At 43.8% G+C, this 72,089-nt stretch overlaps 1 protein-coding gene across 1 annotated transcript; it reads left to right on the forward strand.

Annotated features, from left to right (window-relative positions):
• Positions 1–2,336: 2,336 nt before the first annotated feature.
• Positions 2,337–43,516, forward strand: LOC121577306 (neurturin-like). The gene is made up of 3 exons (XM_041891070.1): positions 2,337–3,415; positions 38,478–38,727; positions 41,563–43,516. The coding sequence occupies exons 2-3, from the start codon at positions 38,499–38,501 to the stop codon at positions 41,967–41,969; spliced, it is 636 nt and encodes a 211-aa protein (XP_041747004.1). The 5' UTR covers positions 2,337–3,415; positions 38,478–38,498; the 3' UTR covers positions 41,970–43,516.
• The last annotated feature ends 28,573 nt before the right edge of the window (positions 43,517–72,089 follow it).

Genomic DNA, 72,089 nt, shown 5'->3' on the forward strand with positions numbered 1-72,089 from the left:
TCAGCTGCTCCACTCCAGTGCCAGAGCAGTCCGCTCCGGTCAGCTGCTCCACTCCAGTACCAGAGCAGTCCGCTCCACCGGTGCCCAGTCCAGCTCTGGTCAGCTGCTCCAGTCCAGAGCCAGAGCAGTCCGCTCCACCGGGGTCCAGTTCAGCTCCGGTCAGCGGCTCCACTCCAGTGCCAGAGCAGTACGCTCTACCGGTGCCTAGTCCATCCCCGGTCAACTGCTCCAGTCCAGAGCCAGAGCAGTCCGCTCCACCGGGGTCCAGTCCAGCTCCGGTCAGCGGCTCCACTCCAGAACCAGACATCAACCCCTCTCCAGGGTCGGGGCCTCCCACACCAGGGTCCAGACAGGGCTTGGTGCATCGTGGGAGGACTGAGAGGGGAAGCATCGCGCCGAGGTCCAGACCGGACCAGGGGTGCAACGGGGAGGCAGAAAGGGAGAGGACGTCACGCCTGGAGCCGGAGCCGCCACCAGGCTGAATGCCCACCCGGACCCTCCCCTAATGAGTCAGGTTGGTGCGGCCGGAGTACGCACCTTTGGGGGGGGGGGTACTGTCACGCCCTGACCTTGAGAGCCCGGGTTTTCTTTAGTTGGTTTGGTCAGGGTGTGAATTTCTATGTGTAAGATCTAGATATTATAGATCTATGTTGGCCGGGTGTGGTTCCCAATCAGAGGCAGCTGTCGATCGTTGTCTCTGATTGGGGATCATACTTAGGCAGCCATGTTGCCTACCTATGTTGTGGGATCTATCTATATTTTGATACCTCAATGTCTTTTAAGTGGACAATGTGACCTACCCTAGAATCCGTACAGTTGCCCCAGATATGCACTGATTATATAAAAGCAGTTGTCATGAAACAGCTATATGGGTGTACACACCGGACAGGAAACCACATGAATAGCACTCCTTCTCTCACATTCACTTTTCAGTTCCTGCCCTCACTGAAAACATTATTTACCAAGAGGAGAGTTGTTTTTTAGCAACAAGGTGATCACTACTGCTGTCCGTTCTTTTAGACCACACCCATCACCCTTCCTAAACATATCACTGTATCTATTGGAAACCGAAAAGGAAAACAGTGCTTTGATTTTTCCTTTGATGCGCTGTAATCCCAAACAAGTAGAAGTATTGTGAAAGTCATTGAACTCGAGCCAAAAGCTGCACCTGGAAATTTACCAAAAGTCTCCCATTGGAGCTAAGCTTTTGACAAAACCCTCTCATTGATTGTTTTCAAATCCACACGTCCATAAACTAAGCATATTTCTCTCCTTAGAGACGCGTGTGGCTCCACGGGAGGAATGTGTTATGTAAATACAGCGGAAGGTCAAAGGTCAAATATGATGTAAATCAACATGATCTCAACTGGGTGTTGATGTGTTAATATGCGATTAAACTAGAGTTATGGGTTGGGTTTAAAATGGCTATTAAATGTATATAAATGAATAGAGTATCACTGAAACAACACTCCTATCCTATAGGTGGGGCCTGCATACGTGGGCTTATTGTCTCTTTGTTTTGTACTGGAGTCTTTGGGCTGGTCAAAATCAGGTAGAAGGTAAACGGAGGTAAGGTAAACAGATACCTAAACATTTGTAGGTATCTGCCAGGTCTTGCTATGTGTATGTATGTGTTTATGTATGTTAAGGACCCCACCCTGGAAGCTTTAGAAATGTGCCTCCCAAAACCACCACCTTTTGCACTGTTCTTGTCAGGATATTTACGTTCAGCATAATGGACTTCTTGCCCAGCTTATGTTGAATACCAGATTAGACCTTCGGTAACTAGGCTGAATAACGTAGACAAATTGTATAACCTATAGATGAAAAGACTGATGAATCATTCTATTTAATGAATAAATCAGACCAGCCCTCAGCACACAGGATATAAAGGATTACATTATGTCACTTACTCTTTCGGCTCTGCTAATATAAATGTACATACATAATGCATCTTTATCCTTGGTGCAGAGGTCAGTGCAGACTGTGACGGGCGCACACACACACACACACACACACACACACACAAAAGTGAATCAACTGCAGTCCAGAGATATTCCAAGCCAGCCTCCTTTGATTCGACTTGAGTCTGCCACTGGCCTGAGCTTTTGAGAGGTGGAGCTAGTGTGTGAATGTGTGTGTGTATTTGAATGAATATACTGTATGTCTTAAAGGGGAGGGGAAGAAAGGAGGAGGCAGAGAGGGGGCGAAAGAGTGATAAAGCCATTCAATCCCTCACCCCCCTTCTTCCACTTAGCTCCCCCCTCTGTCCATCCTGCGCTCCCATCCCTCCGTGCCTTAGCAGTGTAAAACTGGGCTCTCTGACACAAGCAGGCTCAAGCAAAGCACAATAGTCTACTACACTACACTGTACACCAACAGAAGAGGATACTTTGAACTTGTGCAGAAGGAACATTATTTCAGTGTCTGCCTGTTTCTCTCTCTCTGTGGATGACAGGTAGCAGCTGCCGCACTTACAATCAGCGGCACTCCTACTTAGTCGGGACACTCAGTATCTCTGAAGTTTCCATCGCTGGAGCATCGGGATTCACAACTAATGTGTAACTTAGAACAAGGCTGGAGTCACTCTCTCTCTTTCTCTCTCTCTCTCTGCGAGGACAGAGCTGGAATTAACTCGCGTTGAAGGAATCTGTGGGGTGAACAGCTCAGTCTTGGAACGTCTTGTTCAGAGAGTGTTGTGTTCTAAACGCAGGGAAATGGACAGACTGATCGAACTCATCTGGATCTTGGAGTTTAAAAAGTACTCTCATGAGATTTTAAAATATTTCAGTACTGCGTAAATAACATTCCATTTACTCAACAACGCACTGCAAGAGATTTCTAGACAATTTATGTTGTTTTACAAATTGCTTAGCTGTGGGTTGATTGTTTATTGCCATAAGAGATGCTGCATTTCCAGGGTTGATTCTCTCTCTGAGAGTCTGGCAGGTCTCCTTCAGCATACCTGGCAGTCTGGCTGTGTGTGAAGAAGGTAGAATCATCTGGAGGAAACAACTCTACACTACTAACAGGCATTGTGTTTCATACCCTTACTAGACCCTGTATCTGACCTAACACCTGGGCTTTGCTAAGGCACTCTGAACACCTGAAGTTAAGACTATGGGGACTCTGGGCATCTTCCTCCACCAGTGGAACCTCTGCACGTGTGACAACGGTCTTCAGCAGATGCACAGACGCAGCAACAGCAGCCTGGTAGTCCTGAAGGCTAACGCCACTACTTTCTGACTGCTTGATTACTGGACTAAAGGGAGAGCTGCTACTACTCTCTCCTCTACTCTGCCTCGCCTGAGCGGAAGACGGAGGAGCATCGGCCATATTGATCCCATGCAGTTCTCACCTGGACGTCAAGCGAAGAGTTAGACACACAGACGAGTCTGGATAAGCCGGGCAAACGGTAAGGACACGCGGTATCCTCTTTTGTCAGTGTAAGCTGGGGGCTTATGTGGGAGGATGGTAATCACTGTTAATGGCTTAAATGAAACATGAGCAGACCAACAGCACTACGTAAGGTGCTAAGTGTCTATGTCAAAATCACTGTCCCAGTGGCTATTGTGCTACAGTTAAAAATGTGGTTTGGTAGTGTCATACTTAGCAGACCTGTATAAGACTGACTAATATCATATACTATTATAGGGTAAATCCCCAAACAACACTGTTGGCTGTATTTTCTGTCCCAGAGAACAATTTGAAAGGGAAACCCTTATAAACACTTAATTAAACCCCAGAAAGGTACTTTAACCTTTTACTGCAGTGGGTTAAATCAGGGTCACACAGAGTGATTCTTGGTAGTCTTATACAAATCTACTTTGTAACAAAAGTATACATGGCTATGGATTTAAAAAAAAGAAGAAACCTGTACCATGTCAGATACAGAGTTTAAATGTATTATATTTTGAGTTTGCATCCAAATATTACTTTATATACATCTCAAATATAACAAAACTGTTTGACATAGAAACACCAGATTATTGTCGTTGAAATATTTATTTTATTAATTATGAAATTATGAAAAACATTAATAACATTCCACCCATGATGCCAAAGAGGGAGCTTTTGGTCATTGACTGCAGGAAAGGGCTACGCCAACATTGTAAAATTCAACATGCAAGGAACTGAAATCTCACTTGAATTAGTAGCTGCCTATGGAGAGAGTCTGAGGCATGGGAAGCTAAACCAGTTGTCTCTGAGCTGTTCAACTGCCATAACCTGGGTAACAATCTGGCTTATAGCGCAGGCTGCTAACTTTCAGGAAAACCAGTGAATTACCTTAACTGCACTCACCAGCGTTAGAAAGGGTCACAGCCGTCAACTCTGTGAGGACAACATGGTCAGACCAATGACGATTGATCTACGATTGACACGAGCATAAAGCTGAATGTATTATGACACATTACGACTTTCATGTGACGTAACGGAGAGGCATGTCAAGGACTTTCATTTATTTGTTAATGTCTAGAACCACTTGAATCTGATCATATTGGAGTTACCCAATAATAAGTAAATGGGAAACCATTAGCGCCCCCAATGTCTCGAACACATGTTGCAGCACTATGTTGAGAGGAGAGGAAGCGTGTAGGAAGTGCGCTAACATATCTGAAATCCACCCATGCCAAACCGACAGGGAATATTCAAGCCCATGCTTACCAGATTACATAAAAGACATTGCCGACATTACATTCTACGTACGTTTGTCGGCAGTCAACTTTACTTAAACTTTGGTAGCATCTTGGGTCATTCATGTTTAAGAACAGTGGTTCTTATAGAGTTTTATTGATTTGTTTGTTGGAGACGGAGCAGATATAAGCCTGTTCACTTGCGTCTCTCAAATGTATCTTCCAGCTGTGATAATTTACAGAGAAAATAAACGCTTTTCCATATTTTCCACTTCTGTGGCGAAGGTGGAAGCTCATGCAATAGGTGATCACTCTTTTTGAAACATGACTCTACACTCTTAGTAAAAAAGGTGCTATCTAGAACCTAAAATGTTTATTCGGCTGTCCCCATAGGAGAATCCTTTGAAGAACCCTTTTTGGTTCCAGGTAGAACCCTTTTTGGTTCCAGGTAGAACCATTTTGGTTCCAGGTAGAACCATTTTTGGGTTCCATGAAAAACCCTTTCTGTAGTATTATCTCAAATAAGGAGGGACGACAACAAGGTTCTAGCTTCATTATGTTTACTAGCCTAGTCTGCGCATGTCATACATAGGTACGGACACGAACAAGGGACATCCTACTACATCTTCCCCTCTCCGATGAACAAGAATTCAACATGCATAACCACTGAAGCATAACTGAAATGCAATTTTGAAACAAGTATTATTCTCTTTAACATGCTACTTCCCACCCTGAAACAGTATGAAAGCATGAAATTACACAGTCTGAACTCCTATGTATTAACTTAGGTACAATCTTTCTTTTTGCTGAGGTATGGTCCCCTCAACAGTATGTATTCTATTCACATAACATAGTCTCTTTTTGGGCGAGCTTGTTAACCTGAGCCGGCGAGACAGGCAATGGGGAGTGTAGCCTCCTGCCCATAATGCAGTGGTGTGACTCTGTAAGCTAACAGAGCCCTGTACAGATCCTTCTTATTTTTCAGCAGTCCCTTGACTGTTTTCACAGCTCTCTCTACCTCACCGTTGCTCTGTGCATGGTAGGGGCTACTGGTCACATGTGTGAAGTCATATTATGCGGCAAAAGCAACCAGGACCTCAGCTACCCCTTGCCTGGAAAACATGACTTTAATCCATTGATAACACCAGCTGATGTAGTTATGGATGTCTTTGATGTTTCAATGTATCTTGAATAGTAATCTATTCCAATAGAATCTGCCCCTACCTTTTGACATGGCCGTTTTGGCAGCTCCGTTGCCATCATTGGTTCAGGATGACAAGGTAGACATTTTTCACACATCTCACACTGGGCCACCAACTTGGCAATCTGAGTTCTCAGACCAAGCCACCACACCGACTGTTGAGCCCTCAGTCTGCATTTGGTGATCCCCATGTGTCCCTCATGCACTCTGTCTAGCATTTCCAGTTGTAGAGTCTCTGGGATAACTATCCGTTGTCCGTTCATGAGATGGTCTCCATTACAGTGGAAGTCACTTTGGTGCACCCAATAGGGCTTCAGAAGCTGAGGCAGCATGGGCAATTCTTTTTTGCACTGCTGTACTATCTGTCGGCAGATGGGGTCTCACTGTTGCTCCTCTGCAATCTGCTGCAGTTTGGTCTGAGACACAGGCAGGCTGTCTCTTACTGCATTAATGGACACCTGTACCTCACCCTCTAGACATTGCTCCTCCTCTTCTAATGGACGTTTAATTGGGGCCCTGGAGAGCACGTCTGCTGTGATCAGTGCCTTCCCTGGCACATACACCATCTTGTGGGTGACCCTCAGCAATCTGAGGCGGAAGTGCAGAACTCTGGGAGGCAAGTCGTCCAGGCTTTTGTCCCTAACAGAGCCAACAGTGATTTGTGGTCAGTCTCTGATGTAAACTGAAGGCCAATGAGCTATTGGCTGAGCATTTCACATGCCCCATGTGATAGCCAATGCCACCTTCTCCACTTGTGCATGCCTTTGCTCTGTGTCGGATAAGCTTAGTGAGATGTTAACTATTTGCACATTGTTACAACACTGTATATATATATATATACATAATATGACATTTGAAATGTCTTTATTCTTTTGGAACTTCTGAGTGTAATGTTTACTGTTAATATTTATTGTTTATTTCACTTTTGTGTACTATCTACTTCACTTGCTTTGGCAATGTTAACATACGTTTTCCATGCCAATAAAGTCATTGAATTGAATTGAATTGTATGTTATTGGACGCCACTACTCCATGTTGTCCTGCATCTGTGTGAGGACCGCCCCTAGCCCAAAGGATGATGCATCTGCTGACACCTTTGTCTTAGCGTGGGGACATTACTGGGCCAGCACTCTCTGTGAGGTCTCCTTTGATTTTGTCAAACGCTGCCTATTGCATGTGACCCCATGAACAGTAATTCTCTTTGGCTAGTAATCTCTCAGGGGTTTGGTTGTGTCTGAAACTTACCCCCATATGTGGCCATGCCTAAGAAGGTCCTGACTTCAGCCACGTTCTGGGGAATGGGCATGTCTGTGATGGCACTGATCTTCTCCGTGTCCGGCTCTATTCCAGCTGCACTGATTTTGTGTCCCAAGAACAAGACCTCTGACTGTGCAAAGGTGCATTTTTCATTGAGTGTCAGGCCAGTCTTTCATCATGTTCTGCTCTGTCCCGTCCGCACACGAGCATGTCGTCCGCGTGGACTATGATGCCCCTCAGCCCATCCAACAGCTGGGACATGCGTCTTTGGAAATGCTCAGAACCGGAAGCGATTCCAAATGGCAAAACGTTGAAACAGTATCGGCCAAACGGTGTTATAAACATTGTGAGCGCCCTACTGGCAGGGGTATCTGCCAGAAGCCTGAGTGGGCATCCAGCTTTGTGAAGATCTGTGAACCATCCAACTAAGTCAGTGACTGCTCCACTGATGGTAAGATGTGTCTCTCTCTGCAGTGCCTCTTTCAAGTTAGTCATGTCCCCATTGGCTTTTGGGACCACCACCATCCCTGCACACCAGTCAGTGGGACTCTCTATTTTAGACACAGACCCAATTTCTTCCATCCTCCCCAACTCTTACTTTGGCCAATAAAGGGATAGGCACACGGCAGGGGGTGATAAAGGGGACCGCATCCTCCTTCAGGCAGATTTTGTAGTCACCTTCTAGCCTTCCTAGGCCAGAAAACACTTTTGGGAATTTATTTTTGAAAACCTCCCCTGGGTCCTCCAGCTCACTCACTATCTCAATGAGTGGCAATGCTTCAATTGATGGCAGCCACAGCAGCGGTCTGTACAGAGAGTCAATGATGAAGACAGGCTGGATGGCACTTTTGTCTATACTCTCCAGTTTACTCACCATCTGCCCTACCACTGGTAATATCTTATTACTGGGCCTGTACAGTTTTTTGTTTGTAGGGAGCAAAGGGCCATCTCTACTGTAGCTATACAGCCTAGTGGGGATTGCTGTCACTGCTGCCCCTGTGTCTAGTTTAAATGACACAACCTCCCCATTGAGTTTAATGTCTGAGTACCAGCCAGCATTGTTTTCCCTGACTTCCCCCAGAAAGATGCTGACCTACTGTAACTGCTGTTCCTCTTCTGAGACCTCATGCATTTGCTTTGATCAACAGACCTCTGAAAAGTGTCCTCTCCTGTGACATTTCCTGCATTCCGCATCATTTGCTGGGCAATCTTTCCAGCTGTGGAAAGGGGATTTCCCACATTTGCGACAAACACTTGAACTGGCTACTGGCGCTGTCTGTGATTGTTTTCTTTCTGTCTCTGTTCTGTGTTCCCCTCAGTCTTCATAGCACAGTATGAAAACACATGTATTTCCTCACTCTCTTCACTCTGCATAGAGCTGCCACTGCACAGCATCGCCTGCTGTTTTTTTTACTGTCTCACTCTGCCTAACCTGGTTTCCAGCTTTGGACAAGGACAAGGTAAGCTGTGAATCCAACTGTAACTTTTCAGAAAGTGAGATATTTCTTACTCCCACTACAATCCAATCTCGGATCAGTTCTTCCCTGAGTACGCCAAACTGACAATGTTCCGCTAGCTTCTGAACAGCTGTGATGAATCTGCTGGCGGTTTCACCCTGCTCCTGTTTGCACACATTAAACCTAGCTCTCTCAAATATAATGTTGCGTCTCCCTACAAAATGCGTTTCAAAACAGTCTTTAATGGCACTGTAGTTAAAGTTCTCTTCCTCAGTCAACGGTGAAGCATTTAATATATCCTCAGCTTCATCACCTATAGAGTAAATCAGTGTATTAACTTGAAATGCCAGATTTTTCACATTTAAGCCTGAAGCTACTCTGTACCTTTTCAGCCAGTTTTGAATGTCCATACAATCAAAATTCTTGGGGGGGCTAATGTGAAATCCGTCATCACTAGCCACTGGCCTGTCCATGTTTGCGCGAGTGCCCGTTGAACTTGGAGTTGACAACCCTGAAATCTCGCCAGTTTCTTCCTCTTGTAAGATGTTGCTAGCAGTAACTTAATCCTCGCTCATTAGCTAACCCAATGATGATCTGCACTGTTTATCTTCAAAACTGTGCCCTCCTTGCTTTGAAACAGTCTGTCGGCATGGATGTATGATTTACGTGGTAAGTCCTTCACATTTTTTTGTGATTATTAAAACCACTCTGACAGCATGTAGTATTATCTAAAATAAGGAGGCACAACAAGGTTCTAGCTTCAGCATGTTTACTAGCCTAGACGCGCATGTCATACACAGCGCATTCGGAAAGTATTCAGACCCCTTGATTTTATCTACATTTTGTTACGTTACAGCCTTATTCTAAAATGGATTCAATTGTTTTTTCCCCTCATCATTCTACACACAACACCTCATAATGACAAAGCAAAAACTGTTTTTTATAAATTTTTGCAAATTTATAAAAAATAACAAACGGAAATATCCCATTTATATTAATATTCAGACCCTTTCATCAGTACTTTGTTGAAGCACCTTTGGCAGCGATTACAGCCTTGACTCTTATTGGGTATGACGCTACAAGCTTGGCACACCTGTATTTGGGGAGTTTCTCCCATTCTTCTCTGCAGATCCTCTCAAGCTCTGTCAGGTTGGATGGGGAGCGTCGCTGCACAGCTATTTTCAGGTCTCTCCAGAGATGTTTGATCGGGTTCAAGTCCAGGCTCTGGCTGGGCCACACTCCTGCGTTGTCTTGGCTGTGTGCTTAGGGTTGTTGTCCTGTTAGAAGGTGAACCTTCGCCCCAGTCTGAGGTCCTGAACGCTCTAGAGCAGGTTTTCATCAAGGATCTCTGCACTTTGCTCCGTTCATCTTTCCCTCGATCCTGACTAGTCTCCCAGTCCCTGCCACTGAAAAACATTCCCACAGCATGATACTGCCACCACCGTGCTTCACTGGAGGGATGGTGCCACGTTTCCTCCAGACGTGACGCTTGGCATTCAGGCCAAAGAGTTCAATCTTGGTTTCATCAGACCAGAGAACCTTGTTTCTCATGGTCTGAAAATCCTTTAGGTGCCTTTTGGCAAACTCCAAGTGGGCTGTCATGAGCCTTTTACTGAGGAGTGGCTTCCGTCTGGCCACTCTACCATAAAGGCCTGATTGGTGGAGTGCTGCAGAGATGGTTGTCCTTCTGGAAGGTTCTCCCATCTCCACAGAGGAACTCTGGAGCTCTGTCAGAGTGACCACCTTCCTGACCAAGGCCCTTCTCCCCCGATTGCTCAGTTTGGCCGGGCGGCCAGCTCTAGGAAGAGTCTTGGTGCTTCCAAACTTCTTCCATTTAAGAATGATGGAGGCCACCGTGTTCTTGGGGACCTTCAATGCTGCAGAACTGTTTTACCCTTCCCCAGATCTGTGCCTCAACACAATCCTGTCTCGGAGCTCTACGGACAATTCCTTCGACCTCATGGCTTGGTTTTTGCTCTGACATGCACTGTCAACTGTGGGACCTTACATAGACAGGTGTGCCTTTCCAAATAGTGTCCAATCAATTGAATTTGCCACACGTGGACTCCAATAAAGTTGTAGAAACATCTCAAGGATGATCAATGAAAACAGGATGCACCTGAGCTCAATTTCGAGTCTCATAGCAAAGGGTCTGAAAACGTATGTAAATAAGGTATTCCTGTTTTCGCTTTTTCCTTATGGGGTATTTAATCCATTTTAGAATAAGGCTGTAACATAACAAAATGTGGAAAAAGGGAAGGGGTCTGAATACTTTCCAAATGCACTGTGTAGGAACGGATACCCACAAGGAACATCCTACTACACTTTCCACATTAGGTTCTACATGGATCAAAAAGGGTTCTACCTGAAACCTAAAGGGTTCTCCAATGTGGACAGCCGAAGAACCCTTTTGGAACCCTTTTTTTTCTAAGAGTGTAGTGGGTCGTTCAATGTCATTTCAGCAAGCCATGACACCCACCATCTCCGACTGTTCTGAAATCGTTTCTGTAGTTAGAAACAGATAAGATTAGCATTCCTGCAACATTATTTTGTTGAAATATAATTTGATCTCTGAGAAATTAAGCTAATTGATTGCACCCAAATTGGCTATTTTAAATGACAGGATTCATATAATATTCAACAAATATAGTACATTTACATTTACGTCATTTAGCAGACGCTCTTATACAGAGCGACTTACAAATTGGTGCATTCAACTTATGATAGCAAGTGGGAAACCACCCTTTTTTTTTATGGGGGTTGGGGGGGGTAGAAGGATTACTTTTATACATCCGAATTGGACCCAACATTTTTTTAACAACGAGTAAGACATGAGGGTTCCAAAGAAATGGTCAAAAGCTACCCACGGACAACCCACACCTCACACCAATCCCAACCCAACAACGAGTATACAATATGTTCTCTACGTTTGACAAGTAGTACGAGTATTGTTTCTTCATCTTATGTAATGCATTCTCAGTGAATTTCCTATAGTTTTTTCCCCCTGTTCAGAGAAATTAGTCATAGAAGTTGTTAGGTTTATGTCCCATCCTACATTCTGATATTACCAGGTCCTGACCACTAGATGGTGCTGTTCCTGCTATTAGGTGTTTAGAAAAATAGAATCTCCCCCCTTAATGTTAAAGGGATAGTTAAACCAAACTCCAAAATTACATATTGGTTTCCTTACCCTGTAAGCAGTCTATGGACAAGGTATGACATCAACCCATGCTTTGGTTTTGTTTACCTGGGCACTGTTTCAAATTATACCTTTTTAGCATTGGTCGCACAAATCCAATGCAAGTCAATGGTACATACTGTATATTAGCATTCATATCGAAATCATCTCAAGTAACATAATTGAGTTACACAATCCATTTTTCTATACTTTAGGAGGGTTTGAACATGAAGCGTGATTCACAGGAAAACTATCTGAGATAAACTTCTATCTCATTCACAACACTGGGTTTTATAGGCGTTTTGTCTTTTGTAGCCATTTGGTTGCTACTCATTGCTATTATTCTTTATTTTTACATTTTGCCCTTTCTATCTGCAACTACTGAACGTCATTTTTGGACTCAACCAGGGGCATTTTTGTAAATATTTCCACATGCACTATAAGCACCTGCACCCTCCTAAGACTGCTGGATCCCATTTTATCTCAACAGGAACTGAACTGATAAAGTGTTATTGATATAACAAATTCCAACCACAGTATGCAGCAGTAACAGAGGTTCCTTCAAGTTGTTATCTAACGAATACTAGACCACCCAGAGGTTCATTTATTTAGCCGGTGTCCATGCACATAACCCCAAGCTGTAATCCCCACGTTTCAAGCTGACTACCATCATACCTGTTCCCAAAAACTCTAAGACATCCTGTCACAATGACTACCGCCCTGTAGCACTCACATCTGTAATAATGAAGTGCTTTGAAACTCTGGTCATGGCACACATCAACTTCATCATCCCAGACACCCTGGGCCCACTCCAATTTGCATACCGCCCCAACAGATCCACAGACAATGCAATCTCAGTTGCACTCCACACTGGCCGCTCCTACCAAGAAAAGAGGAATACCTATATGAGGATGCTGTTCATCAACTACAGCTCAGTGTTCAACACCATAGTGCCCTCCAAGTGTGTTACCAAGCTCGGGACCCTCAGACTGAACACCTCCTTCTGCAACGGGATCCTGGACTTCTTCACGGGCCGACCCTAGGTGGTAAGAGTAGGCAACAACACATCCGCCACGCTGACCCACAACATGGGGGCCCCCCAGGGGTGTGTGCTTAGTCCCCTCCTGTACTCTTTGTTCACCCACGACTGTGTGGTCACGCACAACTCCACATCACTGAGGACTTATCATGTTCCTCTCACACCAGCACAGTCGTGAAGAAGGTATGGCAGTGCCTCTTCTCCCTCAGGAGGCTGAAACGATTTGGCATGGCCACTCAGATCCTTAGGAACTTTTACAGCTGTACCATTGAGAGCATCCTGAGTGGTTGTATCACCGTCTGGTATGGCAACTGCATGGGGGCGTCGGGTGCGCCGTAAGAGTTATTTAAGATGCTTTTCAAACAGGTAGGGTTTCAGACGTTTTCGAAAGATGGGCAGGGACTCCACTGTCCTGACTTTAAGGGGAAGCTTGTTCCACCATTGGGGTGCCAGGACAGAGAATAGTTTAGACTTATTATTATTTATCTTGCTGCCAGTCACTTTCTCCTAATCCCTGCCTACATGTACATAACTATCTCAATACTCCAGTATCCCTGCACATTGTACATTTGGTACTGGCACTTAACCTGTACAGTTGCTTGCGAAAGTATTCACCCCCCTTGGCATTTTTCCTATTTTGTTGCCTTACAACCTGGAATTAAAATTGATTTTGGGGGGTTTGTATCATTTGATTTACACAACATGCCTACCACTTTGAAGATGTTTTATTGTGAAACAAACAACAAATAACACAAAAAAACAGAAAACTTGAGCGTGCATAACTATTCACCCCCCCTAAAGTCAATACTTTGTAGAGCCACCTTTTGCAGCAATTACAGCTGCAAGTCTCATGGGGTATGTCTCTATAAGCTTGGCACATCTAGCCACTGGGATTTTTGCCCATTCTTCAAACCAAAATTGCTCCAGCTCCTTCAAGTTGGGTGGGTTCCGCTGGTGTACAGCAATCTTTAAATCATACCACAGATTCTCAATTGGATTGAGGTCTGGGCTTTGACTAGGTCATTCCAAGACATTTAAATGTTTCCCCTTAAACCACTCGAGTGTTGCTTTAGCAGTATGCTTAGGGTCATTGTCCTGATGGAAGGTGAACCTCCGTCCCAGTCTCAGTCTCAGTATGAAAATGTATGCACTCACTAACTGTAAGTCGCTCTGGATAAAAGCGTCTGCTAAATGACTAAAATGTAAATGTAAATGTAAATCTCTGGAAGACTGAAACAATTTTAGTCTCATCTGACCAGAGTACCTTCTTCCATATGTTTGGGGAGTCACCCACATGCCTTTTTTTTTTTTTTTTTTTCTGGCCACTCTTCTGTAAAGCCCAGCTCTGTGGAGTGTACAGCTTAAAGTGATCCTATGGACAGATACGCCAATCTCCGCTGTGGAGCTTTGCAGCTCCTTCAGGGTTATCTTTGGTCTCTTTGTTGCCTCTCTGATTAATGCCCTCCTTGCCTGGTCTGTGAGTTTTGGTGGGCGGCCCTCTCTTGGCAGGTTTGTTGTGGTGCCATATTCTTTCCATTTCTTTATAATGGATGTAATGGTGCTCCGTGGGATATTCAAAGTTTCTGATATTTTTTTTTATAACCCAACCCTGATCTGTACTTCTCCACAACTTTGTCCCTGACCTGTTTGGAGAGCTCCTTGGTCTTCATGGTGCCACTTGCTTGATGGTGCCCCTTGCTTAGTGGTGTTGCAGACTCTGGGGCCTTTCAGAACAGGTGTATATATACTGAGATCATGTGACAGATCATGTGACACTTAGATTGCACACAGGTGGACTTTATTTAACTAATTATGTGACTTCTGAAGGTATTTGGTAACAGATCTTATTTAGGGGCTTCATAGTTATTTATTTCATTTCACTTCACCAATTTGGACTATTTTGTGTATGTCCATTACATGAAATCCAAATAAAAATCTATGTAAATTACAGGTTGTAATGCAACAAAATAGGAAAAACGCCAAGGGGGATGAATACTTTTGCAAGGCACTGTATATATCTACCTCTCTTATTTCTCGTGTTTTTTATTGTTCTTCTTCTTATTAATTTGTTATTAGTTATACTTTTTGATATTGAATACTGTACTGTTGGGTAGGGCTTGCAAGTTAAGCATTTCACTGTACTTGTGCATGTGACAAATAAACTTGAACTTGAGTCACCCTACAAGACAGAGTTGACTTCTGAGATGAGGAATACCACACTCGGGAGCCTACTGGTATTTCCCCTGATCTGCACCACACATAATGGGAGCTTTGGTCAATGCCCTCCATCTAGTCCTCTTTCAACATGCCTCAAACCTCTAATATTGACAAAGGCTGAGATATCATGTGGTGATTGAATTGCATTAATAGTAGGCTACATAATGGAAACCAGTTATCCTTACCCATGTCAAAGCAAGGATTTGGGGGTTTAGAGACTGGTGTGTCATCCTGAGACATTGACCAAAGCTCCCAATGGAGGACCATACTATAGTTACTGACTCCTTCAGCATGTGTATTGGAGTGCTCTCTGAGTCCTGCGGATGAGGCTCATGGTGGTGGTTGACAGATTACCCCTTACTGCCATCCCCACACCTCCAGGTCGGTGACTCCCTCCAGCCAGGCTGGGTAAATTGCGGCCCACGTGATGGAAATAAACTGGGAGGCATTAGCAGTGCTAATCCAGGCCTGATGTTGGAGCCATGCTCCACTCTACAGGCTGCTCCCCTGCTGCCTTACTGCCCTGCTGCCCTGCCATTTGGCCTTGAAGACAACTGACCGTACAATAACATGAACCATTAGGAATCCAGCCCAAGCTTTCTCCTCTTCTTGGGAAGTGAAAATGTAGGTACCGTATCACTTTTCCTGCTGTGATGTTCTCGGTGTAGTGTGTCAAGTTTGAGTCTTTTTGGCTTGAGTTTCGCTGAATTACAGAGGTGCCCTTGCACACCTTTGATCTAAATGACGTGCTTCTGTAGAGGCGTGCAGCCATTGACATTGCTGTAGCAATTGAACTTTGTGTGTCAAGTGATGGACTGCACTTGGGGTCCCCTTATGCATGCCTCTCCACCTCCTCCAAACATTTAACCCTGGAAGGACCAAAGCTTGTGGACCTCACTGTACATGTACACTTGATTCTCTTGTAGCACTTGGAATGTTCCTACTTTTTAGATGTTTTCTTATGATACTGCAATTGATCCATGGCATAGCTTAGTAGTCAACCCAAACATTGTGCACCATTCACAGTGATCCACCTCAACATAATTAACCCCAATTTGTAAAGAGCTAAACAGCAGATTGTATGACAAAAGCTCATTGCTTATGTGTTTTTATCTCTACCAAGAGCATGGCATGTGCACATCAATGTCCTAGAATTTAAATATGAGGTCATCTTGATTTGGAATAGTTTTTTTCGTGAGAGACTTACTTTTGCTTTAATTTAATTTAATTGCAATACATTAACTTACTGTATGTCAGGGACTTGCACTGCACATGAGCAGATCATTGTAGAGTTGAGTTGATGATGTAAGGTCGCATGTATGGACAACTCCCATAGTGATGTACTTCCCCTTCTTACACTTGTTTATTAGTTACTGAAAGACCCCACTTCATCACGTCTCCATGTATTTTTACTCAAGTGATTACAGCACGTAAATTACACCAACAGACACTATATGAGACAGACAGATGGGCTGAATTAGTCTCTATTGTTGTTGAGGCCTGTGAATGACTATAGAGGAAGAGTGGCCTTGGAACTCAATTGTGGATCTGTACCAAATGTGAATCACCTACTTGACTACAGGAATAAGAACAATTTGGTTTATTTTAGTTTGTTTGGAATTATTCTATAAATAGTCATAAAGTTGATTGATTTTGTTTCCTTTGGGATGGGAATAGAAATGTATAAAGCCTGACATTTAAAGTTACAGCTTATTTTCCAAAACTTCCTTTGTGAATTGAATTGTCTCCTTGTGAGGGGACAGGGTGTAGTGTTATTGGATAAGTGGTCTATGAATAATAACCGTAGTTGTTTTCCTGTCTCACTGTAGTCTGGTCATTTGATATACACATTTTTCTTGAGCGGATGGTCAGGGGGCCAGAACATAACTACAAATAATTTGTAGACTGCAAATTTACCTCAAGAAAACCAAACATATATCATATTTGACTAAAGCATAATAATTTCAAACCTTGCTTACATGTATACATGATCACATATATCTTAATATTATTCGTGGGAATACTTTGGAACAGATTTCCAAAAAGAAAATAACTTGCAGGTTAGGGTGCACTACTTTTGTGAGATTTTTTTTCCCGCGCTGGAGACGGCTATATCGGTCCGCTGATACAGGCAAGGCCAGCCTGCTCATGCAGGATTAGGCAGCCACCTATGGCGGCAGAATGAAGAGGGCAGCATTTTCTGAGCTAAACTGATCAAGACGCACCTCTAACAACACATAAAACTTCACATAATTCTCCCCCAAAACAATGACAATTTCTCTCAACCAGTGGCATATGGGCTTTTTAGGTGAGTGCTGATGCCGCCCTGTGATAAGCAGTGCCCACTTTGTCAAAGGCAGGGGCGCAAAATATTTAGCTTGTCCATTCCCAGCGCACCTCTCCAGCATGCTGTTGGAGAGACACATCGCTGCCACACTCCACCAACGTTCCATCAAAAAAAGTATCTAACATAAATCATGTAGCAGATATAGTATATGGTAGAAAGAGTATGTGGCCTTTTTCTGTAGCCTAGAGACTGGAGATAACATGTATGACAATGTAATGAGACAGACACTTTTTACATCATGCAGGTTTCTCCGATCAAATAGCCTAACCTAAATGGCGCCCAATAAAAATAAAAATGTGCTGACATGTTAACAGCAACATATCCTAAAAACAGGACAAGTCAAAGTAAAATGGGCAATATGGAATGGATAATCAGGCTACTCACACCTGCTGTCCAGGAGTTTCACCCAGTGGGCTAAATTGTCATGATCAGTGGTTTCAAGTTTGTATCCATACATTTTTGAGGAGCTGATCATAGCGAAAAATTAAATACTTATGCATTTCCCGATGTGTAAACACATTGCAAATAGGCAAAGGATAACTTCTGATAAAGTTGGGTAGCTGATATTCTGATCTTAAATAGCCAAATTGATTAGTCACAGGAATCAGGACTAATAAAGCCAATGCAACAGCCTGTTTTACAAACGTTGAGCCTAACACATGGATTGGCATTCATAAAATTCCATTGCAGGCCTACAAGGTAGGCTACACCCCAGTAAGCACTGACAGACACCAACATCTTTTGTATGTTTTTTTTTTTGTCCTGTCTGGACTAGAATACTTTTTTGGGGGTGAAGTCCAGACCGGCCTTGAATTCCAGGTCCACAGACTTTGGTTTTTGGTCCGCCTCGACCAGCCTTGATTTGGCACAAACACAGACATCTATGTTTGGTTCAGATTTGGTGCGGTCCAGACCGGCCTTGACCAAATCTGAACCAATCATAGACGTCTATGTTTGGTTCAGTTTTTTGTCTCCAGTAGGGAGGCAGAATGGCCAGGAGTAGTAAAGGCCCAGTGCACTACTTTTGTGAGAAAAAAAAAGTTGCCTGCTCTGCAGAAGGCTATATCGGTCCAATACGGGAGTTGTAAAGGCCCAGTGCACTACTTTTGTAAAATAATTTAATAAAATGTTTAAAAAATAAAATTGCCCTGCTCTGAAGCACCTCATTCACATGGCTGTCTCAGATATCTCAATTTTTATTAGCCAATGCCGGTCACGTGATCGGGTCCTTCTCACAGGCATGGCAGCTCCGAAGTAGGCAACTAGTGTAGACATACATACACATCAGGGATGCAATGGCGCGCTTCTTTCTTATAGAATTGAGGGGCATGTTGAAGATGTTAGAAAAACTGTCCACGTGTACTTTTTGTCAGACATATTACAAAAATTGACCTATTCTATTGGTCAGCTTGTCTTTCTGTGCAATAAATATATATTCCAAACAGACCCTGGGACAGTTGTGGGACGATAGATCCTACATTTTTACAACCACTGTACATTAAAAACAAAACATCAATGAGGCTGATGCAACAGATCAGAACGTTTAGCTTAAAAAGTCGATAAACTATTAGGCTATTTATTCACATTATAAATGCAACAATGCTATAAGCGCAAATGTTTCAAAATGCAATTAGCGGGAAAACAACGTTCTCCGAACCGCACTGCATGGGTTGTTTATATGACTGGGATTGTGTCTTTGGCTGCTGGACAACGAAAGAAAGTTGAGAACATGAGAGAAATAGGCGACTGCTTTCAATGGCATATGAGGAAGTGTTTATAAAATAATCCCCTTAACATTCCTATGGTCAGAACATGGTAAGACATTATGTTTATGGTTAAATAGTTTCAAAATGTTCACTGCCTCCGCTCAGATTGCAAGGTGGGTGAAGTTGCGGTCCTCAACAGGCACTGGACTTTCTCTCCTATCTGAACGAACAGTGCCTCGAGCAGGGACGGCCTGTTCAATAGGGCGATATGGGCGACGCACTGCCAAACGGGAAAAGGAAGGGATTTTTTTTCTAATCAATTATATCACGGCAACAGTAGTTATCAGTGTTGTAATCTATACGTCTGATCTGCCACAGTGCCACACTGCCACTAAATGTCGAATCAGGCTAAAGTCGTGCTTCAAATGGCTCCACCCCCTTTTGGGGCGATTTCAGTCAGATTGAAAATCGCCCAGAACTTCTGTCATAGACTCCCATGTAAAATCTATTTTTTTCAAATTTCAGAGCCTTCAATACAATCTCAATGGGTGTCTGTGGGCTTGCACTTACGCGCTTTCGTCATACGTTACGTAACCATGAACGTAACTGAGAAAAGAGTGGATTGTTTGAAAGAAGTTCCTTTTTGTCGGCGAACAAATGAAGATATATTGGCAACGAAACAATTAGGACCTCCCAGACCAAATTTAATAATTCAACAGGTTTCTACTAAAGGCGGAAAGTCCTACACCCGAGGATTTTCCAAAAATTGGTACGAACGAAAAAAGACATTGCCACTCACTCAACTGGATGACGAGGGATACAGGCTAGCTGTCCGCCGCCACAACGATGAGGTTAGTGTTGATAATCACAAGTTTACTGGATGTGGATATGGTGTAATAAAGGCAGTTTATTCAGAGGTAAATATATCTGGAATCGCGTTCACGGACCCGTTCGTCAAACTCTTAGGGAGCTATAAATTAAGCCCCATTACTTACCATATCAGATAAGAGAAATTGCTGCAGCTACATATATTTTACATCCTGGCCCTACATAGTTCACTATTTGCATCACTTACCAAAATATTACATGTGGTCATATATGCTTGGAAAGTGGAGATGCCATAGAACGTCAAAAAAGTAAACATTGCTGGAGACACATTGCCGTTTTGGAGAAGACATCGCGTTTGCTAGCGAAGAGATTTGTTGTGGCAAATGAACTTGGGCTGGGAATTGCCAGGAACCTCACGATAAGATATATGCATCAGCATTGCGAGTCTCATGATTCTATACGTATTGCGATTCGATACTGTGATTTTATTGCGCACCATATGTCTGTTGCAGAGGGATCAGAAAGCCATGAGAACGAGTTTTGATCAGTCATGGAAATAAAAGTGCTGAAAACAAATTGGCTCCCAATGTAAAAAGATTGAGAACAAGCTATGAAGGAACAATAATGGTGTTTTGGTGCAGGTACAGCCAACTAGCGCTAAAATATTGCGATATTGTCAATACAGTATATCGTAAAGTATCACTATGTAACTCGATTTCTTTCACCCCAATCCCTCAAATTAACGGTAAATAACTGAATTGTTTGCCCCACATTTAGCTAAGATGATTAGCTAGCCAGCTAAAATGTTTTAGTTAGTTAGCAGTCGCATCTACAATAGTTTACTGTCAATAACATGTCTCCAAAAATGACGTGGTGTCTCCAATTGTGTTGACATTTTACAATTGCAATGCGCATCCATGAGTATCCACTTTCTGTAGCTCAGCTGGTAGAGCATGGTGCTTGTAACGCCAAGGTAGTGGGTTCGATCCCCGGGACCACCCATACACAAAAATGTATGCACGCATGACTGTAAGTCGCTTTGGATAAAAGCGTCTGCTAAATGGCATATATTATTATTATTATTATTATTATTATTATTATTATCTGAAGAGAGCCCCGAAACATTGTGTGCAGACATTTTATGCAATAAATGAAGTAGGTTCAATCTAGTAGTTCTGATCTTCTGATTGGTCCTGATGAGTTGGGCGAGGTCCCCTGCAGGCTACTGTCACTGTTGCATTGGCTCTGAGTCGGGTTCTCTGTCTTCAAATGTTCAGCCTAAGAGAGGGGATTTTTTGTGTGTGTGTGTGTGTGTGTGTGTGTGTGTTTAACAGTGATGATGTGTGTGTGTGTGTGTGTGTTTAACAGTGATGAGTGTGTGTGTGTGTGTGTGTGTGTGTGTGTGTGTGTGTGTGTGTGTGTCCTCAGAGCAAGAACTTGTGAGTTGGAAGAACTGAGAGGCCTATGGCGTGGGTGTTGTCCTTGGCCACCTGCTGACAAGGCTGACAAGATAGGACCCTTTTGTCCATTGTTATTGGATAGGAACAGAACTTATAACCAGCTCCTGACCTAAATAGATCTTAGCACAACATTTTACTCAACATATCATATTCCATATTCACTATAACAAATATATTTACTACGACATTAGCAAGAACCGCCACATCCTCAGCCGGCTAATCCAGTGTGTGAAGTTTTGCGGAGTGTTTGAGTTAGCTTTGCGAGGCAAAGATGAAACTGAGGGCTCCACCAACCCTGGTAAGCCAACACTTTTGAGATCAGTCAATAAATGCTTCTGGTATTGACTTATATGCTGCCCCTGTCTTCATGTTGTTGCTGGACATATCTTTTTTTAAATGTGTGTAGGTCACCTAAATCATCAGAAAAATTGCCCCTCCTGAGAATTTTTTCAGGAGCCGCCACTGGCCTCGAGTATGACAGAATCAAGCCTTTAGACATTCATATTAATTATCCTACATTATATGTGTCAAACATGACTAAAGTTTAGTCTCATTAAAAGTCTCATTCAAGTTTGGCTACATTTTCTGGCGCCTTCCTTCTGTCAGCGTCGGTTTAGACATGACAGACTATAGCCAATTTGCTTGGGCTAAAGCCCAAATCAAACGAAATGTGCCTTAACGCGCGTGAACGACCATGTACACGCTGGAATTAGAATGTATGGTAGTGAATGACGTAACACAGACGGGCTGCAAGCGGAAACGCCGTCAAAAGCATCAGGCACTTCAAATTAGAAAGCAAGTCTATTTTTCTCGTGTCTAAGCGAAGCAATGCAAGTGAGCGGATAAATTGCCAGGAAACAGACTGTTTGTGCATTGTTATGTCTGGAATTGTGACATGTATAGTTAAACATGTCTATTTAGTGTTGATAAGATTAGCTGCCAGTGCCAATAATACAAATTTGAAAACAATTACTTTATGCCTACCTTTGTTGATTTCGAGCACAAGCATATAGCCTAGGCAGGCTACAGCTGGGAAACTCGAGGAACTCTGTTAAAGAGAGAATACTGTTATGTAGAAATAAAGAGACTAGCTAAATTCTTTATAAACTGCTTGGGTGTATTAGGTACAACTCTCCTCACATTATTGAGCCAACGTAACAGGATGCAGGTATGGTGGCTTAAGTAGGACATATAAGGTGAGTCAAAAGGAACACACAACAATAATTCACAAGGGCTACACAGAGAACATAACAAATACAAATGTTTACTATGGATTCTCATAACAATTAAGTTGGCATACAATACACAGTGTATGTGAATTCACCCTCTCTACTCTCGCGCACAAGAGCTGTTGACAGTGTATTTTCCTGTGTGATTTGGGCTTAAGGCCTACACTTTGACATGGAGTCTTATTATTTATGTACATTTACATACACTTACAGTGAGGGAAAAAAGTATTTGATCCCCTGCTGATTTTGTACGTTTGCCCACTGACAAAGAAATGATCAGTCTATAATTTTAATGGTAGGTTTATTAGAACACTTAGGTTGGAGTTAAATTAAAACTTGTTTTTCAACTACTCCACACATTTCTTGTTAACAAACTATAGTTTTGGCAAGTCGGTTAGGACATCTACTTTGTGAATGACACAAGTAATTTTTCCAAAAATTGTTTACAGACAGATTATTTCACTTATAATTCACTGTATCACAATTCCAGTGGGTCAGAAGTTTACATACACTAAGTTAACTGTGCCTTTAAACAGCTTGGAAAATTCCAGAAAATGATGTCATGGCTTTAGAAGCTTCTGATAGGCTAATTGACATCATTTGAGTCAATTGGAGGTGTACCTCCAAAGGTGTACCTTCAAATACATCTGTGGCGATGGGGTGAGGTTGTGTTTCTCTAAGCGGGAGGTAAGCTTGGCTTCTTCTTTATATTGTGTCGAGTATAGCTTAAACCATGTATTTAGATTGTAGGTAGGTATTGTAGTTAGGTATTGTAGGTAGTTTATCTAGGTAGTTATTGTAGGTAATTATTGTAGGTAAGTATTGTATTCGGCTGAGCCCGGTGAAGCACGAGGCTAGCTAACCCACCACCTGGACCAATAAAGCTAGCTAGCTAGCGGGTAGCTACTGGTAACTATTAGTTGTTTCCAATGTTATTTCACACTTAAGAGTACCTGTAATTATGCCAGCTAGCTACCTACCATTCAGCTGTTTTTCTAACCTCATTAACTGAAGCGTTAACGTTAGGTAGTTAGTAGCTACTGTACTCGAAATGTAGCTAGCTTGTTGCTACCTGGATAGCTAATTAAACAATAGCTGGAACGACCGAGCTGTAATGTTTGGAGACGCTTTCTCTCCGTTGGGACAGACACGAATTGGCTAAATTGATTCAGTAGCTAGCTTTACACTTAACTAATTAACAGTAGTTACTAAGGGTAAGTTATAACCTACATGTATTTTATTTTATTTTTACATACTGGTAACCAGAGTCGTTCAAAAGGAATTCAAGACAGGGGTGACTAGTTAACGTTAGCTTGGCTCTTTCTGTGTGTTTGATACCGTGGGAAGAGGGGTTGGTTCATTGACAGAGAGCAATGGCTAGCTAATATGCTAACTATTATAGCTAGCTAACTAACTGGCTGAATAAGTTGACGACGTACTCACTCAAACTGTCAAAACTAACCCCAAAACTTTACACAACGTTAGACACGGACACGAATGATCTGTTTAGCGTGTTAACACCCTATTGGTAGTTTGTTGTAACCGAGTATTGGTGCTAAACCGTGTTATTGGAAGCTAGCATGCTAGTTAGCTATGGCGTCATAGGATATGGTGCCCTGGGCGGTTTTCACGGAAGAATACTGTACCAAGTTAGCTAGCTGAATATATTAAGTTAGTCTATTCCTAGAAAACATTGAACTGCTGTAGTTTACAACAATTATAATTTCTAAAGTGGAAGTTGGGAGAGTTATATTTGAGTGTTTCAGTGAAACGTAAGGGAGGGAGGCCCAGCTCTCTCGCTTTCCCAGATGTTTAGTTAATTTTATTCCGATCTCCTTTGCATTATTGTAGCCTTTTCTGTAGCCTGTCAACTATGTGTCTGTCTATCCCTGTTCTCTCCTCTCTGCACAGGCCATACAAACGCTTAACACCGCGTGGCTGCTTCCACTCTAATCTGGTGGTCCCTGCGCGCACGACCCACGTGGAGTTCCAGGTCTCCGGCAGCCTCTGGAACTGCCGTTCTGCGGCCAACAAGACAGAGTTCATCTCAGCCTATGCTACCCTCCAGTCCCTCGACTTCTTGGCACTGACGGAAACATGGATTACCACAGAAAACACTGCTACTCCTACTGCTCTCTCCTCGTCTGATCATGTGTTCTCACATACCCCGAGAGCATCTGGTCAGCGCGGCGGTGGCACAGGAATCCTCATCTCTCCCATGTGGACATTCTCTCTTTTCCCCCTGACCATCTGTCTATCTCCTCATTTGAATTCCATGCTGTCACAGTCACTAGCCCATTCAAGCTTAACATCCTTATCATTTATCGCCCTCCAGGTTCCCTCGGAGAGTTCAGCAATGAGCTTGACGCCTTGATAAGTTCCTTTCCTGAGGATGGCTCACCCCTCACAGTTCTGGGTGACTTTAACCTCCCTACGTCTGCCTTTGACTAATTTCTTTCCACTCCTTTCCTCTTTTGACCTCACCCTCTCACCGTCCCCCCCTACTCACAAGGCAGGCAATACGCTTGACCTCATCTTTACTAGATGCTGTTCTTCTACTAATCTCACTGCAACTCCCCTCCAAGTCTCCGACCACTACTTTGTATCCTTTTCTCTCTCGCTCTCCTCCAACACTACTCACTCTGCCCCTACTCAGATGGTAATGTGCCGTCGCAACCTTCACTCTCTCTCTCCCGCTACTCTCTCCTCTTCCATCCTATCATCTCTTCCCTCTGCTAAATCCTTCTCCCTCTGATCTCCTGATTCTGCCTCCTCAACCCTCCTCTCCTCCCTTCCTGCATCTTTTGACTCTCTATGTCCCCTATCCTCCCGGCCGGCTCGGTCCTCCCCTCCTGCTCCGTGGCTTGACGACTCATTGTGAGCTCACAGAACAGGGCTCCGGGCAGCCGAGCGGAAATGGAAGAAAACTAGAAAACTGTTTCTGCTGCTAAAGCCACTTTCTACCACTCTAAATGTCAAGCCTCTGCCTCTAACCCTAGGAAGCTCTTTGCCACCTTCTCCTCCCTGCTGAATCCTCCTCCTCCCCCTCCCTCCTCCCTCTCTGTGGATGACTTCGTCAACCATTTTGAAAAGAAGGTTGACGACATCCAATCCTCATTTATTAAGTCAAATGACACAGCTGGTCCTGCTCACACTGCCCTCCCCTATGCTTTGACTTCTTTCTCCCCTCTCTCTCCAGATGAAATCTTGCGACTTGTGACGGCCGGCAGCCCAACAACCTGCCCGCTTGACCCTATCCCCTCCTCTCTTCTTCAGACCATTTCCCTTACCTCACCTCGCTCATCAACTGATCCTTGACCGCTGGCCATGTCCCTTCCGTCTTCAAGAGAGCGAGAGTAGCACCCCTCCTCGAAAAACCTACACTCGATCCCTCCGATGTCAACAACTACAGACCAGTATCCCTTTCTTTTCTCTCCAAAACTCTTGAGCGTGCCGTCTCTAGCCAACTCTCCTGCTATCTCTCTCAGAATGACCTTCTTGATCCAAACCAGTCAGGTTTCAAGACTGGTCATTGAACTGAGACTGCTCTTCTCTGTGTCACAAAGGCTCTCCGCACTGCTAAAGCTAACTCTCTCTCCTCTGCTCTTATCCTTCTAGACCTATCTGCTGCCTTTGATACTGTGAACCATCAGATCCTCCTCTCCACCCTCTCCGAGTTGGGCATCTCCGGCGCTGCTCACTCTTGGATTGCGTCCTACCTGACAGGTCGCGCCTACCAGGTGGCGGGGCGAGAATCTGTCTCCGCATCACATGCTCTCACCACTGGTGTCCCCCAGGGCTCAGTTCTAGGCCCTCTCCTATTCTCTCTATACACCAAGTCAATTAGCTCTGTCATATCCTCACATGGTCTCTCCTATCATTGCTACGCAGACGACACACAATTCATTTTCTCCTTTCCCCCTTCTGATAACCAGCTGGCAAATCACACCTCTGCATGTCTGGCAGACATATCAGTGTGGATATCGGATCACCACCTCAAGCTGAACCTCGGCAAGACGGAGCTGCTCTTCCTCCCGGGGAAGGACTGCCCGCTCCATGATCTTGCCATCACAGTTGACAACTCCATTGTGTCCTCCTCCCAGAGTGCAAATAATCTTGGCGTGACCCTGGACAACACCCTGTCGTTCTCCACTAACATCAAAGCGGTGACCCGATCCTGCAAGTTCATGCTCTACAACATTCGCAGAGTACGACCCTACCTTACACAGAAAGCGGCACAGGTCCTAATCCAGGCACTTGTCATCTCCCGTCTGGATTACTGCAACTCGCTGTTGGCTGGGCTCCCCTGCCTGTGCCATTAAACCCCCTACAACTTATCCAGAACGCTGCAGCCCGTCTGGTGTTCAACCTTCCCAAGTTCTCTCATGTCACACCGCTCCTCCGCACACTCCACTGGCTTCCAGTTGAGGCTCGCATCTACTACAAGACCATGGTGCTTGCCTACGGAGCTGTGAGGGGAACGGCACCTCCTTAACTTCAGGCTCTGATCAGACCCTACACCCAAACGAGGGCACTACGTTCATCCACCTCTGGCCTCCTAGCCCCCCTACCTCTACGGAAGCACAGTTCCCGCTCAGCCCAGTCAAAGCTATTCGCTGCTCTGGCACCCCAATGGTGGAACAAGCTCCCCCATGACGCCAGGACAGCGGAGTCACTGACCACCTTCTGGAGACACTTGAAACCCTACCTCTTTAAGGAGTACCTGGAATAGTATAAAAGTAATCCTTCTCCCCCCCCTCCCCCACCCACAAAAAATAAATAAAAAAGTGGTTGTCCCACTGGCTATCATAAGTTGAATGCAACAATTTGTAAGTCGCTCTGGATAAGAGCGTCTACTAAATGACGTAAATGTAAATGTACCTGTGGATGTATTTCAAGGCCTACCTTCAAACTCAGTGCCTCTTTGCTTGACATCATGGGAAAATCTAAAGAAATCAGCCAAGACCTCAGGAAAAAAATGGTAGACCTCCACAAGTCTGGTTCATCCTTGGGAGCAATTTTCAAATGCCTGATGGTAGACCGTTCATCTGTACAAACAATAGTACGCAAGTATAAACACCATGGGACGATGCAGCCGTCATACCGCTTAGGAAGGAGACGCGTTCTGTCTCCTAGAGATGAACGTACTTTGGTGCGAAAAGTGCAAATCAATCCCAGAGCAACAGCAAAGGACCTTGTGAAGATGCTGGAGGAAACAGGTACAAAAGTATCTATATCCACAGTAAAACGAGTCCTATATCAACATAACCTGAAAGGCCGCTCAGCAAGGAAGAAGCCACTGTTCCAAAACCGCCATAAAAAAGACCGACTACGGTTTGCAACTGCACATGGGGACAAAGATCGTACTTTTTGGAGAAATGTCCTCTGGTCTGATGAAACAAAAATAGAACTGTTTGGCCATAATGACCATCGTTATATTTGGAGGAAAAAGGGGGACGCTTGCAAACCGAAGAACACCATCCCAACCGTGAAGCACGGGGGTGGCAGCATCATGCTGTGGGGGTGCTTTGCTGCAGGAGGGACTGGTGCACTTCACAAAATAGATGGCATCATGAGGAAGGAAAATTATGTGGATATATTGAAGCAACATCTCAAGACATCAGTCAGGAAGTTAAAGCTTCGTCGCAAATGGGTCTTCCAAATGGACAATGACCCCAAATATACTTCCAAAGTTGTGGCAAAATGGCTTAAGGACAACAAAGTCAAGGTATTGGAGTGGCCATCACAAAGCCCTGACCTCAATCCTATAGAAAATGTGTGGGCAGAACTGAAAAAGCGTGTGCGAGCAAGGAGGCCTACAAACCTGACTCAGCTACACCAGCTCAGTCAGGAGGAATGGGCCAAAATTCACCCAACTTATTGTGGGAAGCTTGTGGAAGCATACCCGAAATGTTTGACCCAAGTTAAACAATTTAAAGGCAATGCTACCAAATACTAATTGAGTGTATGTAAACTTCTGACCCACTGGGAATGTGATGAAATAAATAAAAGCTGAAATATATCATTCTCGCTACTATTATTCGGACATTTCACATTCTTAAAATAAATTGGTGATCCTAACTGACATAAGACAGATTTTTTACTAGGATTAAATGTCAGGAATTGTGAAAAACTGAGTTTAAATGTATTTGGCTAAGGTGTATGTAAACTTCCGACTTCAACTGTATATATGTGTATATATATATATATATATATATATACATACATACATACATACATACATACATACATACATACATACATACAGTACCAGTCAAAAGTTTTAGAACACATACTCATTTAAGGGTTTGTCTTTATTTTTACTATTTTCTACATTGCAGAAAAATAGTGAAGACATCAAAACTATGAAATAACACACATGGAATCATGTAGTAACCAAAAAAGTGTTAAACAAATCAAAATATATTATTTTTGAGATTCTTCAAAGTAGCCACCCTTTGCCTTGATGACAGCTTTGCACACTCTTGGCATTCTCTCAACCAGCTTCATGAGGTAGTCACCTGGAATGCATTTCAATTAACAGGTGTGCCTTCTTAAAAGTTAATTTGTGGAATTTATTTCCTTCTTAATGCATTTGAGCCAGTCAGTTGTGTTGTGACAAGGTAGGGGTGGTATACAGAAGATAGCTCTATTTGGTAAAAGACCAAGTCCATATTATGGCAAGAACAGCTCAAATAAGCAAAGAGAAATTGCAGTCCATCTTTACTTTAAGACATGAAGGTCAGTCAATCCGGAAGATTTCAAGAACTTTGAAGGTTTCTTCCAAGTGCAATCGCAAAAACCATCAAGCGCTATGATGAAACTGGCTCTCATGAGGACCGCCACAGGAAAGGAAGACCCAGAGTTACGTCTGCTGCAGAGGATAAGTTCATTAGAGTTAACTGCACCTCAGATTGCAGCCCAAATAAATGCTTCACAGAGTTCAAGTAACAGACACATCTCAACATCAACTGTTCAGAAGAGACTGCGTGAATCAGGCCTTCATGGTCGAATTGCTGCAAAGAAACCACTACTAAAGGACACCAACAAGAAGAAGAGACTTGCTTGTGTCAAGAAACACGAGCAACGGACATTAGACCGGTGGAAATCTGTCCTTTGGTCTGATGAGTCAAAATGTGAGATTTCTGGTTCCAACCGCCGTTTCTTTGTGAGACGCAGATTAGGTGAACGGATGATCTCTGCATGTGTGATCCCCACCGTGAAGCATGGAGGAGGAGGTGTGATGATGTGGGGGTGCTTTGCTGGAGACACTGACTGTGATTTATTTAGAATTCAAGGCACACTTAACCAGCATGGCTACCACAGCATTCTGCAGTGATACGCCATCGCATCTAGTTTGCGCTTAGTGGGACTATCATTTGTTTTTCAACAGGACAATGACCCAAAACATACCAGGCTGTGTAAGGGCTATTTGACCAAGAAGGAGAGTGATGGAGTGCTGCATCAGATGACCTGGCCTCCACAATCCCCCAACCTCAACCAAATTGAGATGGTTTGGGAAGAGTCAGCCCGCAGAGTGAAGGAAAAGCAGCCAACAAGTGCTCAGCATATGTGGGAACTCCTTGAAGAATGTTGGAAAAGCATTCCAGGTGAAGCTGGTTGAGAGACTGCCAAGAGTGTGCAAAGCTGTCATCAAGGGAAAGGGTGGCTATTTGAAGAATCTCAAATATAAAATATATTTTGATTTGTTTAACACTTTTCTAGTTACTACATGATTCCATATGTGTTATTTCATAGTTTTGATGTCTTCACTATTATTCTACAATGTAGAAAATAGTAAAAATAAAGAAAAACCCTTGAATGAGTAGGTGTGTCCAAACCTTTGACTGGTACTAATATATATATAGTATCTCACAAAAGTGAGTACACCTCTCACATTTTTGTAAATATTTGAGTATATATTTTCATGTGACAATGCTGAAGAAATGACACTTTGCTACAATGTAAAGTAGTGACTGTCCCTTCAAAATAACACAACACACAGCCATTAATGTCTAAACCGCTGGCAACAAAAGTGAGTACACCCCTATGAAGTTGGTCCCCCCTTTGCTACTATAACAGCCTCCATTCTTCTGGGAAGGCTTTCCACTAGATGTTGGAACATTGCTGCGGGGACTTGCTTCCATTCAGCCACAAGAGCATTAGTGAGGTCAGACACTGATGTTGGGCGATTAGGCCTGGCTCGCAGTCGGCGTTCCAATTCATCCCAAAGGTATTCTATGGGGTTGAGGTCAGGGCTCTGTGCAGGCCAGTCAAGTTCTTCCACACCGATCTCGACAAACCATTTCTGTATGGACCTCGCTTTTTGCACGACGGGCATTGTCATGCTGAAATAGGAAAGGGCCTTCCCCAAACTGTTGGAAGCACAGAATCATGTAGAATGTCATTGAATGCTATAAGATTTCCCATCACTGGAACTAAGGAGTCTAGCCCGAACCATGAAAAACAGTCCCAGATCATTATTCCTCCTACACTAAACTTTACAGTTGGCAAAATGCATTGCAATCCAGTTGGCAATATGCAACCCAGATTCGTCCGTCGGGCTGCCAGATGGTGAAGTGTGATTCATCACTCCAGAGAATGCGTTTCCACTGCTCCAGAGACCAATGGCGGCGAGCTTAACACCACTCCAGCCGACACTTGGCATTGCGCATGGTGACCTTAGGCTTGTGTGCGGCTGCTCGGCCATGGAAACCCATTTCATGACGCTCCAGACGAACAGTTCTTGTGCTGACGTTGCTTCCAGAGGCAGTTTGGTAATGAGTGTTGCAACCGAGGACAGACGATTTTATGCGCTACAACACGCAGCGGTCCCATTCTGTGAGCTTGTGTGGCCTACCACTTCGCGGCTGAGCCGTTGTTGCTCCTAGACGTTTCAACTTCACTATAACATCACTTACAGTTGACCGGGGTAGCTCTAGCAGGGCAGAAATTTGACGAACTGACTTGTTGGAAAGGTGGCATCCTATGATGGTGCTACGTTGAAAGTCACTGAGCTCTTCAGTAAGGCCATTCTACTGTCAATGTTTGGCTATGGAGATTGCATGGCTGTGTGCTCGATTTTATATACCTGTCAGCAACGGGTGTGGCTGAAATAGCCAAATCCACTAATTTGAAGGGGTGTCCACATACTTTTGTATATATACATATATATGTCCTCCCCTTAGCAGCCTATGGGTGGGGGGGGTCTTATAATTGATAAATTATACACAATCAGTGGCTTAGCTTTAGGCAAGTAAACCATTAGCGCTCTTACTAACTACTGGCACCACACAGAATAGCCGACACCACTGCACTTAAGCTGCACAAAAGCTGATGTGATTCAGTATCTGGATTTATACCCTTTCTCCCACTGAGACCTGTAGGTCATACACAATATGGAGGTAATGCCTCTATTGTGCCATTATACCAGAGGATATGACTAGCTTAGCCCGGGTACCAGTCTCTTTAGCTAACATTCCACTCCTTGCCACTCCTTGTTATTGCCAAAGACAAGGCAATGGCAAATTGACATTTGTCAATGACAAGGAGTGGCAAGGAGTGGAATGTTAGCTAAAGAGACTGGTACTCAGGCTATGATGTCTAGCTAGATTTACCACACCATTTCCTGTGTGTCAGTGCTGTACAGAAACACAAAACCATGAGCAACTTCAAAAGAAAGCTGTGGCTATAATGTAATGTAATAACAAATGAATACCATTTTAATTAATCATGATTCTGCTGGAAATTGACATGCCTACCGCTCAAATAGGGAGGACATACAGAAGTTAGGACCATGGTATTGTGAATCAGCATAGTAGGGGCCTACAATATAGTAGTGTGGTATGGATGAAAATGAATAGGAACACTTTATGTTGTTCGAATGCCTGTTTTCTATGAGCACACACCTTTCCTTATGTGCCAATTACAGTACATGCAGCATTGCCAAGCTGGCAGTACAGTGCTGTACATCTTAGTGAGTAATCCTTTAGAGCGTGCTGTGTAAGTCCTCAGCAGATGATCTATGGGACTGTTAGTATCTGACTCTACCAAAAAAACACTCCACAACAGGATGCTTCTATTTACAAGACAGTAAACCATTAGTGACTTTTCAAAGATGTTCGTTGATGCCAGTGGGTAGAGTCTCTGAGTAAAAGGCAAACAACCGGTGAGTATTGCCAGGAGAACTGTAGCGCAGATCTTTTCACTTCCAACCACGTTTTAGTCGGCCACTCTACAGAGAGGGCCAGAAACAAAGGCCCTGATGAAGGCCGTACCCCCAGTCTGGCAAAGCACTTTGACAGAGCTGATCTGGATATGTCTTCAGCCACTGTCAGTTAACCATTTCCTGATCTGGATAAATGTTTTGCACCCCGCCATCTTCCCTGCCCCGCACAAACAAAAACACATTTCAAACATGGGAGGGATCTGAATCAACTGATACTGTTAATAGGTAAAGTGTGGGAATGAACGTGAAAAGCAAAGTGTGGTACAATAACATGTATTTGCATGGAAAAACAATTACAAACACAGGTGCGTGAGCAGACAAACAAACATAAAGTAGTGAAAAGGTCAAGGGTCTTTGGTGTCTGGAACATCACTGTAACAGGATTGTTCTGTTTAGGTTCACGCCTACTGTCCACCAGAGGAGGCTGGTGGGAGGAGCTATAGGAGGACGGGCTCATTGTAATGGCTGGAATGGAGTAAATGGAACGGTACCAAACACATCAAAAATATTGAAAACACATGTTTGACTCAGTTCCATTTATTCTATTCCAGCTATTAAAATGAGCCCATCCTCTTATGGCTCCTCCCACCACACTCCTCTGCTGTCCACACTGACAATTAGCTAGAGTCCAAGTCCAGGTATGAAAATGTAATGCTGAGATTCATGGCCATGTGATTAGCGGTAGGCCTATGGTGAAATATCTGCCTTGCTGAACAGTAGTGGTGTTTTCAAATGCTTTCTGTTGTGCACATATTGGCTTATGTTATTATAAAGCCGAACAGGTTATAATTCAAGACAGACAAATCACAGTATGGAAGCATGCAACACAACACCAAACACATAAAGGCCCAATACAGCAATTTTTATCTCAATATCAAATCATTCCTTGGTAACAATTAAGTATGTTACTGTGATTGTTTTCAATTAATGCTGCAATATGTAACTTTTTGGGCAACCTGACCAAATTCACATAGAAATGTGAGTTATAGATATGTAATTATTATTGAAAGCAAGTCTCAGAAGCGGTAGGTCTGTTCTATATGCACTCTTTCTATGTTTCCCGTTTTTAAGTATAGTTTTTGTGCGTCTTTTACTTTCGGTTTTGTACACTAGCTTCAAACTTCTGAAAATACAATAGTTTTGGTTATTGAAAATATATTTCACAGAGGTTTAGATGGTACAATGTGTCACGCCCTGGCCTATAGAACTCTAGCTAGTTTGGTCAGGGTGTGAATATTCTAGGTTTGTATTTCTATGTTTGGCCGGGTGTGGTTCCCAATCAGAGGCAGCTGTCGCTCGTTGTCTCTGATTGGGGATCATACTTAGGCAGCCAGTTTTCCTGCCTGTGTTGTGGGATCTTGTTGTGTTCCTGTTTAGGCTTGTGTGTTAGCCCTTTGGACCGTCACGGTTAAGTTTGTTATTTTGGTTACTGTGTCGTGTGTTTATTAGTTAAATAAACATGTACGCCTTTCACGCTGCACCTTGGTCCGACCCTTCTCTTAACGTACAGTGGTGCGTGTTCCCAGTCCGGCCTGGCCTGTTCCTGCTCCTCGCACCAAGCCAGTGGTGCGGGTTCCCAGTCCGGCCCTGCCTGTTCCTACTCCTCACACCAAGCCGGTGGTGCGCGTCGCCAGTCTGGCCCGGCCTGTTCCTGCTCCTCGCACCAAGCCGGTGGTGCGCGTCGCCAGTCCGGCCCGGCCTGTTCCTGCTCCTCGCACCAAGCCAGTGGTGCGCGTCGCCAGTCCGGCACGGCCCGTGCCCGTGTCACCGGTGCCTGGTCTGGCACCGGTCAGCGGCTCCACTTCGGAGCCAGAGCAGTCCGCTCCACCGGTGCCTGATCCAGCTCCGGTCGGTTGCTCCACTCCGGAGCCAGAGCGGTCTGCTCCACCGGTGCCCAGTCCAGCTCCGGTCAGCAGCTCCACTCCGGAGCCAGAGCAGTCCGCCCCACCGGTGCCCAGTCCAGCTCCGGTCAGCAGCTCCACTCCGGAGCCAGAGCAGTCCGCCCCACCGGTGCCCAAGCCAGCTCTGGTCAGCGGCTCCACTCCGGAGCCGGAGCCGCCACCAAGGCTGGAAGCCCACCCGGACCCTCCCCTATTCAGTCAGGTTTGTGCGGCCGGAGTCCGCACCTTGGGGGGGTACTGTCACACCCTGGCCTATAGAACTCTAGCTAGTTTGGTCAGGGTGTGAATATTCTAGGTTTGTATTTCTATGTTTGGCCGGGTGTGGTTCCCAATCAGAGGCAGCTGTCGCTCGTTGTCTCTGATTGGGGATCATACTTAGGCAGCCAGTTTTCCTGCCTGTGTTGTGGGATCTTGTTGTGTTCCTGTTTAGGCTTGTGTGTTAGCCCTTTGGACCGTCACGGTTAAGTTTGTTATTTTGGTTACTGTGTTGTGTGTTTATTAGTTAAATAAACATGTACGCCTTTCACGCTGCACCTTGGTCCGACCCTTCTCTTAACGTACGTGACACAATGACTCTACACCAGGGGTGTCAAACTCATTCCATGGGCCTAGTGTCTGCTGGTTTTCATTTTTTATTTTCAATTAAGACCTAGACAACCAGGTAAGTGGAGTTCCTTACTAATCAGTGACCTTAATTCATCAATCAAAGACAAGGAAGGAGCAAAAACCTGCAGACGCTCGGCCCTCCGTGGAATGAGTTTGACATATGTGCTCTACACCAATGGAGGCTGCTGAGGGGAGGACGGCTCATAAAAATGTCTGGAATGGAGTATAATGGATGAAATGGAGTGAATGGTATCAAACATATGAAAATCACATGTTTGATACCATTCCATTTACGCCATTCCAGTCATTATTATGAGCCATCCTCCTTTCAGCAGCCTCTACTGCTCTAAACTGAAATAAGGCGAACTATTCCAATTTTAGCAATCAGGAAATGGCGAAGTGATTTCTGGATATTGCACCTTTTAAAATGGTCAAAAGGAAACATAAATAGCTTCTGAGCAAGAGCAATTTCTCAAGCAAGAATTTAGCTAGAACTCTCTGGGAGTGGTCTGAGTGGAGGGGAAAACTAGTTGTTATTGGCAGAGAGGTTTGGGATTCTCTTCCTTATTGGTCTATTAACTAATTTACCGCCTGGTGATGTCACCAGGCAGGCCAAAAGTCCATCCCACCAAAACAGGCTGAGATTTCAAGAGATCTTTTCAAACCGTTCTTACACTCAAAGGTCATTATCATAATTTTTACAATTTCACAGTATTATTCCAGCATCACAGTGTAGAAATATACAGTTGAAGTCAGAAAATTCCAGAAAATGATGTCATGGCTTTAGAAGCTTCTGATAGGCTAATTTTCATAATTTCAGTCAATCGGAGGTGCACCTGTGGATGTATTTCAAGGCCTATCTTCAAACTCAGTGCCTCTTTGCTTGACATCATGGGAAAATCAAACGAAATCAGCCAAGACCTCAGAATTTTTTTTTGTAAACCTCCACAAGTCTGGTTCATCCTTGGGAGCAATTTCCAAACGCCTGAAGGTACCACATTCATCTGTACAAACAATAGTGCGCAAGTATAAACACCATGGGAGCACGCAGCCGTCATACCGCTCAGGAAGGAGACACGTTCTGTCTCCTAGAGATGAACGTACTTTGGTGCGAAAAGTGCAAATCAATCCCAGAACAACGGCAAAGGACCTTGTGAAGATGCTGGAGGAAACAGGTACAAAAGTATCTATATCCACAGTAAAACAAGTCCTATATCAACATAACCTGAAAGGCCGCTCAGCAAGGAAGAAGCCACTGTTCCAAAACTGTCATAAAAAAGCCAGACTACGGTTTGCAACTGCACATGGGGACAAAGATCGTACTTTTTGGAGAAATGTCCTCTGGTCTGACTAAACAAAAATAGAACTGTTTGGCCATAATGACCATCGTTATGTTTGGAGGAAAAAGGGGGGCGCTTGCAAGCCGAAGAACACCATCCCAACCGTGAAGCACGGGGGTGGCAGCGTCATGCTGTGGGGGTGCTTTGCTGCAGGAGGGACTGGTGCACTTCACAAAATAGATGGCATCATGAGGAAGGAAAATTATTTGGATATATTGAAGCAACATCTCAAGACATCAGTCAGGAAGTTAAAGCTTCATCGCAAATGGGTCTTCCAAATGGACAATGACCCCAAACATACTTCCAAAGTTGTGGCAAAATGGCTTAAGGACAACAAAGTCAAGGTATTGGAGTGGCCATCACAAAGCCCTGACCTCAATCCTATAGAAAATGTGTGGGCAGAACTGAAAAAGCGTGTGCGAGCAAGGAGGCCTACAAACCTGACTCAGTTACACCAGGTCTGTCAGGAGGAATGGGCCAAAATTCACCCAACTTATTGTGGGAAGCTTATGGAAGGCTACCCGAAACATTTGAGCCAAGTTAAACAATTTAAAGGCAATGCTACCAAATACTAATTGAGTGTATGTAAACTTCTGACTGTGATGAAAGAAATAAAAGCTTAAATAAATAAATCATTCTCTCTACTATTATTCAGACATTTCACATTCTTAAAATAAAGTGGTGATCCTAACTGACCTAAGACGGGGAATTTTTACTAGGATTAAATGTCAGGAATTGTGAAAAACTGAGTTAAAATGTATTTGTCTAAGGTGTATTTAAACTTCCAACTTCAACTGTATATAAAACACAGGAAAATCATGTTTATGACTGCACTGGGCCTTTAAAAGAGATATCGCAGAACATAATATGCAATACGGTTAGAGTCCACAGGAGGCTGCTGAGGGGACAACTGCTCATAATAATGGCTGGAAAGGAGCAAATGGAATGCCATCAATCACCTGGAAACCATGTATTTGATACCATTCCGCTCCAGTCATTACTACGAGCCCGTTCTCCCCTATTAAGGTGCCATCAACCTCCTGTGGGTGAGACAATATTGCTTACACACAGAGGCATCACTGAGAGATCCCACAACAATGGGAACCTTAATCAAACTGTGAAGCCATTAAAACACTATTGGGTAGATAAGTAATCAAACAGAATATCTTGCTGAATAGTTCAGTTTAAACCATTACTATGCAGCCAATCCCTCGAGCAAAGCAAACTAGAAGATCGTGGAAGATCATTATCGCTCAGCTCTTTCAAGGAACAATTGCGTAATTTTCTCTAGTAATAGACTTTTCATCTGGGGCTTGACGCTATGCCAGAGGAGTATCCCATCCATGCTCACAATAGGCTAGCTCTGTGAGGGAGTTTACACAAGCTGTACACTGACTGCTATTCTCTACTCATTTTTTATACGCTGAAACATAAAAACAATAAATAAAGGCGTTCAGGGACTTCATGCATGGGTTACCGGAATTGAAATACCTCTTTGTGTTGACATGGAGTATCTGGGCAAAACCACACATAGCACATCTGACAATCCACACCTGTGAAACAGCGACTGCAGAATGGCCTCAGCAGAGGGACACAGTATTTTGTTGATGGCAAAAACACTTGTGATAACGTTTTGAGAATGAGATCTGTTGAAATGGAGGCCCCTGTGCCAACAAGAGGCCCTTCCCACTGTACTGTACATGCAGTAATACTATGGAACTAAGCCAGCTGTATTTGCCATTTATTGCATGAAGTATTTGTCCTGTCACTCCTGTGCTTTCATCATTGTGGGTGTTGCAGTAAAAACATTCCCCCCTAACCTCTTCCCTTGTGTTTCCTTGTCTTTCAGAGTGTCAATGCTCATTCTAAGATGAAGTTATGGAAGTGTGCCGCCATCGCCTTGACTCTCTGTGGTACAGCACTGTCCCTCTTCCTCACTAGAATCATGGTTCCCACACCACCGCATCACTTCCCCTCCTGGGACTCGTCTTCGCCGCGGACATCAGACTCCGCTTCCTCCTCCAACTCCTCTTCCTCCCTGATCGGACGTCATCGCAAAGTGCGGTCGACAGACGGCATCAGCAACATTTTGACAGAATGTAAGCAAAACCGTCATCTTCAGTCACCAACTATTCTGGTCCAGATGTTCTGATTGGTTTAAATGTTCTGATTGACCCTTGCTAAAGCTCTGATATTTAAATGGTCACTAAAGAAAACGTTGTGGTGGAGAGCAGTCAAGGGAATGTACGCTTTTTCATGTGCACTTTTTCATGTGTTAAAATTGGATAATTATGAACCAGTCTTTGTCTGAGGGCCATTATTAGTTTACATGTACAGATAAAGCTAGCATACCTTCACAGACAGAGCATAGCAGCCATCTGCAGCTTACAGCCAGGCAGGGTAATCAAATCAAATGATGTGACATCCGGGGAGCAGATTACTCCATTAAGGTTTGTAGCTTCATCTCATCATACCAGGAGAATTTGCACAATGAGTGTGATAAAACGCCTGTAACCTCCTGATATGGTTTTAGAGGCTATGCAGTATTCATAAGAAAAGGTGTCATAAAAGATTCAGAGATGTAAAATGTCAGTGATGGTCTCTGAGTTTGTCCATTAGGATGGGAATAAGAACATTTTCAGAGAGAGTCCCACTAAGTGGGTCAGTGGAGGCTAGAAATGTGACATCCCTCACCATGTGGTTGAAGAGCCACCTGGCCTTGTGTTAAGACACTGTCCTTACACACTGTCCCTTTGGCTTTGGGCTGGGCATTACTGTCGGTTCTTGTTATCTCTCATTCGCTGATGGGCATTCTATTTTTAAACTACCACAAAGTTGGCCGTAAAACTGAGCGGATTTCTCTAAAGTCATTTTTACTAGACCGAAAATGTCTATACAGTGTCCTTTTGCTGGTCCGGACTCAGAGTGTGACTCTCAAACCATTATTCAGATCATCCAGTAGAGATTTTCTAGGCCAAGTCAAGAGTAAGATCAGCTAGCCTAATCACGTAGCCTAATCACCTAATCTGTCATGCTACTGCCAGGCCATGGGGAGCTCTTCACACGAAACAAATGACTGAATCGCAAACCATTTGGGAAGAAATCACTTTGGGAAGGCCTTTTTCAGTTTAATTTGTGAATGCAAAGAACAGCAAAGTGTCGTTGCTTCAAGACCACCATTGATTACAGTGTCAGTCAGTGCGGCAGGCTAAAGCAGGGCTATTACATGTTGTTTTGAGTGTCTGAGCTTGTAGGGTTTAGTATTTAACAAGCCCCCTGGTGTTTCAAAAGCCTTTTAAGTAAAGGTTGTGTCCTGGAGGGGATAGAATGAACTGTTAATTACAGCTCTATCTAACTTTAGAACAGTATGGTGAGCCTAAGGGGCATAGTAGAACAGAATTGTCAGACAGAGGAGCATAATTTTTTATGATGTCTAATTATCTTGTGAAGTAAATACCTGAAAACATAATTAAAGGGGCAACCTGCGATTGCTACATCAGTTTTTTGACTTTTAAATTAATGATATATAACCATTGATCCTTGAAGAATATAACTTATAAATGCCTCATGAGCTTAGTTCAACTGTCGTATCCCATCAGAACCCCAAATATAAGCATATTTTACTCCATCGTTTGTAAATAATGTAGTTCTAAACAAACACTGTATAGCCTCAAAACATGGCTAAATCTAATCTTGATCTCATGGATGGTAAAGTCCTTGCCTCCATAGCTCTGTCTATGAATTTGAGAGTGGTTACAGTTCTCCTGCCCCATCCCTCAGCTTAAACTGCAGATGCTCCTTTAATTGATATGCATATGCATATGCTTCTGTTTGTATAAACCTTGAGTAGGACCATGTGTATGGAATCACTCTCAATTAATAAAAAGGTGTTGTTTGTCTGTACCCTTGATGCTGTCAACACACAACAATTATGTGATCTCTACAGGCCCATTGAACACAAAAGTAAATCAATTCCCAGGGATTTGTTATTGGACATGCCCATATATATTTACAGGTTCTATTAAGTTTTACCTCATGTTTTGGCAGAATGGTTTTGGTATTTGGTAATCGCTATGGCATGAGGTTCTGGATCAGGTGTCCAAATGCATTGGACATGGGGAAGAAGTTAATTGACTCCTAATGTGTAAATGTGCTGATGTTTAACGTGTTGAACTATATTTGCCAAGTTGCTCTACCTTGTTTACACAAAGACTCAGCCACAGGTGTACCCGACAAATTGCCATGGTCTGAAAGGGGATATTCTATTTCTATAGACTCAGCAGAAAATATTGTCTACTTTCTCTGTCAAGTACATAGCTAGCAGCTGGACTGGCGATAAACCCAAGCCCAATATTTGAACAACTGACTGTTAACATTGGAAAAGGCTCATGTCACTGCCAATGTAGGTGTGCATGTACAGTATGAGAGATACTTTGTCAACTATGAAAAAGTCCTTAGACTATCAGTTTTTGAAACATCACTTAGAAAAAAATCTGTTAGTTTAGACACACCGGTCGTTGATGATAGCCTGATTCTAGAGAACTTATTGTTCACCAAGCCAATGATCCATGCAGGTCAAAAGGATTCAAATGTTTCAATTGTTTGCAGTGAATCTCTACAAACTGGATCAAGGAAAGTCTAAGCTAGCGTTACACTGTATGTCCCAGTACATTTCACAGGTATAGGTGATGTAGCTGTTTTTAAAGGCTGTTAGCTTGTCACATTTCTAGCATTTGAAAACTTGTACCAGCAACTGTATGGATCTTTTATCTTTTTATTTTCCAAACTGACATAATGATTGAGACTGGGATTTCACAGACATTCAAAGCTCTTCATTGTATCACAGTCCATGCTTTAGCTACAACAGATGTATTGTATGGTTCTCATCGTTGTATCTTCCTTTGGCCTAACACCTCTTCATCTCTTCTCTGCAGTCATGTACATGTTCCAGGGTTTTACAGAGGGGGAGCTGAAGCAGGTGATCGGGACTCTGGTGGAGAAGAAGGCACAGCAGGAGGCCAGGCAGAGCAAAAGGACTAAACGGGCTAAGAAAGCATCAAAGCCATGTTCCCTGCGGGAGGTGGAAGTGACTGTCAGTGAGCTGGGTCTGGGCTACCACAGCGACGAAACGCTGCTCTTCAGGTACTGCAGCGGGAACTGTAATGCTAGCCGACGAAACTACGATGTCATACTGAAGAAATGGACAAGGAAAGGCATCTCAAAGAGGGAGAGGAGCCCCTGTTGCCGGCCCAAGGAGTACGATGACATTTCCTTCTTGGACAACAGTAACAGATACAAGACGCTCAATGAGTTTTCTGCTCTGACGTGCGGTTGTGTATAACGCCTCGATGGCGGCCATTTTGACTTCCCAGATACTGTATTGAACATGGGAAATGCAACAACTACTGCTACAAAAACAAACAAAAACAGGAGTGCACAAGAATTGATCCCTACGGTATTATGCCAGGGAATACAGACATTTGAAACTACCATCTATCCTACCATCTGTTAATTTTGTGTTCGTTTTCAAAAGACAACAGCAAATGTTTGTTTTGCTTTCTTTGCCTTTCTTGGGATATTTCTCTGTTGGTTTATACATTGTATGTCCTAGGATTATACATTTGTCATCATGGGGCAATCACAGTTAAAGCAATGATTTGTTGCTTGATTGTGGACTATGTAGCAACGGCTCCACTACCAGTACAAAAGACCAGCTGAGGTATAACTAGTGCATGCTACATTGCAAGTCTGTTCTGATACCACACTTGTAAGAGGCCTGGTTTATTTTTTCAGAAATTAGTGTGTAGAAGTGTGTACATGGAAAGTACTAGAATAAGATAGGGAATGCCAAGGACGACATGTACAGTATACAAAAGGATGAAACCAACATGAAGCTACCACAGTGTGCTTCTCCACAACTTCTTGATCCGCACCATTGATGACGCATGAGGTATCACTAAGGGAAGTCCAATGGAGCAGCAACAACAGTACTAGGAAAGACTACAGGCTTGGAGAAACATGTACAGCAGGCTTCACCAATTATATTATGTGTGTAGGCACTCCTTCATATCACAGGTAATGAACTAAATTATGAAATCTCCAGCCTTCATCAGTAACTATCAAAATCTACCTCATTTATGTTGAACGATAATGGACAACACCCGATATAAAAACACACGTTCATGTTCTTCAACTGCTTCCTCTGTATTCATCACTAGGACCAGACTAAAAGGAGATGTTTTAGTAATAGGTGATAGTAAATACATGAATAGGCCTATACTGGCATATGAAGCTGAAGGGTAAAAAAATAAAAAAAAATAACTAGCTACAGCCACATCCCTGTTGCATGCATGCTAAATAGAGACTGTATGGGAGATTTAGGCTTAATGACAGCAGCTTGTTAATCAAATGGAATGGCTATAGCTGTATAAGCCTGTTCCCGGAAAGAACAATCCAACAGAAAAACAATATGCTATCAAAAATCCCTATCCTTCTACAGCAAGATCACTGTGAGCTCATGAAATATAACTTAAATGGTAATACAGCAATGCAGTCTTGTTTGATCATCTAGACAGAGTGATGCATTAAATGGGTGACTGCTGCATTGTAAATGTGACTGCAAGAGGGATTGTGCTTCAGTTTCACCCTGAATTAGCCTCTGCAAATCCATACCATTTGTGCAAATCCCGCAATAGACTGACTGACCTTAATCCACTTACCTCCTTTATAACTGACTTGGCCAAAAGCACTGAGAAAGGGAGAAATGAGAGAGAAATGCATGCCACCATGCAGCACTAACAGCTATTTTCTGTCACTAGAACACTGGAGATGTACAGTCGTGGTCAAAAGTTTTGAGAATGACACAAGTATTGGTCTTCACAAAGTTTGCTGCTTCAGTGTTTTTAGATATTTTTGTCAGATGTTACTATGGTATACTGAAGTATAATTACAAGCATTCCATAAGTGTCAAAGGCTTTTATTGACAATTACATTACGTTTATGCAAAGAGTCAATATTTGCAGTGTTGACCCTTCTTTTTCAAGACCTCTGCAATCCGTCCTGGCATGCTGTCAATTAACTTCTGGGCCACATCCTGACTGATGGCAGCCCATTCTTGCATAATCAATGCTTGGAGTTTGTCAGAATTTGTGGGTTTTTGTTTGTTCACCCGCCTCTTGAGGATTGACCACAAGTTCTCAATGGGATTAAGGTCTGGGGAGTTTCCTGGCCATGGACCCAAAATGTTGATGTTTTGTTCCCCGAGCCACTTAGTTATCACTTTTGCCTTGTGGCAAGGTGCTCCATCATGCTGGAAAAGGCATTGTTCGTCACCAAACTGTTCTTGGATGGTTGGGAGAAGTTGCTCTCAGAGGATGTGTTGGTACCATTCTTTATTCATGGCTGTGTTCTTAGGCAAAATTGTGAATGAGCCCACTCCCTTGGCTGAGAAGCAACCCCACACATGAATGGTCTCAGGATGCTTTACTGTTGGCATGACACAGGACTGATGGTAGCGCTCACCTTGTCTTCTCCGGACAAGCTTTTTCCGGATGCCCCAATCAATCGGAAAGGGGATTCAGAGAAAATGACTTTACCCCAGTCCTCAGCAGTCCAATCCCTGTACCTTTTGCAGAATATCAGTCTGTCCCTGATGTTTTTCCTGGAGAGAAGTGACTTCCTCGCTGCCCTTGTTGACACCAGGCCATCCTCCAAAAGTCTTCGCCTCACTGTGCATGCAGATGCACTCACACCTGCCTGCTGCCATTCCTGAGCAAGCTCTGCACTGGTGGTGCCCCGATCCCGCAGCTGAATCAACTTTAGGAGACGGTCCTGGCGCTTGCTGGACTTTCTTGGGCGCCCTGAAGCCTTCTTCACAACAATTGAACCTCTCTCCTTGAAGTTCTTGATGACTGATCCGATAAATGGTTGATTTAGGTGCAATCTTACTAGCAGCAATATCCTTGCCTGTGAAGCCCTTTTTGTGCAAAGCAATGATGACGGCACGTGTTTACTTGCAGGTAACCACGGTTAACAGAGGAAGAACAATGATTTCAAGCACCACCCTCCTTTTAAAGCTTCCAGTCTGTTATTCTAACTCAATCAGCATGACAGAGTGATCTCCAGCCTTGTCCTCGTCAACACTCTCACCTGTGTTAACGAGAGAATCACTGATATGATGTCAGCTGGTCCTTTTGTGGCAGGGCTGAAATGCAGTGGAAAAGTATTTGGGGGATTAAGTTCATTTTCATGGCAAAGAGGGACTTAATTGCAATTCATCTGATCACTCTTCATAACATTCTGGAGTATATGCAAATTGCCATCATAAAAACTGAGGCAGCAGACTTTGGGAAAATTAATATTTCATTCTCAAAACTTTTGACCACGACTGTACAGGACAAGCCATTGATTTTAACCACACATGTAATGTAAATGTTACCAGAACATGTTTGAACAGCAATATGTGTTGATATGTGTTTAATCAAACAGAGTTATTTTCTGAAAACAAAATGGAAATCATTCATTAGATTAATTGTGGCCAAATATACATATAATAAGCTTAAAATAACACACCTTGGAAAAGTTCAAGAGCAAGACAAAAAAATAAACTCTAATGACATCAGTTCAGACATAATCTCTCAATCTTGAAAACTGTGAACAAATCATTTTAGAATGAGGGCTACATCGAAATGTTAACTTCATCCAAATTATAGATTTTACCTGAGCATCTACAGTATAGTGTGAGGTACAGTTAGGTTTAAATGGAATAGTCTGAAACCAGTGGGAATACCTCTTCAAGAGCCACTGAACACGCCGATTGGCAAGTGTGTTTTTCTGTTGCTCATTAGAAAAACGAGATTTCAATCTTGGAGGTGTGTTTCCTGACCGATTCTGCGTTTGGTTAATGATGTGTGTCCGCCATGAGACACTGTAGATTTCACTTCCTATTTCACTTCCTCAAAATCCCGTTTTTGGACGTGGATGTTTTAGTTGCGCAATTTAACTAAGTGTGTTTGGCGCAGTATCTCTCAAGTAAAGAAATGCGTGACGTGTTGTTTAATGTAAATAAAATCGGAGCTGCTGGGCAGGTCTGTCTCACTGTCTATGCTATTGGATAGAGAGCAATCACCGCAGCTGTTCACCCCATGTTAGTGGGCAAATGGACATTGTCAAATCAAAACCAAACCTTAATTTACCCATTGTGACGCACATATGTTACAAACTCAATTTTAGATGAGACTGACTTTATGACCAAAATTATCCTATTTACACTTTGTAGTCAATTCTGACACTAGCATAACTGTTTCTGACTCATATCGAGGCCACATAGGCCATTTTCAAAGGGATTCTTTGCTTTTGAAAGGCAGTCACTCTTTAAGTTAAGACCAATCAAATAATTAGAGCAGACAGGTAATTAAAGGCCCATGCTGGCATTAAACCAAGAAAACAGGCCTCCCCAGCCCGGGACCATAATACCCTCAAGTCTAAATGTGCTTAAAACCCAAAGGATTCCACACTCTCTGAACAATCAGAACACAGACAGTCGCTATCCAGGTTAGCTGTAGCTGCTGCTAGATTGAGGATAATTATGCCTAGAGCTTGAGGTGACATGATGCTATATAGTGAGAACCATTACTAGGTTTGTGCACTAAAATGAACTGGCTTTTGACTCCACCTTGCATGTATAGAAAGGAGCATATCTCTGGCATGTTACAAATGCTCCACGTTGTTGAGGACATCTCAATCAAATAATGCTTTTTTTGAAGGACTAATAAGATATGCAATTTAGTTTTGCCTGTTCAATTGGATGACAATTTAAGAGAAAAGAGCAACTAGAAAACAAATTGCTGTCTTAATGTTGATTATATGTATTTGTCATTATATATTTTCATAACCCCTATATTTGCCATCACAATTTACTAAGACTACTCAGCGTTATAATATATCTCTGGGTTGAAATTCCCTCAGGATTCCTTTGTTTCCTCTCTTGGCCTCCCTTGAATGTTCTCTCAAAATAGGAAGAGAATGTTTGGGAAATGATAAACAACAACCTACAGCTCTGGCATTGTTGGACTACGTTGACCAACTGCAGTAAAGTTGATGCAATGCATCTGTATTATAGATAATGTATATTTATTGGAGAATAAGTTATGGTTTATTTATTTAGATAGCATCCTCGAAAAAGAGGAACATGTTTATTTATTTAACTATTGGTGCCAAAGTGGACTGTATGATATTCTAAATATTCTCACTGTTGATTAAACATAATCTGCTTAAAAATATAAGATTGTATGTTCTTCTCTTAGAAAAACTCACATGTAGAATGGCACACACATCCGTTAAAGTGATGTTACAGATGTTTTGTATAATTTAATCCAGTAGTTTTGAAAGTAGCGCTCATGATCCAAAGCGGGTCCCCAAAGGTTGTGCAAAAAGTCATCAATTACGTATGATTTTTCATTTTTTTAACTAGGCAAGTCAGTTAAGAACAAATTCTTATTTACAACGACGGCCTACACCGGCCAAACCCGGACGACGCTGGGCCAATTGTGCGCCGCCCTATGGGACTCCCAATCACAGCCGGTTGTGATACAGCCTGGAATCGAACCAGGGGGTCTGTAGTGATGCCTCAAGCACTGAGATGCAGTGCCTTAGACCACTGCGCCACTCGGGTATGTTACATAAGATCCTGTTCAATCTCTTTAAGGAGTTGATTTTCAGACCTCTCTTCAATGTGATTGCAGTGAAGGAAATTGCATAACTGTTGCCAATGAGCATCATGAATCTTCTAATACTTCTGTATAAGCATCCTAAACAGATCTAATTGTCTACATTTCAAGTTAAATTATACTGTATGTTATTTGTAGTAGAGGAAAGCTACAGACCATGCCTCAGACTATCAAATTAAGAGGCCACGATGAGAGAATCAAGCATGCCATGGCACAATGTAATGAAAACATTGCCTAATTTGGCATGAAAGACTTGTATTCTTGCAGCTTTGGAATAACTGTTCTGCCCCTTGCAATATGTTAATACTACCGGAGATGAAAATAAACAAAGGCAATACATGGCATGAAAAAAAAATACTCATTATCAAAAATGAAAGAACAACAACAACTGGAGTCTGGGGAGGATATTTTATATTATTTTATATTAAGCTCCACCACAATTGTGGGGTTTTACTAATTGCTGTAGTTCCTTTAATCATTATGTCATTGCACTCCCAAGGGGAAAAATAGTATACTTTAATATAATTCAAATATACTAAAGTATATTTAAACATACAAAAAATGCAAATAATATACTTCAAATACGAGATGTACTTTCTAGTACATAGTACATCTTAACGTATACTATAAATATACTATCATTACACTTCAACACACTTATTAAAAATGTACTTTAAATTAATAGTTTTTTCAGTCTTTTAGTATACTATAAATATACTATCATCAACCTTCAATACACTTGTTAAAAGTGTACTTCAAAATCATTGTTTTTCAGTCTTTAAGTATACTATATGTTCACTATCATTAAACGTAAAAACACTCATTAAAACTATCCTTCAATTTCAAGCTATACTTGGAGTTGTTTTAAAGTTGAATAAATGATATATATATATATATATATATATATATATATATATATATATATATTTGTCATTTAGCAGATGCTCTTATCCAGAGCGACTTACAGTTTAGTGAGTGCATACATTTTCATACTTTTATGAAACTCTGTGATTGATCAAGTACACTATAAGTATACAGTGCCTTGCAAAATTATTCATAAAATGTGGCTTAATCTATCACATAATATGTTAGATGCTCACTGTGTGAAATAATAGGGGTTGGTATGATTTTTAAATGGCTAACCCTTCCTCTGTTCCCCATGCATACAACATCTGTAAGATCCCTCAGTCAAGTATTGAATTTCAAGCACTGATTCAACTACAAAGATCAGGGAGTGTTTTAAAAGCCTCATAAATAAGGGCATTGATTGGTAGATGGGTAACAATATCAAATCAGACATTGAATATGGTCAAGTTAATATTTATGCTGTGGATTATATATACACTACCTTCTGAGCTGCAAGAAAGGAATACAACTGCTCATGGATGTTACAATGAGGCCATTGGTGATTTTAAAACAGTTACAGAGTTCAATGGCTGTGATGGGAGAAAACTGAGGATGGATCAACAACATTGTAGTGACTCCACAATAATGACTTAAATGACAGAGTGAAAAGAAGAATACAAATATACAGAATAAAAATATTCCAAAACATGCATCTTGTATGCAACAATGTACTAAAGGAATACAATTTTTGGCCTAAATGCAAAGCCTTATGTTTCGGGCAAATCCAACACAGCACATCACTGATTAACTGCCTCCTTATTTTCAAGCATGATGGTGGCTGCATCAGGGTATGGGTATGCTTGACATCGGCAAATATTGGGGAGTTTTCAGGATAAAAAAAAATGTTGCTTTACACCAGACACTGGGAGAGAAATTCACCTTTCAGCAGGACAATAACCTACAACACAAGGCCAAATCTACACTGGTTACTTACAGTACCAAGAAGACAGTGAATGTTCCCAAGTGGCCAAATTACAGTTTTGACTTACATTTGCTTGAAAATCTATGGCAAGACTTGAAAATTGCTGTCTAGCCATGATCCCCAAAATCTTGACAGAGCTTGAAGAATTGTGAAAAGAATAATGGACTAATATTGCACAATCCAGGTGTGTAAAGCTCTTAGAGACTTACCCAAGAATACTCAACGCTGTAATCGCTGCCAAAGGTGTTTCTAACATGTATTGACTCAGGGAGCTGAATACTTACGCAACGACTATGTTTTAGTTATTTAATTTATATCAATAAAACAATTAAAATCGTCTTACACTTTGACATTGCAGAGTATTTTGTGTAGATTCTTGACCAAAAATTACAATTAAATCAATTTTAATCCCACTTTGTAACAATAAAATACTTTTGCAACGCATTGTAGTTTCAGTGACAATTATGAGTTCCTGTTCAGAAGAGTAAAGAGACAGTTGACAATGATAACGATTGTTTATTCCACATAAGGAAACATGCACAGCTGAGGAACATGCTTCCTGGGAGTATACTTTTTCATATCTCAAGAAAAGATACTTAAAATATATTTACTGAATATACCCCTGATCATAGGCAAACACAGTTCACTTTCATAGCAGCCACATACAAACAGCATGATCCCGTTGACCGTTGTATAATTCCTTATCGCATCTACGCGCTCTCCTCCTCTCACCTTTTCCCTTCGATTGTGGACTTCAGCTGTCTGTGACCATGCGAAAAAACCTTTGAAGCCAAACCTTCATATAAACGCTAACCGCTACACACAGCCTACATCGTTGTCACCATATTAGCTAACGTCATAATCAACATAGCTACTAGAACTAACGCGTTAGTAAACCCGCTACAATCATGCAGTACAGAGTACAGTCAATAAGCAGTTTAGCGGTTACACCAGCGGGCCCCAGTCGCAACAAATTAATAAAACCAAAAGTTTACGTTGACTTGGAAGAGTTCCAGTGTTGGATGGGCATAGCCAGCTAGCTAGCATAGCATCCCTCTCTGTTTGAGCCAGGTGTTTGCGTAGGCTACACTAGCTAGCTAGCTGCATTGGCTAGCTAAGTAAGTGAAAGTGAAAAACAAATACAACTAAATATACAGTGCCTTCAGAAACTATTCAGACCTGTTTACTTTTTCCACATTTTGTTACGTTACAGCCTTATTCTAAAATGGATTAAAGAAAATAAAATCCTCAGCAATCTACACACAATACCCCATAATGACAAAGTGAAAACAGGTTTTTATAAATTTTTGCAAATTTATTAAATATTAAAAACAGAAATACCTTATTTACATAAGTATTCAGACCCTTTGCTATGAGACTCGAAGTTCAGCTCAGGTGTATCCTGTTTCCATTGATCATCCTTGAGATGTTTATACAACTTGATTGGAGTCCACCTGTGGTAAATTAAATTGATTGGACATGATTTGATAAGGCACACACTTGTCTATATAAGGTCCCACAGTTGACAGTGCATGTCAGAGCAAAAACAAAGCCATGAGGTCGAAGGAATTGCCCGTAGAGCTCCGAGACAGGATTGTGTCGAGGCACAGATCTGAGGAAGGGTACCAAAACATTTCTGCAGCATTGAAGGTCCCCAAGAACACAGTGGCCTCCATCATTCTTAAATAGAAGAAGTTTGGAACCACCAAGACTCTTCCTAGAGCTGGCCGCCCGGCCAAACTGAGCAATCGGGGGAGAAGGGCCTTGGTCAGGTAGGTGACCAAGAACCCGATGGTTACTCTAACAGAGCTCTAGAGTTCCTCTGTGGAGATGGGAGAACTTTTCAGAAGGACAACCATCTCTGCAGCACTCCACCAATCAGGCCTTTATGGTAGAGTGGCCAGACGGAAGCCACTCCTCAGTAAAAGGCACATGACAGTCCGCTTGGAGTTTGCCAAAAGACACCTAAAGACTCTCAGACCATGAGAAACAAGATTCTCTGGTCTGATTAAACCAAGATTGAACTCTGTGGCCTGAATGCCAAGCGTCACGTCTGGAGGAAACCTGGCACCATCCCTATGGTGAAGCATGGTGGTGGCAGCATCATGCTGTGGGGATGTTTTTCAGCGGCAGGGACTGGGAGACTAGTCAGGATCGAGGCAAAGATCAACGGAACAAAGTACAGAGACATTGTTGATGAAAACCTGCTCCAGAGCACTCAGGACCTCAGACTGGGGCGAAGGTTCAACTTCCAACAGGACAATGACCCTAAGAACACAGCCAGGACAACGCAGGAGTGGCATCAGGACAAGTCTCTGAATGTCCTTGAGTGGCCCAGCCAGAGCCCGGACTTGAACCCGATCGAACATCTCTGTATTGACCTGAAAATAGCTGTGCAGCAACGCTCCCCATCCAACCTGACAGAGCTTGAGAAGATCTGCAGAGAGGAATGGGAGAAACTCCCCAAATACAGGTGTGCCAAGCTTGTAGCGTCATACCCAGGAAGACTCAATGCTGTAATCGCTGCCAAAGGTGCTTCAACAAGGTACTGAATAAAGTGTCTGAATACTTATGTAAATGTGATATTTCCGTTCTTTTTTTTAAAATTAGCAAAAATTTATAGAAACCTCCTTTTGCTTTGTAATTATGGGGTGCTGTGCGCAGATTGATGAGGGAAAAAAACAATTTAATCCATTTTTGAATAAGGCTGTAACGTAACAAAAGGGGTCTGAATGCACTGTAGCTTGCTCTCTCTCTTTCACACTTGCTTCTCATTCATTTTTGAAGAAATAAATCATCCAAAACTGTTCAACTATTGTCTTTCTCTCTCTTTGAGTCAACTACTCACAACATTTTATGCACAGAAGTAGTAGCTAGCTGTAGCTTATGCTTTCAGTACTAGATTCATTATCTGATCCTTTGATTGGGTAGACAACGTGTCAGTTCATGCTGCAAGAGCTCTGATAGGTTGGAGGACGTCCTCTGGAAGTTGTCATAATTACTGTGTAAATCTATGTAAGGGGGTGAGAACCACGAGCCTCATAGGTTTTGTATTTAAGTAAATGTACCCAGAGGAGGATGGAAACTAGCTGTCCTCCAGCTACACCATGGTGCTACCCTACAGAGTGCTGTTGAGGCTACTGTAGACATTCATGGCAAAACAGTGTGTTTTAATAAATTATTTGGTGACGTGAATATATTTAGTATAGTTTTATCTAAAAATGATAACTTTAATATTTCACTATTTAAATTTTTCTGAAATTCACTGAGGAAGATGGTCCTCCCCTTCCTCCTCTGAGGAGGCTCCACTGCTATACATCTACATAGGGAATGCAAGCAGACATGTTTACCTGTTAACGTAGATATGCTTTTACACATTTCTCAAGAAAATGATTTGATAATGAAAGTGTAATAGGTTTCACATTCTCCACGCATTCCACCTGTCCAGCTTTGCATCAACATTGAAGTCTCTTTTTGTGTTGATTTGCCTTTTCCGTCCTGACGCTTATCAATGTGAGTGTGTGGTTTTCACTGGAAGAGGCTGATAGCGAGATGGTATCTACAACCAATGCCAGAGCCTTTACTTGACAGTCAATTCTCTGGAAACTCCAGCAGTAGCGTTGGTAAAATCACCAGGGAAGCCAAGCCAGAAAAACAAGCCATATTACAACCTATGTGTTGTGACAATTGCGTTGTTTGCTCTATAACCTGTTAGTTCATATGCCTTGCAACCGTGATATATAGGCCTAAGGCCGAGACAATAAGAAGACACAGTGGCAGAATAAATTCAACCACAACTTTGTTTCATCACAAAACTGGAGAGCAACCTCTGTCTGGTGAAGTCCACAAAGCATATTGCATGTAACAAACAGTTCCATGACCTACAGCATGGTCAAGCAAGTTAATGTTTCCGACATTTTCGGACTACTAAACAACTATTGATTTAGAACCACAGAGAGTTAACGCAAGTCGCAAAGAAAACAGGAGCTGCCTCCACTATTACAGCACCATTTCAACTTCAACATTTCAACATAATCAAATCACCTATGCTTAGTCTAATACAGTGACAACTAAAAGATACCGAAAACTATTTAGTCCAGTCAACGTAAGCTAAATATGATGTGGCTGTCTGTCCATGGTTCTGATTTCTGTGTGTGTGTGTACGTGCAAGTAGAAAAAACATGTTGACTCACCCTACTTGTAGAGAAACCCCCAATGCCATCCTCCTATCTTTCATGTTGCCCAAACGGTTTATGACTCTGTTATAAAGTACACACTTTTATTTTTTGTTGTCCTAGGCTACCTGGCTAAAATGCTTGCTCGCTAGCCTAACTTCCTTTCATGGGCAACGAGATGGAACAACATGACGAGATGCAACAATTCAAGTTGTTTCTGTCAATGACATATTGCTCTCGATGTGATGTGATTGGAGTGAAGCCAAATCCAAACCGGCTTCCCTTGACACTTTTTTTTGGTGCGCCAGGACCATTCACAGTTGAGCTCACTCAGTTTAGCTCAATGCTGATTGGCTATTATTTTATATATTTTTATCAACGGAGGTCAAATGCTCGCTGGCTTCCCTTACATTCAATGCTACGGCGGCAACAATGGCATACTCTTTTTGACGAGACAGCATCAGATAGATGGCCTACACATACAGAGGGGCGCTGTTTCGCTCGCTCGGATGCTTTCTCCGGTGAGAAACATTCAGCCTCTTGCGAATTGAAGGAAAATTAGAAAACACAGAGAGACAAAAGACACATTATTTTATGTTTTTCTTTTCTTCTTTCTTGGTCAATTTTTTGGGGGAACCCTGGCTTTCCTTGGCATCCATGAATACATGCCCCTGAACTCCATAGTGATCAATGTGACAGAGTCTGTATATGAATCTCTGATAATACTTTCAGGGAAATATGTTATTATTACTCATTTACCATAAAAATCTGTAAAGAATACAGTGCACTCAGAAAGTATTCAGATCCCTTCAGTTTTTCTACATTATGTTACGTTACAGCCTTATTCTAAAATTGATTAAATTGTTTATTTCTACACACAATACACCATAATAACAAAGCAAAAACAGGTTTTTATAAATTTGTGCACATTTATATAAAAAAAAAGAAGGAATTATCACATTTACATAGGTATTCAGACCCTTTACTCAATACTTTGTTGAAGCACCTTTGGCAGCGATTACAGCCTCGAGTCTTCTTGGGTATGACGCTACAAGCTTGGCACACCTGTATTTGGGGAGTTTTTCCCATTCTTCCCTGCAGATCCTCTCAAGCTCTGTCAGGTTGGATGGGGAGCATCACAGCTATTTTCAGGTCTCTCCAGAGATGTTCGATCGGGTTCAAGTCCGGCCTCTGGCTGGGCCACTCAAGGACATTCAGAGACTTGTCCCGAAGCCACACATGCATTGTCCTGGCTGTGTGCTTAGGGTCGTTGTCCTGTTGGAAGGTGAACCTTCACCCCAGTCTGAGGTCCTGAGCGCTCTGCAGCAAGGTTTTCATCAAGGATATCTCTGTACTTTGCTCCATTCATCTTTCCCTCGATCCTGACTAGTCTCTCAGTCCCTGCCACTGAAAAACATCCCCACAGCATGATGCGGCCACCACCATGCTTCACCATATGGATGGTATTGGCCAGGTGATGAGCGGTGCCTGGTTTCCTCCAGACGTGACGCTTGGCATTTTGGCCAAAGAGTTCAATCTTGGTTTCATCAGACAAGAGAATGTCCTTTAGGTGCCTTTTGGCAAACTCCAAGCAGGCTGTCATGTGCCTTTTACTGAGGAGTGACTTCTGTCTGGCCACTCTACCATATAGGCCTGATTGGTGGAGTGCTGCAGAGATGGTTTTCCTTCTGGAAGGTTCTCCCATCTCCACAAAGTAACTCTGGAGGTCTATCAGAGTGACCATCGGGTTCTTGGTCACCTCCTTGACCAACGCCCTTCTCCCCCGATTGCTCAGTTTGGCCAGGCGGCCAGCTCTAGGAAGAGCCTTGGTGGTTCCAAACTTCTTCCATTAAAGATTGATGGATGCCACTGTGTTCTTGGGGACCTTCAATGCTGCTGAAATGTTTTGATAGCCTTCCCCAGATCTGTGCCTTGACACAATTTAGTCTCGGAGCTCTACGGACAATACCTTCGACCTTATGGCTTGGTTTTTGCTCTGACATGCACTGTCAACTGTGGGACCTTATATAGACAGGTGTGTACCTTTCCAAATAATGTCCAATCAATTGAATTTACTACAAGTGGACTCCAATCAAGTTGTATAAACATCTCAAGGATGATCAATGGAAACAAGATGCACCTGAGCTCAATTTCGAGTCTCATAGCAATGGGTCTGAATACTTAATAAATAAGGTATTTCTGTTTTTATTTTTTTTATACATTTGCAAAATAATCTCAGAACCTGTATTCGCTTTGTCATTATGGGCTATTGTGTGTAGATTGATGAGGATTTTTATTTATTTAATCCATTTTAGAATAAGGCTGTAATGTAACCAAATGTGGGAAAAGTGAAGGGGGCTGAATACTTTCCAAATACACTGTATCTCTGCTTCTCTTATTTGGATAAGAGATCTGAACGTGATGACAGACTAGCATTGACAAGCTGTCATCTGCTAACATGCTGTTCTTTCAGTAACTGAATCGGTCTACCTGTTTCACAAAGTATTGTGAGGAGTGAAATGTTGAAGTTGAATGACAGATGCTTTGTTGTACCCGTATTCTATGCACTTGCTGTAGGCTAATTGATAAGGATGGAACTTTCAACCTACAGGTTCTGAATTAAACATTTTGAGTAGTGCCACCATGTGAATTTCTGTATTTATGTTCCTACATGTATTTGCATTCCCGGAGTATCAGAACTTCATTTCAAACTATGCTGGCTAGTATAAATAGCTAGCTAGCTAACTTTTTGTTTGTGTGACACTAATAGGCCTAGTCTCTTTTGTTCACCACAATAACAATATGAACAAAAGCACTTCCTCAGGCAAAAATAAAAACCCAGTACAGGTAAGCAAACATAACTCAACAAGTAGTTCAACAACATTAGCTTGCAAGCTCTGACAGATGCTAACAATAGCAACCAACTTACCAAGGTAAGGACTTTGCTGGTGGAATCTCTATCTTCTGCATATTTTACTAAGAAAGGGGGCTCTCCATACAACCACTAGATTCAGTGGAGGCTGCTGAGGGGAGGACGGCTCATGATAATGGCTGAAACGGAGTCTATGGAATGGCATCAAACACATGGAAAACGGATTCTGCTCCAGTCATTCCCATGAGTTCATCCTCCCCAATTAAGGTGCCACCAACCTCCTGTGACTAGATTGTAGGCCTACACCAGAAAAGTAATGCTGTTCACAACCTAGCTAACATGCAGTTTAGCATGCAGTATCTTAGCAAAGGGGCCAGGCCTATGAGGTGATAACTGAACTGTCTTCCCTCTGAGTGTGGTGTTTTAAATTGAGTCGGACTAGACTGCTGCACTCTTGTTTAGTTAGGCTACCACAGGCCATTGCCTTTGCCTCTGTCATTGGAGCAGCACATAAACACAGAGGGGCAACGCTCTGTTTCCCCTGTTTTCACCTAATCACCTAGCGCACTGTTGGCCAAGTGTGAACTGAACTGAACACAGCACCCAGAGACCCATTTGCCCATTTCACCCCACATTGAGGAAATAACAACACGCAGTTCACCTCACACTCAATTTGAGAGTGTGGTGTCTAAGGAATTTATTGACTTTGCTAACATTTGCAAATGGTATCTTGGAGGATGTTGATTCAGCTTAGGGAAGCATCTGGGGAGCAGTTTTATAGGGGCACCCCATAAAACAGAGGAAGTCTGTTGTGTGGAGTCATGGGATTGGTCTCTAGGGGAAACCACCCATATCATGGTAAAGATTATAAATACTTGGTTGAGACAAAGGAGGACAGAACAACATATTATTTTGAGTCCGTTGTTCTCCAGATGCCTGCAGATGTCTGTAAACGTACGCTGAAAACTTGTGATATAAATAAACCTTTATAATCAAAGTACAGTGTAAGCGGACTCCTTGTTCTCACAGCAAAGATTAGCATCATTATTTAGAAACAACAAGAGCATTGTGTGAAGTGTGTCTTTCACTTCATTGTGAGAGTAGGCCTATTTTGTAACATGACCTGGATTTTAACCGTTATCTAAAGCTTTTTCATCAAACTGTCTCCTTTTCCTTTCATGTCAGATGGTCCAGCACCATCCTCAGATAATTGCTTTAATTTTTGGTGTAATTCTCATTTCTGGAAAAGGCTTAAAAATATAGCTGCGGCAGCAATAAACGGGTTTCACAGGATGAGAGACCTCCATTTTAGAAATTAGGAGGAAATCCTACATCGCAGACTTCTCTTTTGTACTGAGACCTGAAGCCCTGCCCTTACACCGAACCTCCTGGTTGGCTAAACAGGCCTTTTGTCCTCATGACAGTCAGACAACTCTCTATGGAGCATGGCTCAAAGGGGATTTGATGGCAAATCACTTTGACGTGCGTCTGTATCATGTTTTCTTTAGCCAGAAGCATCATCAATCATCGTCCCCCAGCCATGTTTGTTTTCCCTGTGTACTCAATATGTGGATGAGGTATGAATATCATTGGGCTCAGAGAGGTGTGTGTTTGTGTGTGTGTGTGTCACAGCATCAGAAACAATCATAGACACACACAGAGACAAAATACTCCTGGGGCAATCATTCTAGAGAAGATCCCTCTCCATAGATATCAGACACTAATCTGTTGAAAGGCTGGACTTTATGAGTCATGTACAAAATATGTCAGTATCTTAACCCTGATCAAACTACAGTTAAGAGTTCCACAGAAAGTCCACCGGGAATATAAAAAATGAGCAAATGTTGAATACGTTACTTGCCTCTCCTCTCCTCTCCTCTCCTCTCCTCTCCTCTCCTCTCCTCTCCTCTCCTCTCCTCTCCTCTCCTCTCCTCTCCTCTCCTCTCCTCTCCTCTCCTCTCCTCTCCTCTCCTCTCCTCTCCTCAGTGTAAAACATGCTGTCTCTATTCCAGAGAATAATAATAATAGTTATCTAGCAGGTGCAGAGCAGGACCTTTTCCGGGGAGAGAAGAAAATAGCATTTCTCAGAAAACAGTTTACGGTCTAGGAAAGAGTCTTTTCACATAACTTCAAGCACAGTAATAATCCCACACACGTTTTACTGTACTGTCTGTAGCAAAGGTACACCATCCAAGGGGCTTTAATTCCAAGAGGAACAACAATTTTTCATAATCTCTTAGGTCAGAAAGAAATACGACATACACAGGCTGCGGGGGAAAACCAAGTGATGAAGTTATAAGCTATAAATCTCACTGTGTTATTTATTGAATCAAACTGTGGTGATTTCATGTGTAATTACAACTGTGGAAAGTAAATGAGGATCTTTGGCTGTGGCTAGGGTTGCAAAATTTTGGGAACTTTCCATAAATTCCCTGGTTTTCCCGAAATCCATGTTGGAGGATTCCTGGAATCAGGAGGGAATAAACAGGAAATCGGGATTACTCCAACCAGGATTTCTGGACAGACAGGGAATTTATTGAAATTCCCAGATTTTTGCAACTCTGGCTGTGTCACGCCCTGGCTCTAGGGACTCTTATATGTTGAGCCAGGGTGTGGATTTTCTATGTGTTATTTTCTATGTTTTGTTCTAGTTTGTGTATTTCTATGTTGGCCAGGGTGGTTCCCAATCAGAGGCAGCTGTAGCTTGTTGTCTCTGATTGGGGGCCATACTTAGGCAGCCTGTTTGGCACTGTTTATTGTGGGATCTTGTTCCGGAAGGTTTGTGTTCAAGCCTATGGTGCGTGTTCCCAGTCCAGCCCGGCCCGTTCCGGCTCCCCGCACCAAGCCTATGGTGCGTGTTCCCAGTCCAGCCCGGCCTGTTCCTGCTTCCCGCACCAAGCCAGTGGTGCGCGTCGTCAGCCCGGTCCGGCCCGTTCCTGCTCCCCGCACCAAGCCAGTGGTGCACGTCGTCAGCCCGGTCCGGCCCGTTCCTGCTCCCCGCACCAAGCCAGTGGTGCGCGTCGTCAGCCCGGTCCGCCCGTTCCTGCTCCCGCACCAAGCCAGTGGTGCGCGCCGTCAGCCCAGTCCGGCCCGTTCCTGCTCCCCGCACCAAGCCAGTGGTGCGCGCGTCAGTCCGGCACGGTCCATGCCTGTTCCACCGGTGCCTGGTCCGGCACCGGTCAGCTGCTCCACACCGAGCCAGAGCAATCCGCTCCACCGATGTCCAGTCCAGCTCCGGCCAGCGGGGCCAGACCAGACCAGGGGCGCTACGGGGGGGTAGAGAGAGAGTGGTGGTCACGCCCGGAGCCGGATCCGCCTCAGAGGCGGAATGCCCACCCGGCCCCTACCCTCTTGTGTTTGGTTGGCGCGGTCGCAGTCCGCGCCTTTGGGGGGGGGGGGGGTACTGTCACGCCCTGGCTCTTGGGACTCTTATATGTTGAGCCAGGGTGTGGATTTTCTATGTGTTATTTTCTATGTTTTGTTCTAGTTCGTGTATTTCTATGTTGGCCAGGGTGGTTCCCAATCAGAGGCAGCTGTAGCTTGTTGTCTCTGATTGGGGACCATACTTAGGCAGCCTGTTTGGCACTGTTTATTGTGGGATCTTGTTCCGGAAGGTTTGTGTTCAACTCAGGACTTCACGTATCGTTTGTTTTGTTGTTTTTGTTCGTGTGTGTACTAGAAATAAAGAATGTACGCATATCACGCTGCGCCTTGGTCCGCTTCATCTAACAACGATCGTGATAAGCTGTGGCCCATGTTAACTAAAGCATGAGGAGTTGCTTCTGAGCCCGGGCCAACCAATCAGCAAGCTATGTACAAGTACAGTACTGTATACTATACATGTTTAGACAAGAACTCTCAGCCCCTCAGACTGTATGAGGGATTCATCCATAGCAGTGTGGTGTCAACAAACAACATAGTTGTATAATAGACATGATAGAGACATACTTATCATACTTCATAAAGTATTCACACCCCTTGATTTTTCCAAATTTTGTTGTGTTACAGCCTGAATTTAAAATGGATTTTAGTCATTTAGCAGATGCTCTTATCCAGAGCGACTTACAGTTAGTGAGTGCATACATTTTATTTATTTTTTATACTGGCCCCCGTGGGAATTGAACCCACAACCCTGGCGTTGCAAGCGCCATGCTCTACCAACTGAGCTACACTGATTAAATTGAGATTTTGTGTCACTGGCCTACACACAATACCCCATTATGTCAAAGTGGAATTATGTTTTTAGAAATGTTTAGAAATGTATAAATAATGAAAAGCTGAAATGTCTAGAGTCAATAATTATTCAACCCCTTTGTTATGGCAAGCCTAAATAAGTTCAGGAGTAAAAATGTACTTAACAAGTCAAATAATAAGTTGCATGGACTCATTCTGTGTGCAATAATAGTGTTTAACATGATTTTTGAATGACTACCTCATCTCTGTACCCCACACATATAATTATCTGTAAGGTCCCTCAGTCGAGCAGTGAATTTCAAACACAGATTCAACCACAAAGAACAGAGAGGTTTTCCAATGCCTCTCAAAGAAGGACACCTATTGGTAGATGGGTAAAAATAAATAAAGTAGACATTGAATATCCCTTCGAGCATGGTGAAGTTACTAATGACACTTTGGATGGTGGATCAATACACCCAGTCACTACAAAGATACAGGCGTCCTTCCTAACACAGTTGCAGTAGAGGAAGGAAACTTTAACACAGTTGAGAATTTAATGGATGTGATAGGAGAAAACTGAGGACGGATCAACAACATTGTAGTTACTCCACAATACTAACATAAATGATAGAGTGAAAAGAAGGAAGCCTGTACAGAATAAAAATATTACAAAACATGCATCATGTTTGCAATAAGGCTCTGTGGCAAAGAATGTGGTAAATAAATTAACTTTACACTGACTGAACAAAATATTAAGGACACCTGCTCTTTCCATGACATAGACTGACCAGGTGAATCCATGTGAAAGCTATGATCCCTTATTGATGTCACTTGTTAAATCCACTTCAAATCAGTGTAGATGAAGGGAAGGAGACAATTGAGTCAATTGAGACATGGATTGTGTATGTGTGCCATTCAAGACAAAAAAATGTAAGTGTCTTTGATTTTTGTTACGTTCCCCAGCAAGAAAACCTAATAGTGTCGCTCAAACAGAAGGGGGAACTAACAAAGAGTCACTGACCAACAACCAAAACGAAACAGGTGGTGTGCAATCTGTTTCGAAATTGCAAAGCATTATGACATCAAGGTGGCATCTGGCGATCCAAAAGCAGTAGTCAAAGAGTTGATCGGTACTGTTTTGGTGGAGGAGGAAATCCTTTCAGAGAAGGAGGATGATGAAAAGGGTCCTACGGGTGGTAGAGTACACCCCATAATCACGCAACTGAGGGAGCTAGAACTAAAGGTAAAGTTGGCGCAACAGAAATTAGAGCTCGAGCACAAGGAAAGAGAACGTGAGGAGAGATTGGAACAACATAACTTAGAGTTGGAGCCCAGGGTATTACAAGATGAGCGTGCAGCCAGACTAGAACAAGACGTGCGCATGCCATTCGATTAAAAGAGATAGAGCAGGAAGCACGACAGAGAGATAGATCTGGAAGCACTCCAGTCAGGCCATCCTGTACCCTCAACAGAGTTTGATCTTGGTCCGAACAGCCGACTTGTACCGCCTTTCAACGAAAAGGAGGTGGATGTATATTTTACTCTGTTTGAGCGGATTGCCACATACATAAAATGGCCGCGAGACATTTGATCACTGCTCCTCCAAAGTGTTCTTGTGGGAAAAGCTCAGAAAGTGTACGCCACTTTATCTGTTGACCAGAGTTCAGATTATGACTCTGTTAAAGCTGCTATCCTTCGGGCTTACGGGTTGGTCCCAGAGGCATACAGACAACAGTTCTGTAAATTACAAAGACAGAATCACAAAGTCATGTTGAGTTCGCAAGGGAACAAGCATGTCCTTTTGATCGGTGGTGTGGTTCTCAAGAGGTCAATGACCTTGAGGATTTAAAGACACTCATACTTTTCGAGCAGTTCAAGAATTGCCTGCACGAAAGGGTTGCTACCTACATTTATGAGTCCCCTGTAGCTCAGTTGGTAGAGCATGGCGCTTGCAACGCCAGGGTTGTGGGTTCGTTTTCCCATTGGGGGCCAGTATGAAAATGTATGCACTCACTAACTGTAAGTCGCTCTGGATAAGAGCGTCTGCTAAATGACTAAAATGTAAATGAGCACAAGGATCTCACTCTTGAGAAAGCTGCAGTTCTGGCAGACGAATTTGTGTTGACCCATAAAACTACCTTCAGAAAAAAAGCACCCAGTAGTTATCCAGAGAAGTCACTTCCTACTGTGAGGTTTCAGTCCATTTCTACAGTGCCCAAAGATAAAGCAGAAAAATGGTTTTTCGTATCGGCCAGTCATTCCTGCCGTGAGAAAGGACACATTGTTTCTCAGTGCCCTAAGTTGAAACAGAATAATGATAGAGAGAAAAAGCTGTTTCTTCTTGTGGGAGCACTCCAGCCCATTAAGTCTCTGGTTGGGACTGGTGTATCTCCTAAACAAAATTTGAGATCAGATGTGTATGAACCCTTTGTTTCAGACTGGTTCGTATCTCTGCAGAGTGGCGATGCTGTTAAGCAGCCGGTGAATTTATTGCAAGACACTGGGGCAGCCCAGTCCTTCATTTTGGAGGGTGTTTTGCCTTTATCTGACACTTCAGAAACTGATTACAGTGTGTTAGTACAAGGCATGGAGATGGGTTGCATGGAAGTTCCTTTGTATAATGTGGAACTCAAGTCTGATCTTATTTCCGGTTCTGTTGTCGTTGTTGTTGGAGTGAGGCCTAGCCTACCAGTGAAGGGGGTCTCATTCATTTTGGGAAACGATTTGGTTGGAGGGAAGGTTGTGCCAAATCCTGTCATTTGTAAGGAACCCAGAGTAGAGGAACCTGATGGGTTATCAGAAAAGTACCCTAGTGTGTTCCCAGCATGTGCCGTTACACGTGCTATGTCTAAGAAAGTCGCCGGGAGCAAGTCTAGTGTTGAGGAGGATGTCAGCGATCCCACCATGGTCGATCTGTCTGAGACATTTATGGGTGATCTTGATTTCGCTAAACCTCCTGAGTTGACCTCTCCTTTGAAAACCACAAAGGTGAGCGAGTTTGTAGGACCGCTGAAGGAAGAGAGGGTCCCTGCAGTTGACACCTCGATGTCTAGGAAGCAGCTGATTGCGGAACAGATTAAAATGTTTCCCTCTCTCCTCCTTTTGATGAGATACATCCAGAGGAGGAGTTTGATAAAGTTTGTGTGGGTTACTTTGACAGAGATGGTGTTCTAATGAGGAAATGGCATCCCAGTGTATCTCTAATTGTCATTCCAGTTACACTTCGACAAGAGATACTGAGGTTGGCTCACGATGATAGTATGGCAGGCCATCTTGGGGTCAACAAGAGATATGACCGTATCTTGCGTAACTTCTTCTGGCCTGGTCTGAAACAGGATGTTGTGTCTTACTGTAAATCCTGTCGCTTTTGCCAGGGGACACCGAACCTATTCCTGCTTTTGTCAAACCTTTCAGCAGGGTTCTGGTGGACTGTGTTGGTCCTTTGCCTAAAACCAAGAGTGGTAACCAGTTTCTCTTGACCATTATGTGCGCTACCACTCATTTCCCTGAGGACATTCCACTGAGGAAAATCACGTCTCCCAGTATTGTTAAGGCCCTGGTGAAAATATTTTCTACGTTTGGACTTCCGCAGGTAGTACAGTTCTTTGAGTTTGCTGAGAGAGAGGTTGTTGCAGGGCGACACCTTGAAAACAAATCTATTGGAGCACATTAGCTCTTTTTGATACAGATTGCACCGCACCTGTGAGTTTGCCAGTGAGAATCTGGAGAGGGCACAAACGAAAATGAAAGTTTGGTACGATCGGAATGCCAGAATCCGCACTTTCGATGTGGGTAACCAAGTCCTGGTTTTGTTGCCCGTTCTGGGGTCACCGTTGCAGGCTCGCTTTGCAGGCCCTTATCCTATAGTAAAAAAATTGGTAATCTGGATTACATCGCCACACCGGAGAGCAGGAAAAAAAAACCTGACTGTGTCATGTCAACATGTTGAAACCATACTTTGCCCACTACGATCGGGCGTTGAAGTCGATGGAAACCGCAAGAGATGTTCTGCCTGTAGCCACTGCTGTCACCGTTAACTATAATCTTCCTCAAAAGCACGAGGAAAGCCCAATATACCCTGTGCCTGTGGGACAGCTGAGTAACTCAGAGATTCTAGAAAACCTTTTTGGCACACTTTGTCACTCCTGATGGTTTGGTTTCCTATCTTTGTCTCCCGTTCGGGTTATGAAATGCCGGAGCCACGTTTCAAAGGCTCATGCACATCGTGCTACGTAGCCTAGATAATGATGAGGCATATTTAGATGATGTGGTTGTATTTAGCATGACCTGGCCACAGCATCTTCAGGATATTGGGAGTCTGTTCAGGCGTTTCACAGCTGCCAACCTGAAAGTGAACCTGCCTACGAGCGAAATTGCCCGAGCAACAGTCAAATATCTCGGGAAGGTGGTGCGGCAAGGGAAGTCCGACCAGTCCTGGAAAAAGTGGAGGCCATCAATAGCCTTCCAGTGCCAGCTTCTCACCAGGAACTGCGCCGATTCCTGGGATTGGGCTACCGGGCTTTTTGCAAGAACTTTGCCCAGGTTGTTGCACAACTCACAGATTTGACCAGTCAGAAAGTCGCTTTCTGTTGGAGCCCCGACTGTCAGGAAGCTTTTGAGAAGACAAAGACTCTTTCTTTATTATTCTCTTTCTCATTATTAAGTAAACCTTTACCTTGTTAATTCCTGCGTCTGCGTCCTGCCTCTTCGTATACTCAGTACTCGTCACAGAATTACACACCACTCACAAAAATGGATGCAGCAGGAGTTTCCCAGTGCCTTGACCAGCCTCATCAGCTTGCCCAGTTGAACACCACCATGCAGGAAGTGCTCCAAACTCTGCATAATCTGCCCTGCGCTCCAGTTCCACCTCAGGGAGCGGCGAGTGCACCCAATCCACCTGTTCCCGTGCTATCACCCACTTCTGAGGGAACCCTCGCCCTACCGGAGCGCTATGACGGTAAAACTACTAAATGTAGTGGCTTCCTGCTACAGGTTTCACTTTATCTGGCGCGTCAGCCTGGGGCATATCCATCTGACCAAGCCAGGATAGTGCTGGTGATTTTGCTACTTAAAGGAAGGGCGCTGGATTGGACCACTGCAGTCTGGGAAGAAGGGGAGGCAGTGGCGCTTCCCTACTCCACCTTCCTCGCTCGGTTCAGGGCGGTGTTTGATCATCCCACGGAGTGAAAGGACGGTGGTGAGCGTCTCCTCCAGCTACAACAGAGAGAGGGGGCCGCGTCCGAGTACGCTCTGAGCTTTCACACGGTGGCGGCATCTTCCAGCTGGAATGAGCGTGCTCTGCACACAGCCTTCAGGAGAGGCTTACGGGAGGACATTAAGACGGAACTCGCATGTCGGGACAACGAGATGGACCTTGATACCCTCATCACCACGTCCATCTGTCTTGACGACATGTTGAGAGAGAGACGGCGTTCCCAACACCTCCCGGAGCCTCGACGCTCACCCCATCTGAGCTATGGAAGCCTTCCTGCCTCCGAGTCCTCACCCATGGAGGTGGGCAGCACCCCTTACACCACCACGGATCACAGATCTCCTGGCAGCTCCCTATCTAGGTGGTATGACTCCCGTAGCCGCTCCGTGAGCGTTACGTCATCTCCTATCACAAAACCATTGTTTTAGTTCCCTTCTCTTCCATTTCTACTGCAATTATATATTCTGGATCAGCGGGGAACCTTATAGATAGGGAGCTGGTCTCTGAATGGGGGTTTCCCACCATGCCACTGCCATCTCCGCTACATGTCACCTCGCTGGACAATAAACCCCTTGGATCAGGCATCATTACGCACGTCAATCTCCCCATCACCATTCCCACACTACCGGAGCACCACGAGGAGCTGTCATTCCACATCGTCACGTCACCCCTTCACCGGATCGTCTTGGGATTGCCCTGGCTCAAACTACACAACCCCACCATCAATTGGATCACCAAGAGGATCACAGCCTTGTCCACCTCATGCCGGAAGACCTGCCTGCGGTGGTTTGTTGTTCCACGTCAGTGGAGAGTCCGGAGTCCGCCCTCCAGCCTAACATTCCACGTGAGTACGCAGATCTCTCCGATGTCTTCTCTTTATCAAAGGCTACGTGTCTCCCTCCTCACAGGCCCTGGGACTGCACCATTGACCCCCGAAGAGTCGCATTTACCCCCTTTCCATGGCGGAGACTGAGGCCATGGAGAAGTATGTGGCGGAGACCCTGAAACAGGGGTTAATCAGACGCTCTACCTCTCCTGCCTCCGCCAGCTTCTTCTTCATGGCCAAAAAAGACAGAGGACTGAGACCATACATTGACTACAGGGGGCTGAACGCAGTCACCACCAAGTACCGGTACCCCCTCCCTCTGGTTCCGTCGGCCATCGAGCAGCTGTGAGGGGCCCGGTACTTTACAAAGTTGGACCTGAGGAGTGCCTACAACCTGATCCGAATCCGGGAAGGAGAAAAGTGGAAGACGGCATTCAGCACTACCTCAGGCCACTATGAATACTGCGTCATGCCCTACGGCCTCGACTGTGTTCCAGTCCTTCGTCAATGACGTGTTCCGAGACATGCTGAGTAGACAGGTGGTGGTGTACATCGACGATATCCTGATCTACTCGGGTACGTTCGAGGAGCACGTCAGGGACATCCGAGCTGTCCTACTCCGCCTCCGGGAACACAGCCTATTGGTGAAGGGGGAGAAATGTGAATTCCACCAACAGGCCATCTCCTTCCTGGGATACAGGATCTGTCCTCAGGGGCTGTTCATGGAAAGAGTGAAGACGGATGCCGTCAGGTCATGGCCAGTCCCCACCACCATCAAGGGCCTACAGAGCTTCCTGGGCTTCGCCAATTTCTACTGGCGTTTCATCAGGTCCTTCAGCTCCATAGCCGCCCCGCTCACCTCTCTCCTTAAGGGTGGGCCTCAGTAGCTGGCCTGGAACCCTGAGGCTGACGCTGCCTTCAAGAGGCTGAAGGAGAAGTTCACCACAGCGCCCATCCTAAAACACCCAGATCCATCTCTTCCTTTCATCCTGGAGGTGGACGCATCGGAGGAGGGCGTGGGTGCGGTCCTCTCCCAGTGGCACGGTAAGCCAGAGAAAATGTATCCCTGTGCCTTTTTCTCTAAAAAGCTTACCCCCGCAGAGAGGAACTATGGAGTTGGAGACAGGGAGCTGTTGGCGGTGGTCCTCGCTCTGAAGGAATGGAGACACTGGCAGGAGGGCGCAGTCCATCCATTCCGGATTCTTACTGACCTCCGGAATTTGGAGCACATACGGGCAGCGAAACGGATTAACTCTCGTCAAGCCAGGTGGGCCCAATTTCTTACTCGCTTTCAATTCATTCTGTCCTACCGCCCAGGATCCCAGAATGTGAAAGCCGACACACTCTCCAGGATGCCTCATACCGGAGAGAGGAAGGATCTGGGGGGGTCCTATCCTGCCCTCGTCTCTCATCATTGCACCTGTCGTTTGGGGTGTGGACGAAGACATCCGCTTGGCGGCTCAGGAGGACCCAGCACCTGCCAATGCCCCTCCGGGGCGCGTGTATGTACCCACCAGTGTCCGTGACCGCCTGCTGATCTGGGAGCACACCACCCTTACGGCAGGGCACTCTGGTATTACGCGCACCCTGCATTCTCTAGCACAAAAATACTGGTGGCCCACCTTGGCTTCTGATGTCTCTTGCTATGTCAACTCCTGTTCCGTATGTGCCCAAACGAAGACACCTCGGAACGCCCCGGCAGGCAAACTAGTTCCTCTACCAGTGCCTCTGCGACCTTGGTCACATCTGTCCATAGACTTTGTCACCGACCTCCCACGTTCTGACGGCTTCACCACAGTCATGGTGGTCATAGATCGGTTCTCAAAATCATGCCATTTTTTGCCACTAACTGGTCTTCCTTCTGCTCTCCAGGTCGCTGAGGTCCTGTTCCAACAGGTCTTCCGGCACTATGGACTTCCGGAGGACATCGTCTCGGACCGTGGCCCCCAATTCACCTCCCGAGTGTGGAAAAGCTTTCCTGGAGAAGATCGGGGCCACGGCCAGCCTCACTTCCGGGTATAGGCCTCAGTCAAATGGGCAGGTGGAGCGCATGAACCAGGAGCTGGGGAGGTTTCTTCGTTGCGACTGTCAGGACCGGCAGGGTGAGTGGGCGAGGTTTCTTCCCTGGACAGAATATGCCCAGAACTCCCTTGTTCACTCCACCACAGGGCTCACTCCCTTCCAATGCGTCCTGGGGAACCAGCCGGCCCTGGCCCCTTGGACACCCAGCCAGACCGATGCGCCCGCTGTCGACGAGTGGTTCCGCAGGGCCGGACAGGTCTGGGACGCCGCCCATGTCCGTCTCTTGAGGGCCATTTGTCAGCAGAAGGACCAAGCTGACCACCACCACAGTGATGCTCCCGTATTCCAGCCTGGTGATCGCGTCTGGCTGTCCTCTCGAAACCTCCCTCTCTGCCTGCCCTGCAAGAAGCTGAGCACCCGGTTTGTGGTTACTGTCACATCTCCTCCTGTTGCTCCCCTCCGGCGCTCTGATTCGCCGGTCTACTGAGCCACCGGTCTGAGCGCACCACCTCAGCAAACACAGGAATAGGGAAACCCAACACACCTTAATCACCTCCAGCGCACCTGCACCTCATCACCACCACTATATAGCCCTGGACTGTTAGTTCATTGTTGTGTGTAATTGTTAGCGTCGTGTCGTTTACTCTCTCTTTGTTATTCTCTTTCTCATTATTAAGTAAACCTTTACCTTGTTAATTGCTGCGTCTGCGTCCTGCCTCTTCGTATACTCAGTACTCGTCACAGTCTAATTGAAAACATTATGGGCATTGTTGAATTCGATTTTCATAATAACAAGCTTGGACTGATGGTTTGGTTTGCTAAACTAGCAAGTCTGTTTGTTTGGTTACCAAGGCAACTACAGTCACTAATGTACACAATGAATGCCTCATCGGTTTCTCATAATAGGAGAGCAAGGAACTGTAAGTATGTACTAGTTTGAATCTGTAGATTCCCACTTCGTGTCATGTGAAAGTGAGCTGTTCTCATTAAGTTCTAGAAAATAGGTGTCATCATCTTGCATTATGGCTACATGGACCCAACATCTGCATTTGCACATACCCTTATAATAGGTCTGTTAATTTCATCTGAATCATGTGTGCTATTAAGACATTTACAGACAGCCACACCACTTCATGAGTCCAATATGAAACAATGCATTAAAACTTAATTAGTGCATTGGTAATTGACTCATCCTCATAATTTATTTAATTGTGTGTTGGAAAGGGTAAGACTTGAAGAACGTCTTTTTAAACAACCTCCTATGTCATATGTTATTTTATAATAGAGTGAAACGTTAAGGGATGGAGAAAGAGAGAAGAGGAGGGAGGTAGAGAGAGACAGAGACAGGGAGAGAGGTTAATTTGTAAGTCCTAAAGGCATAATGAGAGGGTTGGCCTGGGATAAATAAATAAAAGCCTGATCATGGAGTCTGTGGATGTTGCTGTGACTCATACTATATCTGGGTCGTTCCAGGAAAAGAGTGCCTTTTGCGTTCCTTTGATATTTTAAGTAGAAATTGTGCACCAATATTGAATTTTAAAAGCCTGTTATATTAAATGAAGCTCCCTTTAATATAGAGCACATGGATAATTCAATAAATCAACATTTTATATACGAATAAAGGGCCACAATTCAGCATTTTGACATGTCCCTCCGTCAACCCTGTGTCACTTCTAGGAAGATTTCAACCCACTTAATCCAATTCCTTTCCAAGTTTCACCATGATTGTAAAGCCCTAGTTATTTTGTTGCTTTGACAAAGTCATTTCTGAAGATTAATATTTATTTGATGTGATTAGTGATTCATTTACGTCTGTCCCTAATTTTAAGGTCAACCCTGTTACATGAACCGAACTCATTTTAATATGGTGAAACTATTCCTTAAAAACATCTAATAGTCAAATCATAGTGTTAAAGTAAGTGAGCTGGTTCTACTCTTTTTGGCCATTTCCTGTAGTTTTGTGAAAACTGAGCGGGTCGAGCATAGATAGATAGATAGGCGGTCCTCTGTAGCTCAGCTGGTAGAGCACGGCGCTTGTAACTCCAGGGTAGCGGGTTCGATCCCCGGGACCACCCATACACAAAAAAAAAATGTATGCACGCATGTCTGTAAGTCGCTTTGGATAAAAGCGTCTGCTAAATGGCATATTATATTATTATTATAGACAGGCTAGAAATGTTTTAGCAAAAAACATTTTTTGCTGAAGCTTGCATTCAATTGCCACTCCCTGATTTATGGCTGATTTTAAGATGAAATTGTCAACTATGTTACAGTCAACCCGGTTACTTTAATAGGCACTTACTGTAGTCTTTTTTTTAAATGTAACCTCTTGAGATGGGAAACTGTGTTTTTTATGAAGTTGAACATGTGCTCTTAATGGCAGAATGTTAAAATTAGGTGAAATCAAACAAACAAATTTTTCTCAAAAGGCACCGAATTGGTGGAACGACCCATTTCCTCTCCTTCACTGCTGACACCTCTGATTTATTTTCATTTTTGTAACCACAGCCAGCCAATGCATTTGTTTTCCTAGTGAAAAATCCAACCTACGAAATCAGTCCAGACCGGCCCACTTTTAAAACATTTACAGTCAACAAGGTGCATTGACAAATGAAAAATTGCAATTCCTATTTGGAAATTGCATAGCAAATGGAAACAACCACACAAATCCCTGAAACCAACAGTACCCGTCAATTTAAATGAAAACCACAATGACTGGCTATCAAGGCCCTGAGGCTACTGTCCAGTGGCTTGGAGAGTTACAACACACTCCTGCTATTTTGACAACCATGTCTGGTTGGAGCGCTGCTCCACTGTAGCATAACATGTCCACCAAACCCTGGTTCCCAGTCAGATAGGCAGCAGCCAACCATGTTGTATCTGTCTGGCGAAAGCTATGTGATTTCAATGAAGACTTTCAGATGCTCATTGAGTGGGGCCATACCACATGACTAATGGGGGCCACACCAATGCGACGATGAGAGGGAGGTCAGAGACCTGGCAGTGTGCTGCCAGGACAACAACCTCTCCCTCAACATCAGCAAGACAAAGCAGCTGATAGTGGACTACAGGAAACGGAGGGCAGAGCACGCCCCCATCCACATCGACGAGGCTGTAGTGGAGCTTCAAGTTCCTCATTGTCTACATCTTTCCCCTCAGGAAAAGATTAGTCATGGGCGCTCAGATCCTCAAAAAGTTATACAGCTGCACCATCGAGAGCATCCTGACCGGTTGCATCACCACCCTGGTATGGCAACTGCTCAGCATCCGACCATAAGGCACTACAGAGAGTACATCACTGGGGCCAAGCTTCCTGCCATCCAGGACCTATATACTAGGCGGTGTCAGAGGAAGGCAAAAAAGACTCCAGTCACCCAAGTCAGACAGTTCTCTCTGCTACCGCATGGCAAGCGGTACCGTAGTGCCAAGTCTAGGTCCAAAAGGCTCCTTAACAGCTTCTACCCCCATAAGACTGCTGAACAATTAATCAAATGGGCACCCGGACTATTTGCATTCACACCACCCCCCCTTTGTTTTTACACTGCTGCTACTCACTGTTTATTATCTATGCAGTCACTTTACCCCTACCTACATGTACAAATTACCCCGACTAACCTGTA

Source organism: Coregonus clupeaformis, chromosome 11 (assembly GCF_020615455.1).
Source record: "Coregonus clupeaformis isolate EN_2021a chromosome 11, ASM2061545v1, whole genome shotgun sequence".
Lineage (NCBI taxonomy): Eukaryota > Metazoa > Chordata > Actinopteri > Salmoniformes > Salmonidae > Coregonus > Coregonus clupeaformis.

Bases quoted from the DNA above. Each gene is read 5' to 3' on its own strand.
- LOC121577306 (XM_041891070.1), top strand. From the start codon at position 38,499: ATGAAGTTATGGAAGTGTGCCGCCATCGCCTTGACTCTCTGTGGTACA. The intron at 38,728-41,562 runs GTAAGCAAAACC...TCTTCTCTGCAG, and splicing joins CAGCAACATTTTGACAGAAT to TCATGTACATGTTCCAGGGT.